This window comes from Crinia signifera, chromosome 1, assembly GCF_055691185.1.
Source record: "Crinia signifera chromosome 1, ASM5569118v1, whole genome shotgun sequence".
In the NCBI taxonomy this organism is placed as follows: domain Eukaryota; kingdom Metazoa; phylum Chordata; class Amphibia; order Anura; family Myobatrachidae; genus Crinia; species Crinia signifera.
In genome coordinates, this window is record NC_139217.1 from 23310874 (window position 1) to 23382962 (window position 72089).

The following is a 72089-nucleotide window of genomic DNA, read 5'->3' on the forward strand; positions in this document are numbered from 1 at the left end:
GGAGGGCAATGTACACATGGGATACACATAGGGGGGGCACAGCTTATGCACAAGGGGCACTGGGGGGCACAGCGTGCACACGGGGGCACTGGGGGGGACAGCGTACACACGGGGGCACTGGGGGGACTGCGTACACACGGGGGGAACTGGAGGGGAAAAGCGTACACACGGGGGGCACAGCGTACACATGGGGGGGCACTGGGGGTACAGCGTACACACGAGGCACTGAGGGGGACAGCATACACACGGGGGGCACTGGGGGGGACAGCGCACACACGGGGGCACTGGGGGGGGACAGCGTACACACGGGGGGCACTGGGGGGGACAGCGTACACAAATGGGGGGGCACTGGGGGGGACAGCGTACACAAATGGGGGGGCACACGTACACATGGGGGCACTGGGGGGGACAACAGCATACACACGGGGCACTGGGGGGGACAGCGTACACATGGGGGGCACTGTGGGGGGACAGTGTACACATGGGGGGCACTGTGGGGGGATAGCGCACACATGGGGGGCACTGTGGGGGGACAGCGTACACACGGGGGCACTGTGGGGGGACAGCGTACACACGTGGGGCACTGGGGGGGCAGCGTACACACGTGGGGCACTGGGGGGGGGCAGCGTACACACGTGGGGCACTGGGGGGGCAGCGTACACACGTGGGGCATGGGGGGGCAGCGTACACACGGGGGCACTGGGGGGGACAGCGTACACACGGAGGCACTGGGGGGGACAGCGTACACACGGGGGCACTGGGGGGACAGCGTACACACGGGGGCACTGGGGGGGACAGCGTACACATGGGGGGGCACTGGGGGGGACAGCATACACACGGGGGCACTGGGTGGGACAGCGCACACACGGGGCACTGGGGGGGACAGCGTACACACGGGGGGCACAGCGTACACAAATGGGGGGCACTGGGGGGGACAGCGTACACAAATGGGGGGGCACACGTATGGGGGCACTGGGGGGGACAACAGCATACACACGGGGCACTGCGGGGGACAGCGTACACATGGGGGGCACTGTGGGGGGACAGCGTACACATGGGGGGCACTGTGGGGGGACAACGTACACATGGGGGGCAAGCGTACACATGGGGGCACTGTGGGGGGACAGCGTACACACGTGGGGCACTGGGGGGGCAGCGTACACACGTGGGGCACTGGGGGGGACAGCGTACACACGAGGGCACTGGGGGGGACAGCGTACACACGAGGGCACTGGGGGGGGACAGCGTACACACGAGGGCACTGGGGGGGGACAGCGTACACACGAGGGCACTGGGGGGGACAGCGTACACACGAGGGCACTGGAGGGGACAGCGTACACACGAGGGCACTGGAGGGGACAGCGTACACACGAGGGCACTGGAGGGGACAGCGTACACACGAGGGCACTGGGGGGGACAGCGTACACATGGGGGCACTGGGGGGGGACAGCGTACACACGGGGGGCACTGGGTACTGGTGGGGGCAGCGTACACACGGGGGCACTGGGGGGGCAGCGTACACACGGGACACTGGGGGGGACAGCATACACATGGGGGGCACTGTGGGGGGACAGCATACACACAGGGGCACTGGGGGAAAGACAGCGTACACACGGGGGGCACCGGGTACTGGTGGGGGCAGTGTACACACAGGGGCACTGGGGGGGCAGCGTACACACGGGACACTGGGGGGGACAGCATACACATGGGGGGCACTGTGGGGGGACAGCATACACACCGGGGCACTGGGGGAAAGACAGCGTACACACGGGGCACTGGGGTGGGGGGGACAGCGTACACACGGGGACACTGGGACGGGACAGCATACACACAGGGGGCACTGGGGGGGCAGCGGGCATTGGGGGGGCAGCGTACACACGGCGGGCACTGGGGGGGCAGCGTACACACGGCGGGCACTGAGGGGGCAGGGTACATGCAGGGACAGTGGGGGGGACAGGGTATGCACAGGTATAGTGGTGTGGGGGACAGGGTACACACAGGGATAGTGGGGATGGGGGACAGGGCACACACAGGGATAGTGGGGGGATGGATTTACCTGGGTGCAGCTGTTCCACTGATGGCCCGGGTGGCTGCTTTCTGTCTTCCGGGAGGCGGAGGCAACTCAAGGCCGGAGCTTCACCAGATTGTTAGGCCGCAGGCTGTGGAAGCGCCTGAACCTGGTCCCGGCGGCAGCATGGGGAGGACAGAGTCTGGGCAGGAAATATAATAATAATATTAACAATAATAATAAAGGGCTCAGCTTTAGGAGCTGCAGGCGGGCGGCCAGGAAAGCACGTCCCCGGCCTGGATGGTAGGGGATGTAAGATGCCGGGGATAGGAGCTGCTGGCTGGCGGGCGGGCGGCCATGTCCCCTGGCTGGATGGTAGAGAATGTAGGATGCCAGGGGGACAGCGTACACACACACGGGAAGCACTGGGGGGGGGCAGCGTACACATACGGGGGAGCAGCGTACATATACGGGGGGCACTGAGGGGACAGCGTACACACACGGGGGCACTGGGGGGCGGACAGCGTACACATGGGTGGCACGGGGGGGCAGCATACACACAGGGGGCACAGCGTAGACACATGGGGGCACTGGGCGAGGGACAGCATAATCACACAGGGGCAACAGCATACACACGGAGACACTGGGGGGGGACAGTGTACACATGGTGGGTAACTAGGCGGGACAGCGATCACACGGGGGGCACTGGGGGGAGAAATTGTACACACGGGGGCACAGCGTACACACGGGGGGCACTGGGGGGACAGCGTACACACGGGGGGCACTGGGGGGCTGCATGCACACGGGGGGCACTGGGGGAACAGCGTATACACGGGGGGCACTGGGGGAGGCAGCGTACACACGGGGGCACAGCGTACACTCGGGGGCACTGGGGGGCAGCATACACACGGGGGGCAGCATACACACAGGGGGGCACTGGGGGGAGACAGCGTACACATGGGGCACAGGGTACACACGGGGGCACTGGGGGGACAGAGTACACACAGGGGCACTGGGGGGGTCAGCATACACACGGGGGGCACTGGGGGAGGGGGGCAGCGTACACACGGGGTAATGGGGGACAGCGTACACATGGGGGGGCACTGGGGGACAGCGTACACAATGGGGGGCACTGGGGGACAGCGTACACATGGGGGGGACAGCGTAAACATGGGGGGCACTAGGGGGGACAGCGTACACACGGGGGGGGCACAGCATACACGGGGCACTGTGGGGGACGACAGCGTACATATGGGGGCACCGGTGGGGGACACAGCATATACACGGGGGGGGGCACAGCGTACACACGGGGGGGCACTGGAGGGGGACAGCGTACACACGGGGGGCACTGGAAGGGGGACAGCGTACACACGGGAGGCACTGGGAGGGGGACAGCGTACACACGGGGGGCACTGGGAGGAGGACAGCATACACACGGGGGACAGCGTACACACTGGTGGGGAGACAGCATACACACACACAGGGGCAACAGCATACACATGGGGGGCACTGTGTACACACGGGGGGCACTGGGGGGAGACAGCGTACACACGGGGGGCATAGGGTAAACACGGGTGCACTGGGGGAGGACAGAGTACACACACACGGGAAGCACTGGGGGGGACAGCGTACACGCGGGGGCACTGGGGGGGACAGCGTACACGCGGGGGCACTGGGGGGGACAGCGTACACGCGGGGGCACTGGGGGGGGGACAGCGTACACGCGGGGGGCACTGGGGGGGACAGCGTACACGCGGGGGGCACTGGGGGGGACAGCGTACACGCGGGGGGCACAGGGGGGACAGCGTACACGCGGGGGGCACTGGGGGGGACAGCGTACACGCGGGGGGCACTGGGGGGGACAGCGTACACGCGGGGGGCACTGGGGGGGACAGCGTACATGCGGGGGGCACTGGGGGGGACAGCGTACACGCGGGGGGCACTGGGGGGGACAGCGTACACGCGGGGGCCACTGGGGGGGACAGCGTACACGCGGGGGCACTGGGGGGACAGCGTACACGCGGGGGGCACTGGGGGGGACAGCGTACACGCGGGGGCACTGGGGGGGACAGCGTACACGCGGGGGCACTGGGGGGGACAGCGTACACGCGGGGGCACTGGGGGGGACAGCGTACACGCGGGGGCACTGGGGGGGGACAGCGTACACGCGGGGGGCACTGGGGGGGGGACAGCGCACACGCGGGGGCACTGGGGGGGGACAGCGCACACGCGGGGGCACTGGGGGGGGACAGCCCACACGCGGGGGCACTGGGGGGGGACAGCGCACACGCGGGGGCACTGGGGGGGGACAGCGCACACGCGGGGGCACTGGGGGGGGCAGCGTTCACATGGGGGGGCACTGGTGGGGACAGCGTACACACAGGTGCACTGGGGGGGGGCAGTGTACACACGGGGGCACTGGGGGGACAGGGTACATACAGGGACAGTGGGGGGACAGGGCACACACAGGGATAGTGGGGTGGGGGTCAGGACACACAGGGATAGTGGGGTGGGGGACAGGGTAAACACAGGGACAGTGGGGGGACGGATTTACCTGGGTGCAGCTGCAGTACAGTGGTGGACAGAGTACACATGGGGGGCACTGGGAGGGGGACAGCGTACAAACGGCGGGCACTGGGGGGGACAGCATACACACAGCGGGCACTGGGGGGGGTGACAGGGTACATACAGGGACATCGGGACAGCGTACACATGGGGGGCACTGAAGGGGACAGCGTACACACGGGGGACACAGCGTACACATGGGGGGAACTGGGGGGACAGCGTACACACGGGGGCACTGGGGGGGACAGCGAACACACGGGGGGGGGCACTGGGGGGACAGCGTACACACGGGGGGAACTGGGGGGGACAGCGTACACAAATGGGGGGTCACAGCGTACACACGGGGCACTGGGGGGACAACAGCATACACATGGGGGCACTGGGGGGGACAGCATACACACGGGGGGCACTGTGGGGGGACAGCATACACACGGGGGCAATGGGGGGACAGCGTAAACATGGGGGGCACTAGGGGGGACAGCGTACACACGGGGGGCACTGGGGGGACAGCGTACACAAATGGGGGGGCACAGCATACACGACAGTGGGGGACGACAGCCTACATATGGGGGCACCGGTGGGGTACACAGCGTATACACGGGGGGGCACAGCGTACACACGGTGGGCACTGGAGGGGGACAACGTACACACGGGGGGCACTGGGAGGGGGACAGCGTACACACGGGGGGCACTGGGAGGGGGACAGCGTACACACGGGGGGCACTGGGAGGGGGACAGCGTACACACGGGGGACACTGGGGGGGCAGCGTACACACTGGTGGGGAGACAGCATACACACACAGGGGCAACAGCATACACGCGGGGGGCACTGGGGGGACAGTGTACACGGGGGGGCACTGGGGGGAGACAGCGTACACACGGGGGTCACTGGGGGGAGACAGCGTACACACGGGGGGCACAGGGTAAACACGGGGGCACTGGGGGAGGACAGCGTACACACACACGGGAAGCACTGGGGGGGACAGCGTACACGCGGGGGCACTGGGGGGACAGCGTACACGCGGGGGCACTGGGGGGGGGACAGCGTACACGTGGGGGCACTGGGGGGGACAGCGTACACGCGGGGGCACTGGGGGGGACAGCGTACACCCGGGGGCACTGGGGGGGCAGAGTTCACATGGGGGTGCACTGGTGGGGACAGCGTACACACGGGTGCACTGGGGGGGGGGCAGTGTACACACGGGGGCACTGGGGGGGACAGCGAACACACGGGGGGGCACTGGGGGGACAGCGTACACACGGGGGGGCACTGGGGGGGTGACAGGGTACATACAGGCACTGGGGGGGGAAGCATACAAACGGCGGGCAGTGGGGGGAACAGCATACACACGGCGGGCACTGGGGGGGGGGTGACAGGGTACATACAGGGACATCGGGACACAGCGTACACACGGGGGGCACTGAAGGGGACAGCGTACACACGGGGGGCACTGGGGGGACGGCGTACACACGGGTAGCACTGGGGGGGACAGCGTACACAAATGGGGGGGCACAGCGTACACACGGGGCACTGGGGGGACAACAGCATACACATGGGGGCACTGGGGGGGACAGCATACACGGGGGGGCACTGTGGGGGGACAGCATACACACGGGGGCAATGGGGGGGGGCAGCATACAATTGGTGGGCACTGGGGGGGGGGACAGCGTACACACGGCAGGCACTGGGGGGGAACAGGGTACATACAGGGACAGGGGGGACAGTGTACACACGGGGGGCACTGAAGGGGACAGCGTACACACGGGGGGCACAGCGTACACATGGGGGGCACTGAAGGGGACAGCGTACACACGGGGGACACAGCGTACACATGGGGGGGAACTGGGGGGACAGCGTACACACGGGGGCACTGGGGGGGACAGCGAACACACGGGGGGGCACTGGGGGGACAGCGTACACACGGGGGGAACTGGGGGGGACAGCGTACACAAATGGGGGGGCACAGCGTACACACGGGGCACTGGGGGGACAACAGCATACACATGGGGGCACTGGGGGGGACAGCATACACACGGGGGGCACTGTGGGGGGACAGCATACACACGGGGGCAATGGGGGGACAGCGTAAACATGGGGGGCACTAGGGGGACAGCGTACACACGGGGGGCACTGGGGGGACAGCGTACACAAATGGGGGGGCACAGCATACACGACAGTGGGGGACGACAGCCTACATATGGGGGCACCGGTGGGGTACACAGCGTATACACGGGGGGGCACAGCGTACACACGGTGGGCACTGGAGGGGGACAACGTACACACGGGGGGCACTGGGAGGGGGACAGCGTACACACGGGGGGCACTGGGAGGGGGACAGCGTACACACGGGGGGCACTGGGAGGGGGACAGCGTACACACGGGGGACACTGGGGGGGCAGCGTACACACTGGTGGGGAGACAGCATACACACACAGGGGCAACAGCATACACGCGGGGGGCACTGGGGGGACAGTGTACACGGGGGGGGCATTGGGGGGAGACAGCGTACACACGGGGGTCACTGGGGGGAGACAGCGTACACACGGGGGGCACAGGGTAAACACGGGGGCACTGGGGGAGGACAGCGTACACACACACGGGAAGCACTGGGGGGGACAGCGTACACGCGGGGGCACTGGGGGGACAGCGTACACGCGGGGGCACTGGGGGGGGGACAGCGTACACGTGGGGGCACTGGGGGGGACAGCATACACGCGGGGGCACTGGGGGGGACAGCGTACACCCGGGGGCACTGGGGGGGCAGAGTTCACATGGGGGGGCACTGGTGGGGACAGCGTACACACGGGTGCACTGGGGGGGGGGCAGTGTACACACGGGGGCACTGGGGGGGACAGCGAACACACGGGGGGGCACTGGGGGGACAGCGTACACACGGGGGGGCACTGGGGGGGTGACAGGGTACATACAGGCACTGGGGGGGGAAGCATACAAACGGCGGGCAGTGGGGGGAACAGCATACACACGGCGGGCACTGGGGGGGGTGACAGGGTACATACAGGGACATCGGGACACAGAGTACACACGGGGGGCACTGAAGGGGACAGCGTACACACGGGGGGCACTGGGGGGACGGCGTACACACGGGTAGCACTGGGGGGGACAGCGTACACAAATGGGGGGGCACAGCGTACACACGGGGCACTGGGGGGACAACAGCATACACATGGGGGCACTGGGGGGGACAGCATACACGGGGGGGGCACTGTGGGGGGACAGCATACACACGGGGGCAATGGGGGGGGGGCAGCATACAATTGGTGGGCACTGGGGGGGGGGACAGCGTACACACGGCAGGCACTGGGGGGGAACAGGGTACATACAGGGACAGGGGGGACAGTGTACACACGGGGGGCACTGAAGGGGACAGCGTACACACGGGGGGCACAGCGTACACATGGGGGGGCACTGGGGGACAGCGTACACACGGCGGCACTGGGGGGGCAGCGTACACACAGGGGGGACTGGGGGGGACAGCATACACACGGGGGGCACAGCGTAGACAAATGGGGGGGCACAGCATACACACGGGGGCACTGGGGGGACAACAGCATACACACGGGGCACTGGGGGGGACAGCGTACACATAGGGACACTGGGGGGGCAGCGTACACATGGGGGCACTGGGGGGGCAGCGTACACACGGGGGCACTGGGGTGGGGGGGACAACGTACACACCGCGACACGGGGGGGGGGACAGCATACACACAGGGGGCTCTGGGCACTGTAGGGGGGCAGCATACACACGGGGGCACTGGGGGGCAGCGGGCACTGGGGGGGCAGCGTACACACGGCGGGCACTGGGGGGGCAGGGTACATGCAGGGACAGTGGGGGGGACAGGGTATGCACAGGGATTCTGGTGTGGGGGACAGTTGGGGGGACAGGGTACACACAGGTATGGTGGGGATGGGGGACAGGGTACACACAGGGACAGTGGGTGGATGGATTTACCTGGGTGCAGCTGCTCCTCTGATGGCCCGGGTGGCTGCTTTCTGTCTTCCGGGTGGCGGAGGCAACTCAAGGCCGGTGCTTCACCAGATTGTTAGGCCGCAGGCTGTGGAAGACCCTTATCCTGGTCCCGACGAGTCCCGGCGGCAGCATGGGGAGGACAGAGTCTGTGCAGGAAATATAATAACAATAACAATGCGTACACACGGGGGGCAGCGTACACATGGGGGGCACTGGGGGGGCACAGCGTACACACGGGGGGGAGCACAGCGTACACTACGGGGTGGGAAGCACATCGTACACACGGGGGGAAGCACAGCGTACACACGGGGGAAGCACAGCGTACACACGGGGGGAAGCACAGCGTACACACGGGGGAGCACAGCGTACACACGGGGGAGCACAGCGTACATACGGGGAGCATAGCGTACACACGGGGGAGCACAGCGTACATACGGGGGAGCACAGCGTACATACGGGGAGCATAGCGTACACACGGGGGAGCACAGCGTACATACGGGGAGCACAGCGTACACACGGAGGCACTGGGGGGGGGCAGCGTACACATGGGGGGCACTGGGGGTGGGACAGCGTACACACGGGGGGCACTGGGGGTGGGACAGCGTACACACGGGGGGAGCACAGCGTACACACGGGGGGAGCACAGCGTACATACGGGGGGCACTGGGGGGGCAGCGTACACACGGGGGGCACAGCGTACACATGGGGGGCACTGGGGAGGACAGCGTACACATGGGGGGCACTGGGGAGGACAGCGTACACACAGGGGGCACTGGGGAGGACTGGGTACACACGAAGGGGCACTGGGGGGACAGCGTACACATGGGGGCACTGGGGGGTGGCAGCGTACACATGGGGGCACTGGGGGGGGCAGAGTACCATCAATGGAACAGCAAAACAATGTTTTGCTTTTTTTTTTTTCATAGTGCCAGGACACTGAGCTTAGCTCCGCCCCTGACACCCATGAAGCTCCGCCTCCGTGTTTTGATTGGCCCACATGCCAATCAAACACAATGGATGACCATCGATATGTAAAAATATCGATGGTCATCCATTGCATAGTTTAGGACTATCGATGGTCAGTTGCAGAATTGCCATCGATGGCAACCATCGATGGCAATGGCAATGATGGCCATCCCAACCCCCACAGCGTCAAAATGGGGGCGTTGTCTTGCAGGCAGACGTGAATATAGGGCACGCCCCCTTTCAGGTAGCCACGCCCCCTATTTTACGGCCTGTGTCCCTCTTCTAAGGACTTAAAAGTTGGGAGGTATGTATGGATCTCTGTATGTACGCTCTCCCTGTCCTGTCACCCTGCAGCTGAAAGCACACAGCCGCTCTCTGCTGCAGGGTGACAGGACAGGGAGAGTGGACATACAGAGATCTACTACGGCAGACACTCAGAATGGGGTGGGGTGGGGCAGGCACTCACCGTGGGGTGGGGTGGGGTGGCCACAAGAGGACTTGCTACATACACCGGGTGCTTCTGGAGGCAGCAGCAGCTGCTGGCTAGATTAATACAACAATTGAACAATACGCTGTGAGTGTCTGCACTGAAGATCTCTGTATGTACGCTCTCCCTGTCCTGTCACCCTGCAGCTGAAATCACACTGTCACTCTCTGCTGCAGGGTGACAGGACAGGGAGAGCATACATACAGAGATAGTTTAGTATTAATAACGAGGCGTGCACACTGAGGCTGCAGCGCATGGATGTCAGCAGCAGGACAGACAGCCACACTCCCCCTCGCTCCCAGCGCCCCCCACTCACTCACTCACCCCATGAATAAGCTGCCAGCGCCCCCCACTCACTCTCCCCCCACCCAGTACCTCAACGCTGGCCAGGCAGAAGTTTATGGAGGGGACCTGCAGGAGGCTCTGGCCGCAGCACTTCACACTAGCTTCACCGTCGGCCATCTTGGTACACTGAAGTGAAGCCAATCTGAGGACTCCCCCTAGTGGCGGGACTGCGCATGCGCAACAAGTTGGAGCTCCTATCTCTATAATGGGGCATGTTTCACTAAATTATAAAAAAACTGTACCTATCTGAAAATCCTCAACCCCAAAAGGCACTCCACTGGGACAATATCTACCTAATAAAACAAATCCCAAGTCTCAATTGTTCCCCTACCCCGAGTTATGCCTTCCCAAAAAAACCCTCATAGACTAACATGGGTGACAAAGTGTCATTTCTGAAGTCTCAGAAAAAAACTGGCAGTTGGAAGTTTAGATCGCTCCCAATTGCTCATTTTTTAATATTTCGCCCTGAAATTTGGCATGCAGCACCGGTTGACGATTCTACGCGTACATGCCAAATTTCAGCTCAGTACACCCAGTCACTTTTGAGGTGCAGTCCCTCAAACACCATGCCCCCATCCGAAAAGTTCCCTATGGGAAAAATCCGTTCGTTGGATTCAGCCTTAATATAAGGGCACTACCGTGCCCTTATAATATATACACATGTCACCTAGCATTTCTGCAATGTATGTAGCAGTATGTGAAATGTATGCATGAATATCATGACTAATTTTTGCCCCTTTGACATGCCCACAGATGCCACAACACCGGCAGATGAGGGGGTTCGTGGGGCCCTCCTGCGAATGGGACACCATCTACGCCTACTAATAGCGGATCTCCAGGACCTGCGAGATCTACTACTTTAATTTGTTATTTTATAGATTTATATTTAATTGTTAATTTTTAATAAATGATTTATGCAAGTTGAAAGTTGTTGGTTTTATTTGCACATTAAACAGTATATGTGTAGATTGTTTATAATATTTTACACAGGGTCTAATACAAACCATTGCACTTCAATTGCTGTAAGGGTTAATGTGTGCAATGCATGTGTTAGGCATGCTTGTAAGGATATATTGGCATCTAATTGATTCCAATTCCAAATAAGCATTTTTTTATGAGGATAGGTAATTGAATAAGTGGGTCATGTGATGTATTGCAGAATAGACATAATAGTGGGTTGTTTGGCGTAAATACACCGCTTACGTGCGGTAGCACCGCTTGGCTCCCGTTCTGATGCGGTATTCCCGTGCATACTCTGTAATACTCTGTAATACCGTGCAGAATCGGAGTGTGTCTCCCGCACACGCATGGTTTGTATGTCGTCCGTAAACACGCCCTGTTCTTAAAGAGTGAGTCCGTCCGAATGTGGAGGACACGTGGGCGTTTCTACGGACGATGGCCACAAGTGGCAGAACACCGTGGCGTGCGGGCCGCACCGTAAGAATTCGGGAATATCCGCACCGATCAGAATAAGGGCCAAAGTGTCGTTTTGGCAGGCACTGTGGCACAGTGCTAATGCCTGTGCCTGGGAAGCAGGGCGTCACAGGTTCGAGACCCACCTTGTCCCTGTTAAGTTTTACTCTATATAAAATATTTTATATTTTATATAAAAAATAAAAAACAAGTTCATTTGAAAAAATATAGATAAATATGTAGTGTAAAAAGAATATAGTGTAATTTAAACTTATATTAACTTTAGGATATGGCCTATTGTTGGTCCAAAACGGTCCTTATTTGATTAGTAATACTTATGATTGGGGATCCCAAAATCCTTAGCGGTTTTTGTAATGACCGATATTAGGTTGGGACCAGTACTCACACAATCTCTTACTTCTTGTTCCGCCTTATTAATAGATATATATCCATTGGTGGCAGTGGGACAGACTGCTCCCCACTGATCATGTTGTAAGGTCCTGCTGACCTTAAACACCCGCTCCGTGTGCCTGCCTTTCTACAAGTATTTTTAATCATTAGATCACATATCCATATGTCATACTTATGTTTTAAAATATTGTTTATTGTAGACTGTATACAATCCCCTGATGAAGTCTTAGGACGAAACGCGTTGGATTCTGTTGTACGGCCAGACGGTCAATCAAACTTTGAAGATTTTAATAAATTGTTATCTTGGAGAAATGACGTATGGACTATCAATTGAGTAAAGGGCGCTGAACCACATTTGGGAAGTGTATGTTGTATGTAAGTTACCCGGCCCTCGGGTAACATTGTGGTATAGCAGCCTCAGTATATATTGTTAAAAGAAAGTTCTTCTGTTTGATATTGTTAAGCGCGTCGTGGAGTATTGTGTTATATATATATATGTATATACATATAATAATTTTATGTATTTTTATATACTTTTTTTCATTTTTGAAATGTCACCTAGTCACATAATTAAAGTTGTTTTAGGCACCTAATATCAAACATATTGAATAATAATTGAATCAATATGAAATAGCGCCCCCCCCCCCCCCCCCCCCCACACACACACACATATGGATAGTACTAGCAGGCAAATGCAGAAATACACGTTGTAAAGTTGAAACGCAGTTGCGTTCCACTGTTATTCCTCACCGTCCCCCTATTCATTCCCTATTGCTTAAACAGAGCAGCCAATAGCGGGATGTCATTTCCGCGCTATGGAACGCATTTGCGTTCCACATATGATGAATACTTCCTCCGACCAAAATGGCTGCCGGGTGGAACGCACGCCAGTGATTATGCGTTCCACCAGCTTCTAATTACACTCTAGGGTACTTTTTTGGACCCATTACTTGATTTATTTAGCAGAGATTAATGCGGTTTGGAGCTACATAGTTACATAGTTCCATAGTAGGTAAGGCTGAAAAAAGACTTGCGTCCATCTAGTTCAACCTGGTATAGATATCCATTGCTGATTTGGTAGGTTCTGGTATTTTACAGACAAATTATATTTCTTATTTGTACCTATGGATGTTTTTCTCCAGTAAATGTTTGTCCAACTTTGCCTTGAACGCATTTAATGAGCCAGCCGTTACCACCTCTCTGGGAAGAGAGTTCCAGAGTTTGACTGTTCTGACCGTAAAGAAATTCTTTCTACTAGCTGATGCCCCTTTTTAATTAAGTATTTAGAACAGTTTTTTTACAGCTTTTTTGATAGCTAAACCCCGGAAGTGATGTCACACTCTCTGGGCTATATAGATACACTGGAAACACAGGGCTATCATTCACTCTGGTGAACCCCTGCTGCATGTGACTGCTTCAGATCTCCTTGCTAGTAAGTACCTATTTTTTTCATATTTAAGAATTAACCTGCAAACTGAACTTGCATACCTCTCTGGACTGTTATTTTAAAATAAAATTGAGCTGATTCCATCATTAGATTTTTGACGATACTGTTCATCTGGCAAAACCCTTGATTCTTATACTATTCAAGGATCACTCCTTGTTTTTTTCTTGGTATGTAAAACTTTTCTATCTATGAAGTATGTTTCCACTAAATGCATAGGTCAGATTGTGATGATTTGTAAAATCTGCAAAGATTTTTGGAAACATACCGGACAGATTCTGAAACATCAATCTCCAAATTCTTTTTGTATAGGACACACATAGGTATGTGTACAATTGTTAACCACCACGTGGTGTTCTGGGTTGTTATACCATTTGTTTACCATGGGTGATTTATCCATCTTGGTTATTGCTTCTCCACCTCCATCTCCTCCTCTTGTTCTTTGTCATTCTTGTTTCTTTTTATAATTATCAATTTATCATTGATTTTATGTTTTATTATAATTTACAGTCCATGCCGGTTGCAATGTCTGCCCCTGATGAAGTCATGACATGACAAAACGCGTTGGGCTATCTGTTTGTGATCAAGATCTTCTGAACTGAGCAGCAATTATTTATGTTACAATATGGGTGTGGGTCGGCACTGGCAAATATGCAATTTTTAGATTAACAATTATATACGTACATCTATATTGATCCAACGTTCTTACCGCTCGAAAGTAATATGAAAGGCGGTGTCCGGTTGGTGGTGCTCCCAAAAAAAGTTCAGCAACAAGACTGAAAAAATATTTAGTCATAAGGGTGACAAAGGGAGAACAAAAAGGGTTTTGGGGCACACTTATACAATGAAATGGATTGGATATTTTTAAAATTTAACTTTTATTAAAGAACTTATGCTAAAATATCAGTACGCGTGACACATAGTAATAACAATAACAATATCAATATATAACAATATACATAATGACCATGATGCCTATAGAGTAATGGTCACAAATGAACTCTTGGTGGTGAAAATTATTCAATTGAGTACCCTATGTGAGATAATAAGTGGAAACCGTTGAGGTAAGTTAAATGGTTCGGACAAGTTTCCCAACCAAGTTTCTCACTGAGGTGTAATTTGTCGCATGACACTCAGCCCCTGTGTCGGTGGCCTTTGTGGTATGATTTTTCTAAACTTTGCAGCTAATAGTATTTTAAATGTAGAAAGAAGGCAGGCAAGGTATAAAGAGATGATTTGCTCCTAGACCAAGTGGTTTCTGCGGTCCGGTGTGTTACAGCTCCTGGTATTCCCTGTTGGTCACCCTTACGAGTACTAACCCGGCCAATCACTGCTTAGCTTCCGAGTTTGGAATGGGAATCGGGTGTACCTGTGATGTATGGCAGTAAATGCACCAATGGATGGGATAATACTAAGGTCGTGAGAAGGCTGATATGTGCTTCTGCTTTTTGCTACAAAATAACACCCAATCTTCTGTTGCCAATGGCATTGCAGAAAGATTGGGGATATCTGCAACAAATGAGAGAGCAGCGTAGACAGAGGAGATTAAGATAAGGATGTGGGTGTCGTAGAATCCCTCTTCTGCTATTCAGCATCTGTCATTAAACATCAAATGGTGATTGAGAGTGATAGGGATGTCACGGTAACCCCATCAGAATGAGGGGGAAAAGAGTTTTTAGGAATGTACCCAAGTCTCCCAAATGGAGTAATGTATCTGATCTCAGTACTGGTGTCACTGAGTGCCAGATTCCACCCAAGGGAAGATATTTTTCAAACAAGAATGCATGGAAATTGAAACATGCATGTGGGTGAATATCAATTGGTAAGATGCTTGAGAATTTTCAAATGCGGCAAGTGAGTTAATTAAACACTACCACAAATTGGATTGAATCTGCTACGCTTTCAAATAGACCTAAGTACAAGGTACGTTCTTATGAAAACGTTAAAAGTATGTTAAGAAAATATGTATTATTCTGATGGGTACATACAGTAAGGTGTGGGCTGTAGCCCTGGGTGGGCAGGAATCTGGTTGCTCAATGGCAAACTATGAATTCCCACATACACGACACATATGGTACAAAAAGAGTATTCTGTTTTGTATGACAGGCTACTCAATGGTATCTCAGGTTGCAACAACAGTGTAATACATAGAATAATACATATTTTCTTAACATACTTGTTAACGTTTTAGGAGAAAGTTCCAGAGGGTTCAGGTGGGGAATTGAGTAGGTTAGTGGCTGCAGAAGAGCATACCATCTTATCTCAGATGTAATCAATCTTGTCCTAAAAATAGGATGTAAGTTCTTGTGCACTATTCGGGCAAGTTGTACAAATTTGGGTGATCTGTACTTCAAAGTTTTAAGTTTTCCTTACCAATTGCCTGTGCAGTAAACACAACATGGGGCAAAAACCTTTATGGAAAGGGCAGCGGCCCAGAGATCATCTATGTCATCTGGCATCAATTTAGTCATAGAGAGCAGCCCATCGCAAGGCACTTTCAGGAAGCTTGCCATCATTTGGAATCCCTAAGATATCGAATTATTGTACAAATACCAGCTTCATAGGGGTGGGAGCAGGGCTTCGTGGACTTTTACAAGCAGAATGCCAATGGCTTTTCAAGTTATACACTCTGGTGTTGTGGGGCCTGAAGGAAGAACTGGGGCTTTAATTTGTTAATATGAGAAACAGCTTTTGTAAGTATTTAGGTAAGCACTTCCATAGTTATTTTAGGGGTCTATGAGAAGGGGGCAGAGCTAAAATGATTCAGTTTGTGGATTTTTAACCCTGTTGCCTCCCCAAAGAGCAGCAAATTGTGTTATTTGCAAAGTGAACAACAAAGATGCAGAGGGGTCCGTGGCCATGTTGGAGGTTTGACCACCTTTCCAGGGGGGAGGGATGGTGACCTGTTTTTCAGGAGCCTCCTGGCTATTAGGGGAGTGTAGACAAGTATGAATCTCTCTGCAGTGCACAGGGTTTTGTCTATTTGCTAAGAAAATGTGCTATGCGATCAATTTTGAATTAGGCCCAAAGTTCAGGTAATCCAGGGTTACCGACTTTTTATTGTGCTTCTCCAGGAGAAGCCCAGAGAGGAGAACAAATTTTGTAAGCCAGAAGGCGTGGACAATGCTGATGTCACCAAGCCCTGCCCCCCATGTCATACAAACTCTGCAATTTGCGTGTCTACAATGATGTGAAATTACATGTTTTGCGTCTTTTTAGACGAGCCCCCATCGGAAAAAAACGGCAAATTATGTAATTTGTTGCAGCGGCTCTGGGGGATTCAGGAGACTTGCCCACCTTCTCTGGGAGCTTCCCGGCCATTCCGGGATGGTAGGCAACCCTGAGATAACCACATTACCCAATTATATTATTCATGCCTTCACGGTTTTAATTGTATAACCATACATCATTTAGAGATAAATATATACATCTAGGTGAAATCCAGTAAGAGGTATTGAAGTTTCCCATATAGTACATGTACAATAAAATATAAAATATTAAGTTTTAACTAATCATGTATTTATTTGTTGATGCCATTTCTAGATCAGTTATGGAGCGAAGGACCCTGAGCTCAGTGACAGAAGGATGTATCCACATTTTTATCGAACAATTCACAACAATAACATAGAATTTGAGGCAATTGCTTTGTTATTGAAACAGTTTGGGTGGAATTGGGTCGGGATCATTATATCAGATGATGAGAGCGGAGAGCGGGAGTTCCAACAACTCAGCAGACAGTTATCTGATCATGCAATATGCACTGAATTCATGGTTAAAGTAATACATGCAGAGGATCCTAAAATGTCAGCCATTAGGAATGTTATTCAGCGTTCTACTACTGAGATTATAATTATCTGTGGCACAAATTCAGAGCTATTTGTAGCGTTTATCCATACACTGGCACAAGTGTTTGCTAATAAGACATTTATTCTTCTGTCTTCATGGTCAGATGTCCCGGAGATTGCAATGGATGAAGGGAATGGAGTCCCAGCTAACTGCAGTCTTGTTCTCTCACTTCCTAAAAATGAAATCCCTGGTGCACGGGAATATATAGATAGTCTCCATCCATCCAATCAGTCATTTGACCCATTATTGGAGGACATCTGGATAAATGATTTCCGTTGCAGGTCTGAAAATAAATTAAAAAATTACCATATTCAAAAACAATATAACAAAGCACTTAGACATTGTACACCAGAGGAGAATCTGGGATCTTCAGTACATATTATTGATGCACTTCCCTACAGAGTGTATCTCGCTGTCTCCATGATGGCACAAGCGTTACATGATATGCTTATATTTTTCAACAAAAATGTAACAACATCTGACTTTTATGCAAATGAGCACAAGGTGAGTATACGGACTGCTGAGTATACGGACTGCTGGTCTGATGTAGAGTGGCTCCTACATGTGTATAAAGCTGTGCATACATGAGCCCTTATTCAGGTTATTTGTTGCCGCCCTGCCATCGCACGGGGACAGATTGTCGTGCTGTGCACATTTATGCACATGTACATAAGCAGGGTGTGTGCATCCATGGCGAACAGTCTGTTCACCAGGTCCTCGCACCCAGAGAGGGGCGTGGGGAAGTGAGCGGCTCCATTAGCATATGGGAATGCCCAGTGTTATATGGGAATGCCCAGTGTTATATGGGAATGCCCAGTGTGCGAATGGATGTTACTGTGTGTAACTCTATATAAGAGCTACTGTGAGGAAATGTATGTAAAATAACTCTTTGTAAATACAGGTGATGCATACGCAAGTTGTGTGCATTAGCCAGAAGCTTGTAGTTAATGTAAAAGTTTAGTCAGTACATGTGTGTACAGATGTGGCAATGTTGACTGAGCAAATAAAATGTACAGGTTACTGTGAAAAGTGTGTGACATGGATTTATCTTTGTTTAACAACGGTCAATGTCTGAAAATCAGACATATAGATATGTTATATACTGAGTATGCTTGAGCAAAGAACATTGGTGGCAGTGATATTTGCTGACCCACCAGAAGGACTACAAAAAGAATGTCAGACAGCTGTTCCTTCTCCCAAGGCTTCCCCTCCTCTGCAGTCAGTGGCCATAGATTCTTGCTATAAACTGCCATGCTGGCTCCTGGAAGGAGTTGGCCATAGGAGAGTCCTAAGTGGCCCCTCTAGCTACTTGTCACTAGGAGTGGATGAAGCGGTTCTCACCACACAAGAGAGCCATTGTTCCGCCGGCCACCAAGAAGCGACTCCCTCCAGCCTCGCGACACGCCCCTCCAAGACAGTGACAAAGCCAGGGAAGTTACCACCTCCTAGCCCAGGGAGAAGCACCGCCTACTACCTGAGACAGCTGCTGCCCAGTTGGAGAAGAGGTGCCAGTGACAGACAGCCAAAGAGAAAGACACCAATCATGTGTATCTACACCCAGGAAGGGTGTAGAGATGGGAGATGGAAGGAGGCAAGCGGAAGAAGCGGAGATGAGTGGCACTGTGAGTGAGTGAGCCGCAGAGGGGAGAAGCTGCTGCTGTCAAGTGACAGACACGCAAAGCCCATCCAGAAGCGGTGCCTCCCATTCGAGGAAGGACACCGGGAACCAGAGCCGCCCAGCCAGAGTAAGTCAGTTGGTAAGAGTCGCCCACCAGCTGCCACTGATTAAAGTGAAGCACTGCCGCCCAGCCAGAGAGAAGGAGCCATCCACTCCATCACCCATCCATCAAGTGCTGCACTGTACAGAAGAAGGTGCTGCCTCCTTTCCGCCCATCAGCCACTGCTGCCGCCCACCATCATAGTCTGCCGAGAAAAAGAGAGAGACCCAAGTAACACCTCTCTACCCCCAGGAACCGCCTGCATCCAGCAAGTGGCTCCCTATGCTTATGCCCCTCTACACCTTGGTGGTTCCTGCAGTAACAGCATAAAGCAGTTAAGTGACATCCACACCACTAACAGAGAGCTGCTGCCAGGCTAGGTGAGCCATATCCAGCAAACGCCCACTACAAGTGACAGCAGTCCATCAGGAGAAGGGATAGCAAAAAACTTTTCAGAATTCTCAGATGAAAAGGTACAAGAACAAACAGACAAATTGTATGGTATTTTTTAAACCTAAGATAGTAGACAAGTGGAAGGGAGACCTAGGGAAAGTAGTGGCATTCCTTATAGAAAACTTAAGAGAACTGGATCTTAGTTTACTCCCTGCAATGATTCTAGCTAGTGGGGAAATGGGGAGAAAATGGCATGTGATAGGACCAGTGAAACCGGAGGGGATTGCTAGTGTTAAAACATTTACTGCCACCTCAGATGCTAGAGATAAAGAAAATGAGATAGGAAATGGGGAAGATGATGGCAATCACAGCCAAGCCACTAATGTAAGCCGTGGGCAATTTGAAGTCATAGTGGACAGAGTAGTGACAAAGCTGGAAAGGTGGCACTATGAAGGGAGCTACCAAAGGCTGCTTATATTCTCAGGAATCGTCACAGTGCCTGTAGGGGAAGAAACCTATGAGGCCTGGAAGGAATCGGAGGAGTTGCAGTGCCCGGATAAATTAAAGAGACAAAAGGATAGTGGAAAGTTTAAGAGGGCCAGCTATGGGGATCATCCAAACAGCTAGACAGAGCAATCCATATGCCACCATTGAGACATACTTTGAGGCCCTTGATTATGCTTTTGGGACCCTGGAAGATGTAGAGGATCTCACTTCAAGGTTATACCACACTTTGCAAGACCCTGGAGACAAAATGAGCGCCTTTTTTATTTGATTGGACAAATTACTACACAAAATAGTAGACAAGGGAGGAAAATAAGATAAAAAAGTGGATAAGAACATAATGAGACAGCTTTTAAGGGGAGCCTTAACTAGCGACCCAGTTGCGCAAAAAAAAATGACGTGCTCTGGAGCACAGGAGCTCCCTCCTACATTTAATGGCTTATTTAAAGAGATAAAGCAGGATGACCTCTTGATAGAGATGAGGAAGAATTTGTTGTAGCAAGGCGCAACTCTCTCAAAAAGACTTTGTATATACCACCATTAATTATACAGGGATTTACTGGAATAAAAACATACAAACAAAATATGAACAAAATATACTTCTGGACATCAAAATGGAATTGCCAATTTTCATATAGTTGGGGGTCAATGCATTCAATTATCTCACCATAAATCGGTGCTGCGGTGGGCTAGGCTTCAAGAGAAGTTTCTGCGGCACCACCGCAGGAGGCTTGGTTCTTGATAAGTCCCCCAAATAAAGTGCAAGTGCAGGAAAGTGCGGTACAAATAAAGTGTCCAAGTCCAGGTACAGTGCAAACAGATGGATAATTGCACTGTATAAAATCAATCAAAGTGTGTCCTTTGCAGGGTCAGCAACGCATTTCGGAGACACACAGGTCTCCTTTTTCAAGCTGGGTATGAACACACAATGATTACTGAGCTTATTTGTACCTACTTCCTTAATTGTGAGCCAATAGAACTACTCTCGCGCTGCCCCCCTGCACTGGAACAACCTCCCACCACCCATCAGGCTTTCTGATTCCCTTACCTCCTTCAAGCGCTCCCTCAAAACCCACTTTTTTCGACTAGCCTATCCCTCCTCCTAACCTCTTTTGATCCTCCTATCCTGCCTCCGTTCCCCTCCTTTCCTACTTATCCTGTTGTTTTTCATTCATCCACCCACCTATTTTTAGTATGTTAACTCTTATGAGTAGGGTCCTCCTGCCTCACATACTCATCCTACCTCCCTACCGGGATGCGGTAATTTGGTCGAATGCATTATGGTAGAATGTCATTACATCGAATCCATTAGGTCGAATTGCTAAAAGGTCGACATGATTCTAGGTCGACATGGGAAAAGGTCGAAATGATTCTAGGTCGAAAGGTCATTAGTTCGACAGGTCATTAGGTCGACAGGGTCATTAGTTCGACATTGTCTAGGTCGACCTTCACAAAGTCGACATGGGGTTTTTCACTGTTTTTTGAGCCGACATGTGCCGACAGGCGGTATTTCATGCCCTACCATCCACTAGGGCGTGGTGGGAGAATAAAATAGTGTGCCGAACGTAGCGAGGCACCGTGCCCGACGCATTGCGAGCGCAGCGAGCGATGCGAGGGGATGCAGTGCACTTTAAACTGTGTCCATGTCGACTGTGTTGACATTCAGGTAAAAAAACAGTGAAAAACCCCATGTCGACTTTGTGAATGTCGACCTAGACAATGTCGAACTAATGACCCTGTCGACCTAATGACCTGTCGAACTAATGACCTTTCGACCTAGAATCATTTCGACCTTTTCCCATGTCGACCTAGAATCATGTCGACCTCTTAGCAATTCGACCTAATGGATTCGATGTAATAACATTCTACCATAATGCATTCGACCAAATGATCCGAACCCCTCTCTACCTCACCTGTACTCCTGTCCTGTTCTTCCCTTCCTGTACTTCATCTTCAGTCTCCTCGACAATTTTGACACCTATTTCTGAACTGATGCTGATTTTATTTCTACCAGCTATACCCCTATTTATACTGTATTTTTCAACACACCCTGTACGTTACCTTGTCATTTGTTTTTTGTTTGCTATGTACAGCGCTGCGGACACTTTGTGGCGCCTTATAAATAAATGTACTACTACTACTACTTTCCGCGATTTTAGCGTGCCGGAAGTGCCGTGCATTCCACACGGCACTTCCGGTTTTCGTTCCACCCGGCTTGGTGGGATTCAGAACGCTGGGGAGCGGGCTTAAATGGGACTTCCGCATTTTTCGTATTCCGGAAGTGTCGTGCGTTCCACACGGTACTTCCGGTTTGCGTTCCACCTAATTAATTCGAGTTTTGTGAGCCTTAGGAACCATCACTGCTTGGAGACTTTGTTTTTAAACATTTTCTTTTCACAGCACATCTCTTCTCCTTCCCACCATTCCTTTTAAATTTCTGATATTTAGTGGAAACGCTTCGGAGGTCATTATTTTCTTTAATTTCCGTCTGCCATTTTTCTTATGGGCAAACTTAAGGGCAGATGACATGAATTTTCTTTTTCTGAGGTGGATACCGATCTATGCAGTACTTCATTCCTGCATTGTCCATCCCTCGTTACCAGGAGAGCCAACCTCATTAATTCATTATTCCTCTTTTTGTGGTCATCGTGGGTAAATATAAAAAATACAATAATACAAAAAGAAAGAATAAGGAATATTAAAAGACATTTAAAAACACATAATTTAAAAGGCATAATTTAAAAAAAAAAAACATTTTAAGACAGATTATTTTCGAAAGAAAGATAAAAAATACCAATACTGAATTATTCTAAAAAACATTTCAATTCAAAATCAGCATTAAGACCATTAGGGCATAAAGTATCTAAAGTAAAAATCCATTTCATCTCGTTTTTTGCTAGTCTGATCTCGAGATCCCTGGTCTTCCAATTACAGGTGACTTGTTGTATTCCCAGGAATCTCTTAATTGCTCCTTCACATTTACTGTGATGTTTAGTGCAGTGATCAGACAATGGATGAGTCATGCATCCTTTTCTTATATTGTACACATGCTCTGCCAACCTCAATTTGAGGTTTCTAGTGTTTTTTCCTATATAAATCATGTTGCACTCACACTCGAGCATATAAATTACATTTCTGGAGTGGCATGTAATGACCTGATTCATTTTAGGCTTTTTTACATTGATTTCAAATGAAGTGTTTTTTTTTTTCTCATATCCATTTTTGCTTGTGGTTTTGCACATGAGACATGATCCACAACGGTGAAAACCTTTGTTTCTATCGCTTCCCCCAATTTTTTCAGTAAGGGCACTTCTTACCAAAATGTTTTTTTAGTGAAGGAGCTCTCCTGTATATAAAATTGGGCTTTGGAGGCATCACTTTACCTAAAATTGGGTCATCTAAAAGGATACACCAATTTTTTTCTCACTATATTTTCTACCTTCTTGTTGTGGGCCCCATATTGGGAAAAAAAGGGCCCATTCGGTATATATGGAATCTTTTTTTTGGTCATCCTTTTGTTTGATTTTCAGCAAATCTGTTCGATTTATTTTATTTACTTTTTCTTTGGATTCTTGGAGACTTTCATATGTATAGCCTTTTTGTAAGAATCGCTGATCTATGTCGGTCATTTGTTGTTCTAATACTTCGGGTTTTGTACAGTTCCTTTTTAGTCTCATGAATTGTCCTACTGGAATACTGTTGAGCCATCTTTGATGATGCTCACTCTTGGTTTCAATATATGAGTTGGAATCTGTATCCTTCCTATATGTTTTTGTATGAATGGTACCAAGATCCATGTAAATTTTAAGGTCCAAAAAGACTAAATCAGATTTGCTGATGTTAAAAGTGAGATTTATATTAAAATCATTCAGATTTAAAATTTCACAGAATTCATTTAAAAGGCTTTCCTCACCCCTCCATGTAAATAAAACATCATCAATAAAACGCCACCAGGCCACCAGGTTTACCCCCTCCGCCAACCTGTCATCTACTGTGCCTGTTTCCCAAAAGGCCATGAACAGGTTGCCGTAACTTGGGCTTTTTTTTCCCAGTATGGGGCCCACCACAAGAAGGTAGAAAATATAGTGAGAAAAAATTGGCGTATCCTTTTAGATGACCCAATTTTAGGTAAAGTGATGCCTCCTAAGCTCAGTTTTATATACAGGAGAGCTCCTTCACTAAAAAAGAAGAAGTGCCTTACTGAAAAAATTGGCGGAAGCGATAGAAACAAAGGTTTCCACCATTGTGGATTATGTCTCATGTGCAAAACCACAAGCAAAAATGAATATGAGGAAAAAAACACTTCATTTGAAATCAATGGAAAAAAGCATAAAATGAATCAGTTCATGACATGCCACTCCAGAAATGTAATTTATATGCTCGAGTGTGAGTGCAACATGATTTATATAGGAAAAACCACTAGAAACCTCAAATTGAGGTTGGCTGAGCATGTGTACAATATAAGAAAAGGATGCATGACTCATCCATTGTCTGATCACTTTACTAAACATCACAGTAAATGTGAAGGAGCAATTAAGAGATTCCTGGGAATACAACACGTCACCTGTAATTGGAAGACCATGGATCTCGAGATCAGACTAGCAAAAAACGAGATTAAATGGATTTTTACTTTAGATACTTTATGCCCTAATGGTCTTAATGCTGATTTTGAATTGAAGTGGTTTTTAGAATAGCATCAATAAACAAAAAGCCATGCAGGATATTGGTAGATAGTGGATCCCAAATGTCGATAATATTTGAAAAATGTTATGAGGAAAATCTACCTGAAGTACCATCCAACCGCTCAGCGGGATCGTGATCTGGGGATTGAATGCTGAAAAATATCCCTATCTGGGTTATGTCCAGGTAACCCTCAAACTAAGTAGAAACATCACAGAAGAGACTGATAGTGTATGCACACCTGTGAATGCCTTAGTTTGCTCAGACTTGTCAAAAGAAAGGGGAGAAACACCAGTGATAATAGAGACAAACACCAAAATATATCATGTACTACAAAGATGTCAAGAAGGAGAATAGAAGCAGGTTAATGCAAATTTGTTTTGTGTGTTCAAGAGAGGATAAATTCAGAGCCTGCTTTGAGGAGAGTGACACCACACCTGATGATAAAGCTGCACTCATTGAGGAACTTGAAATTCGAGGTCAAGCCTTCTCAGAAGGAGAATGGGACTTTGGTGTGGCAAAAAGAATCAATCATAACATCAGACTTGCAGAGGAAACCCCTTTCAAGGAGCATTCAATGAGGATAGCACCTGTTGACTTCAAGGACGTTAGACAGCATTTAAAGGGTTTCCTAGGGAACAAGTAATAATAGTCTCAGAGAACTTATGCTTCCCCGATAGTTGTGTCATGCAAGAAGAGTGGAAAAAAAAGGATGTGTGTAGTCTACCAGACACTGAATAAAAGGACATTAACTGACCAGTACACTGTACCAAAAATAGATGAGGCCCTAGATTGCCTGTAAGTGAGTACCTGGTTCTCCATGCTCTATCTGAGAAATAGCTTTTACCAAATTCCAATGAAGCCTGAAGACCGAGAAAAAACAGTGTTTATTTGCCCGTTGGGGTTCTTTGAATTCCTGAACATGCCCCCGCTACCTTTCAGAGAACCATGGAGAAGATTGTTGGGGACATGGGGCCTTATTCTAATTCACTCTTTCTGACAAAATCCTTCTTAGATGGACAAAACCATGTGCAAAAGCAGGTGGGGCAGATTTTACTTGTGCATAGAGAATTAGATTTGTGTCGGGTTTAAGTGAGATCTACAGTATATTGCAGTGTAAAAATAAAGCAGCCAGTATTTATCCTGCGCAGAAACAAAATATCTCACCCAAATCTAATTCTCTCTGCACATTTTACATCTGCCCCACTGCAGTGCACATGGTTTTGTCCATCTAAGAAGGAATGTGTCAGAAAGAGTGAACTAGAATAAGGCCCATGGTGTACAGAGAATTTATTGTCTACCTGGACAATATAATCGTATTCAGATCATCTTTGTAAGAACACAATCAGCACCTCCTGAAAGTTATGTTAAGGCTGATTGAAAATGGATTGAAACTGTCACTGGACAAATGTCGCTTGTGACAATCCCGAGTCAAATATCTAGGACACATAGTCATTCGAGATGGAGTGGCAACCAACCCAGAAAAAGTGGAAGCGGTTAAAAATTGGCCTTGACCCAAAAAATTGAAGGAGCTACGGTCAATCTTAGGTTTCTGTGGGTATCACCACCGATTTGTTCCAAACTATTCGAGCATCACAAAACCTCTGGCCAATTTTACCATAGGGTACCCCTAGACAGCTGTCCTGGCTACTTTGACTCTCCCTGACCTGGCCAGCTCCAGTTTCAGCATTACACTGCTGCGTACTGACTGCCAGGATAGCAGAACAGTAGCAGCAGCACTGTCTCTCCTCATTCTCCCCTGGTGCCTCCTCCATGCACCTCCTCCCTTCATATGCACACAGCTGGTGCCTCCTGTCAGCTGTCCCCGACTCCAGGTGACCCAGCTGGCTTCAGCCCCTGCTGCAAGACAGTTCTGCATGGGGTGAACAGCACAGCTTAATTTGTCTATAAACTATAAGTGATAATAATGGATGGCAATTGAAGGGGTAGAGGTGTGTGTGTGTGTGTGTGTGTGTGCATATATATGCATATATATGTATATACTGTAAAATAAGTGGAGTAAAAGCACTAAGCAGAAAAGGAGTGGGGTGATTAACATAAAATATATAAGGTGGCACATATTAACTTACAATATCTATGTTCGCTCACCCCAGTACATCTATCTGTCCATTGATGCCCTCTCGAGCTCATCCATTCATGTCCCCTCCCATCCGTCCATCTGTGGCCCCTCCCATCTGTCTGTATATACCCCATATGGTACTCTGTCTGCTAATCTGTACACCTATGCAACCTCCTGTCCTTTCATTTCATTCACGTCTGTTCATCTATTACAATTCCGTCTGTTCATCTATGCCATTTCTGTCTGTCCATCTATGCCTCTCCCGTATGTCCAACTATGCCCCTTCCATCTGTCAATCTATGCCTCTCCCGTATATGTCCATCTATGCCCCTTCTATCTGTCCACCTATGCCTTACATGTATGTCCATCTATGCCATTTCCATCTGTCCATCTATGCCTCTCCCGTATGTCCATCTATGCCCCTTCCATCTGTCAATCTATGCCTCTCCCGTATATGTCCATCTATGCCTCTCCCGTATATGTCCATCTATGCCTCTCCCGTATATGTCCATCTATGCCTCTCCCGTATGTCCAACTATGCCCCTTCCATCTGTCTGTCTATGCCCCTTCCATCTGTCAATCTATGCCTCTCCCGTATATGTCCATCTATGCCCCTTCTATCTGTCCATCTATGCCTTACATGTATGTCCATCTATGCCCCTTCCGTCTGTCCATCTATGGCCCTTCCATCAGTCTGTCTATGGCCCTTCCATCTGTCTGTCTATGCCCCTTCCATCTGTCTATCTATGCCCTTACCATCTGTCCATGTATGCCCCTTCCATCTGTCCCTCTATGCCTCTCCTGTATGTCCATTTCTGCCCATCTATGCCCCTTCCATCTGTCCATCTATGCCCGTACCATCTGTCCATCTATGCCTCTCCCGTATGTCCATCTCTGCCCATCTATGCCCCTTCCATCTGTCTGTCTATGCCCCTCCTTTCGGTCTGTCTATGATCCTTATTTTCCATCAGTCTGCCCATCTCTGCCTTCTCCCTCCTTTGCATCTGTCCATGCCCTTCCCCATCCATCTATGCCCCTCTTGTCCATTTATTCCCTCTCCCTTCTGTCCATCTATTCCTTCTCCTCTCTGTCTGTCTATGCCCCTCCCTTCTATCTGTCAATACCCCTCCATTCTATCTGTCTATGCCCCTCCATTCTATCTGTCTATGCCCCTCCCTTCTATCTGTCAATACCCCTCCCTTCTATCTGTCTATGCCCCTCCCTTCTATCTGTCAATACCCCTCCCTTCTATCTGTCTATGCCACTTTTTTCCATCTCTCTGCCCATCTATGTACCTTCCCTTCCCTCCTTCCCATCTATCTGCCCATGCTGCTGCCCATCCATCTATGCTCCTCTTTTCCATCTGTGCCTCTCCCATCTGTGTCCCCTAACTATGGTCCATCTATGCCGACATCTACAGTGTTGCCACGTTTTACATTGCAACATTCAAAATGTCACTAGGACAAAAAGTTGTCATGAGTTTTCCAAGTATTTTTCAATGAAACCGACTTGTTCATACTTTACCATCCCACATAATGGTGTGCCCAAAGCATGGCGAGCACAGAGACGTGTGAGGGGACGTGGTGCACTTATACGGTGTCCAGTGACCTATGTTGACATACACACCCTAAAAATATGAAAACAAATGTTGACTTTTTGACCTGTCGACATTGTAAATGTAGATATTTTGAGCCTGTCTGTATTTTGACCCTGTCGGTATTTAGACCATCAGCCAGTTGTTGATACTGAACCCAGTGTCAAATGCAGGATTTTTAGAGGGGGGTCTCCAAATATGATCCAAAATCTCCCACTCTGCAATGCATTGGAGTAGGTACGGGAGTCTGGGGGAGCGGTATCAGCCCTGAAAAATTGGTATTATTATAAACAGGGTACTGTATTAATATTTAACAATGCAGATTTTCTATATAGCATTAGCTGTTTTAATTAAAATAAGTGGTCAGGAAAAGGATAACCATATAATAAATAAATACACAAACATATTAGAACCAGTACGGCACTTTATTTTTTTTTTTAAATCTGTTTATTAGTTTTTCCAATCATCATACAAAATGACACATATTTTGGCCTTAAAACAGAGGTAAATCAAAAATTTACAGCAAGCATTAAACACATTACTTAAGACAAATTTCCATATACAATATCTCACGAACAGCCACTTTTCTTCTATTAATTAGTCTTCTACTGTTTTAAAGCTGTAGTGTAATGCCCGTTGTATTTTGGAAAACCGTTTACTTTTCATCTCTAAGGCCCATACAATCACAGTGAGACTAACCAAGAAAAACACACTACATTAGACAAGGGGTTTACAAACACATAACAAGGGGTAAGAAGGGGGAAGGAAGGTAAGGGGGTGAGGGCGTCTTTGTCCATATGCAACCATAGTCATACGGTATTCTTTAGAGCTCTTATTTACTTTATCTAACTGTATATGGATATAGACTTCCGGGTGCGGCATGGTGGAGTAGGCAGCGTCTCCCCACTGCTCCGTCTCCCGTCCTGCATACATCAAAGTAACCCTGTCAGCAACGCACCGGACCCGCTCCCGTTCTCCTAGGGGGCATACAGAGAACATGGACAAGCACCCTGAGCCTCAACAAGCTGGCAAACAAGCGACGCCATCGCAGCCGCAGAGACAGGAGAAGCGCCGGGTAATACACAATATGGCGCCGACTACGGACAACTCCCCGGGGATACCTGCGGCAAAGAAGCCGATCATTGAAGCTACATCAACAGATACAGGTACCCCAGTAATGCCTAGCCTCTCCCAAGTCTCTCACGGAGATCTTATTAATATCATACAAGCCTCTATGGCCCCTCTGCTGAATAAAGCAGTAATTGACATTACTACCCAAATTGACCGCTTGAATGATAGAATGACAGACGCTGAGAACCAGATCAGTGCAAATATGGACGATATTCAGTCCTTACAACAAGCTGTGAGATCCCTAAAGGTTGATAATAGACAGCTAAATGAAAGGCTGGAGAACGCTGAAAATAGGGCAAGAAGAAACAACATCAGAATTACTGGGATACCAGAATCTATTAAAGCCCCCCAGCTGGAAATGTTTGTCCGTAATACACTATTGAAACTGCTGCAGGTTGAGTCAGCCTGTGCTGACATAGTGATAGAGAGGATCCACAGACTGGGTGCTGTGCCTACACAAGAAAACGTAAGGCCGAGAGTGGTTATCCTAAAGATTCTCAACTTTCTGCACAGACAAATAATCTGGAACGCCTCAAGAAAGATAAATCCTATAAAATGGGAGAATAACACAATTAGGATTTTCCAGGACTTTTCTAATGAGGTGTCGAAAGCAAGGCGGGCATTTTCTTATGTTTGCTCTGAGATGGTAAAGGTGGATTGCAGATTTTACATGTTATTTCCAGCCCGGTTACGGGTTACTTTGGACACAGGGACTCACGACTTTACCACCGCTAAAGAAGCGGAAGATTTTCTCTTTAAAAAAGGCTTAATTAAGCGTCAAGATCCTAGTGCTGGGAGTACCAGTAAGAAAGCTGGATGAAGTGTTTTATGTTTGCTCTGCTAGACTTGTACTTATATTTGAATGTCTGCCGGTGGTTGTAGATACCCCAACAGGTTTGGAGGAGCTGGAAACACAGGCGAATGAGGCCTAATGGGGCCAAATTGAAAATATTTAAAATGTTATTGCTGTTGTGGAATATGTTGTTGCTGACTTTTGAATCAATCTAATCTGGAAGTTTTTCCTATTTGAGCAGGCGGGGACTTAGCATAGTCGCAAATGTTTATGATGGTAATCGTTAGTTTAAGATGTATAATTATATTTAGTTATGTGCAATTACATCTGCATGTGGCTAGGTATTGCCGGAAGTCCCTAACCAAAGTAGTAATTGCTGCACTTGTATATATGTTCTCTTTTTCCCCTGTCTTAGTCTTTTATGTATTCCTCATGTGTTTTCCCTTATTAGACCTTTCAATACCACCTGGGCGAGGTAAATGGATATCTTAATTTCTTCATATCATGTCTATAACTGTTAGTTCACTAAACATACGAGGGATACACACTCCCGCTAAGCGTAGAAAATTACTAACCTACCTAGGCAAGCAGAATGTTGATTTGACATGTCTGCAAGAAACACATTTGATGCCAGATGAAGTCAGAAAATTGCAAATGCTGGGCTGGGTTGTGCTGGGCTCGGCCTCACTTAATACTAAGTCCTGCGGGGTGGTTACATTGGCTAAAAAGTCTCTGGGTATTGAAATAGTATCAACAGTTTCAGACCCTAAGGGCAGATATTTATTTACAGATATTAAAATAGGAGAGCAGAGGCTAAATGTAGGAAATATTTATGCCCCAACTCAGTATAAAAAATCATTTTTTATTGAACTGTTAGCAAAACTTCATACATATGACCCAACCAACTTAATCTTATGCGGTGATTTTAACCTCATTTCATCAAACTACCTAGATAGGACACCCCCAATTAAACATCAAAAACCATTACCAAAAATAGGAGTGCCTTACATATTAAAAACTCTAAACTTAGTGGATTCATGGAGATCCTTAAACCCGGTAGAAAGGGAGTTTACGTGTGTATCTTTGACACATAAAACATGTTCGAGAATTGATTACATATTATTGGCCGAACCTCTATTCCCAAAGGTGAGATCTACGAAAATTAATCCGCCAAATCTCTCTGACCACGGGATGGTCTCAGTAGTACTTGACTTAACTAGTTCAAAACACATAAAGGCGGCCTGGAAATTTCCCTCGCATTTAACTCAAAACAAGGGCCTAAGTGAAATGCTAATAAAATCATGGGAGACATACTCCACAAATAATGCACTAGAAAGGGACTCTGACCCTGTATTGTTTTGGCAGGCTGCTAAGGCAGTTATAAGAGGAGAGACTATAGCATATACTGCAAAAACAAAAAAACATCTAAACAATAAATACCTAGAGTTACAAGCACGACTCTCGGAAGCTTATCAAAAATTTAAACAACAACCCTCTGAGGACACTAAGCTATCTTTTCAGTCTGCCAAGATACATGTGGAGGAGTATCTCCAAATACAAGGGGACAAATATCTCTTTCATATTAATTCAAAATTTTATAAATTCGGGAACAAGATAGGAGCCATGTTAACGAATCTCTTGCAGGGATCAAGACAAAAAACAACGGTACATCCTTTGCTCAGAGAGGATGGAGCAGTTACGAACTCAGATGAACAGATAGCGGATGTTTTAAAAGCTTTCTATGAAAAACTGTACTCGCCGCCTGGGATCGGGCTGACGGAGTCAATGAGTGCAACTATTAACCCCTTAGCAGCGGGAACCCAACTCCCTTTATCGTTTTGGAACACTCTCTCATTGCCACAAGTCCCGGAACATATGATAGATATTTTAACATCCCCTATCACGATTGAGGAAGTGGTTAAGGCTATCCGTAAACTAAAACTGGCTAAAGCACCAGGCCCGGATGGGTTTTCAAACGAGTTTTTTAAATTTATGGAGCAACATATTGCAGAATCACTGACAGCCTGTTTCAATAAGATAATAGAACAGAAAACCCTTCCTGCCTATTTCTCAGATGCCATTATAAAGGTACTACCTAAAGAAGGTAGAAACTTAGGCCTAGCTGGGTCATACCGCCCAATCTCTCTGCTAAATACGGATTATAAATTATTCACAAAAGTTTTAGCAGAGAGATTGAAGCAAATATTACCCTGGATTATACATAAAAACCAAACAGGGTTTATCGCAGGCAGGCATTCGGTAACGAATGTCCGCAGAGTGCTAGCGGCTATACAGAGGTCGGATTCCTCCTCGGCTCCTCGGGATGATCAGCCAATGGTCCTCGCGTTGGATGCCGAGAAGGCGTTCGACCTTGTTCTGTGGCCACATATTTATAATACTTTAGATCAATTCGGATTCCCTTCTTTATTTACATCAATAATTCGTACAATATATACATCCCCGAAATCTGTGATAGCGTGCAATGGTCTCACTTCAGCCTCATTCGAATTGGGAAGGGGGACCCGACAAGGTTGCCCCCTCTCACCATTGCTTTTCGCAATAGCGATAGAACCCCTAGCAGTGGCGGTGAGAGAGTCTCCCCTGATCCATGGGATTAAGATCAATTCAGAGGAACTGAAGATAGCATTGTTTGCGGATGATGCTTTGATCTTCATCTCCAGACCATCAATGTCCATCCCATCATTGTTGCACCTCATTGACTCCTTTGGCTCGGTTTCAGGTTTTAAGGTGAATTTATCAAAATCAGAGATCTTGCCTTTGGGAAACACAAACCAAAGCAGTTTATTACACCTGAACATCCCCTTTTCATTTAACAGCTCACATTTCAAGTATCTTGGCATCCAAATTAGTGCCAGTTTGGCCAGACTTTATTCGTTGAATTATTCCCAAATTATAACAAAGATTGAAACTAAACTGACAGCATGGAAAGACCTGCCTGTCTCACTCCTAGGTAGAATAGCTATTATTAACTCCATAATTTTCCCCAAAATTTTTTATTTTATGCAAATGCTCCCCATTAAGTTATTGAAATCAGATATAACTCGGCTAGAATCCCTATTCTCTAGGTTTATATGGCAAGGCAAAAGACCCAGAGTAGCCAAAACCAAGCTTCAAACCCCAAGAAAAGATGGAGGTTTTGGGCTACCAGATCTGGAGAGTTATTCAGCAGCAATCTTTTTTAGATATATTAGCGATTGGATTTTGAACAAATCTACTTACACTGATTGTGAACTAGATCGTGCCATTTTTCACCCCTATGCTCCTGGAGCATTAATACAAGCTAAGCCCACGCAAATTCCGATAGAGGTAAAATCACACGTGCTATTTCAAGATACTTATAAAAGTTGGTTGGATATGAATAAAATATGTAATAGAAACCCCTACATTTCCCAATTTATATTCCTATGGGGCAACCCATCATTTACCCCCTCATTGACAAATGCTCTCTTTAATACATGGAGAAGGAAAGGCCTAGACACTTCAAATAAGATCTTCGACCCGGGAGGCTCCATTTCCTCTTTCTCGGATCTTGTCCAAAGATTTGCCCTGCCCAGCACACACCAGTTCATGTATTTCCAGGCTAGGCATTTTCTGACTTCAATAAAAGCCCCAGCACCTATCTTAAATCAACAGGTGTCAATATCACAGATCTTGACTATAGATTTGCTTCTTAATTATATACAAGAAAAACAATACAGAATAAAATTTTTATATAAGATGCTGGTGGGGAAGCGCTGCACAGACCATGCTCAATGGCACCTTTTGGTGGCTAAGTGGGCAAAGGATATACCATGTATTGCCCAGATGGATGACTTGATAGATCTGTGCGACGACTCCCTAGGAGCATTACAATCAGTTTACTTACAAGAGGTTTATTACCGCACTCTCCATAGAGCATACATCACGCCACATAGGCGGAAGTATATGGTTCCGGAGGAGACCGGAGAATGCCCAAAGTGTAGAGTGGCCATAGCAGATTTTGCGCACTGTATGTGGCAATGCTACAAAGTTAATAGATTTTGGAATAAGGTTGTGAACTTTATCTCAGAAATTTTTCATGTACGGCTATCAGTAGACCCGCTAGCTCTGATGGGTTTATCTTTCCGCAAATGGCAAATAGATGGTATTAAAAAGCAAAATCTTTCACTATTAATCTTGATTTTAACCATAGCGAGAAAGTGCATCCTCATCCATTGGACTGCAAAAACCGTACCTCAACTGGGACTGGTAAAGCAAAAAGTAACTCAAATCCTGTATTTTGAAAGGAAGTATGCGAAGTTGGACCTGGTAAATGGACTCGTCAAATTCTTAAGAAAGTGGACAATATATATTGAATCTCTGGACTCTGATACGAAGTCACATGTTCTCTCAATATTTGATACAGCTTGAGATTTTAAAGTTAAATGTCTGCATTCTTAGGATATTCTTTTATCGCGAAGGGTTGATATTACCCAAATTGAATTTGGGTTACCTCGTATAACACGTTCAGCACATATAGCACATACAGTGATGTAAACGGTTATATAAATGTGAAGGAAGTTTCTAAATATTATTGGTATAGACACTTTATGGTTATATTCCAATTTTATTGAAGAGAAATAGAAGGTTAAAAGGCTTATATAAACCTCAATGCCCAAGGAAATCCCCTTCCCCCCCCCCCTCCCCCCCATACTCTAACCTATATGTCTTGTCTTTTGTCTAATAGTCTGTTTATATGTTGTATATTGACTTGTCCTGTGATATAGTCACAGATAGGGAACAGGAAGGAAGAAACCCATCCACGTCTGTTTAATAACTTGCTGTAAGGAAGAGGGATTAAGACGTATTATATGGATACCCCTCCTCTTCTTTCCTTCTTTCTTTCTTATTTCTTTCTTTTTCTTTCTTTCCTTTTTTCTTCTTTTTTCTCCTCGTTTATAGAATAGTAAATATAATTTAGAACATAGGCTCCACCGTTGTCAGGCTATAAGTAGATCTGGAATTTATTTATAGTAGTGTGGGGAAGAAATAACTATTTAGCTGGAGCTACACAGGACTTATTGTTTATTATCTAAGGCTTATTTACGCAGAATTGTATTGTAACAAGATATACCTAATCATACTGTGTAAATGATCCTATTGCATTCTTGACATTATAGTGTGAATGTTGTTACTGAAAACTTTTCAATAAAAAGTATTTAAAAAAAAAAAAAAAAAAAAAAAACTGTATATGGATATAGTGCTCCCTTTCACATTTGAAACTTTCATCTACTATATAACATTGGATCAAACTAGCATACTATTTACTCTCTGTTGGTATTTATTCTTTTTTTATTAGTATTAGTATTATTCACTCACAAAGACTTAGGCCCTTATTCTGATTGACGCGGACTTTACCGCATACTTTCGGATCGCGTCTTTACGGCGTCTGCGCATGCGTGGAGAACGCAACGCGCATGTGCCACGCCTTGACTCGGTACCAGTTCGGCCAGATCCCGTCCAGAACTGTTCACCGCTATCATTCGGGAAATAGGGGCGTATTATGGGCGTCATGCGGAATGACACATGGGCGTAGTTTCAAAGTGGGCAAAACGGGGCGGAAACATGGGCGGACACGGGGGAGTACACTTATGTTGGGGGGCGTACATTCGGAAACCACTCTGAATGCACGCGATCAAAAAGGGCAGAAATGTGCGGTGTCCACAAGTGTACTATTGCTTTGCGGACACCACTCGTTCATGCGGTAGGCGAACGTACGCCTAATGACTACAACCATTAACACCTGAACCCAATAGAATCTACTCCTTTACTCATTACTCACTAATAGGCCGCTTGTCAGTGCTTTAATTGAAACCATTGCTGCTTCAAGGAAACCTTACTAGTCCCCCACATATGCTGTACTTGTCAGACACTTTCAAACTGCTAACAATGGACATGACAGAATATTAATACTAGCAATACACATGTGTATTTGACATGTACTCATGAAACCACACATTTTGGGTAAAGTAAACACATTTATTTATATTCATGTCACAGTCAATGGCAGTGTGATGCAATGACCATAAAATAATACATACAAACAATAAACAACATGGCAGGAATGCAGCAAAATAAATAATAATACAAAACAAATATAATTGCACACAGATGGACTCCAGCACCTCCTATGTGCCACTGCACATGCAGCCAGTGGGAAATGAGGAGGCTGCTGGCCCTTCTACAGCAGGGCAAGCTGCACCTGACCATTCAACAGCAGGGCACCCTACACCTGGCCCTTCTGCAGCAGGCCAACCTGCAGCTGGCTCATATGCACCATCAGCAGAAACATTTTGAACACAACCGGGGACTTCACAAGATAGTACCATGGCCATCACTTCAAGTACAGCTGACAGTAATGGCAGGCAAAAGAGGGCAACAGGGGAACCACAAAGGACATATGAAGCAAGGGCTCAGCTGGTTACCCTCAGCACGTGATTGGACACAAGAAGCTGACACACACAGCACAATGGAAGATTTGGGAACACATAACGGCGGAGATTAATGCAGCCACAAGTTCATTTCCGACCACGTTTGGCCTTGGTAGGCTCCTTGGCCTGTGCAGCAGCTCTTCGGGGACGGCCAGATGCTGGGGCAGGTGGAGCAGATGATGTGGAGGGGTTGGCTGGTCTACCCCTCCTGCCAGCAGGGAGTGTTGCCGGTGGTAATGCACCAGAAACGGATGCCATTAGGACCCTGTTGCTGGTAACCAGCTCCACCATAAGCTCATTATGGTGGAGGAGGAGATCATTTTGGCGGGTGGCTTGCTCGGCCAGCACCTGAGCACTTGCAGCCATGGCCTGCATGCTCGCAGCCATGGACGGCTGGGTGCTGACCAAGCTCGCCAGGATCTCCTCAGTCCTACGCACCCGTTCTGATGCCAAGTCTCCCTGCTGGTTGATGTCCCCAAGCACCTGGGCCAAGGCGGCCAAATCGGCTTGGCCCGATGCCTGCTGCTGCACAGGCCTACCTCTGGGGCCAGGTGGCACGGACTCCTCCACCTCCTGAACAGAGTCGTCACCAAGCGGTGGGGTGTCTGTGGGAAAAGATAAACACAATTAGGAGACATTCTACGATAATTACTTGCACAAGTTTATGGCATGACCAATATTTACCTTCCAGAAAAGACGCAAACACTTCAGCTGGGGCCTCGCTATCCATCGTGCTCACCCCCCTGATCTCCTCAACTGATATACAGCTCTCGGCCATCACCTCCAGGGGGGTGAGCTCTAGCCCTGATGGCATGGGGCCGGCCCCAGATGTCTGGCTGTGTTCCCACCGCTTGGTCATCTTCCTCTTCAGGTTGGTTTTGAAGTCCTGCCACCTGCAATGTAAGTTGACATATTAATACATGTCACTCCCAATGTTAGCTGTTGCAGCCATTGCTCTGTGCTACATATTACGACATGTGCTTAATGTCAAAAAGATAACATTACATGCAACTATGATATCAACCGTTACAATACACATTCACAATCACCCTACTCTAACTCTCCACGAAATAACATGGCAATAATGTCTGTGTATCGTAACAACCTCACGGGCCATTTGCTAAATGCATCTAAGCATCAATTCAATCATTACTTGGCTATTACTGGCCACATGTATCACAAAACAACTTGCCTCTTCTTCACATGGTCCGTCTCACGAACTTGTGGCGCTACTTCATTAATCTCTGCCGTTATCTGTTCCCAAATCTTCCATCTGCGTGTGTGTGTCAGCTTCTCGGATGGACACTCTATCCAATCACGTGCTCGGGGAACCAGGATGGCCAGCTCCTGTGCTTCATATGCCTTATTTTTTTTGGGTGGTTCCGCTGTTGCACTGGCTCGCCCCTTGCCACGTCCCTGGCCACGCCCCCTGGCACCAGTCGCTGCACTTGAAGTGCTGGCCATGGTACTACCTTGTGAAGTCCCCTGTTGTGTTCCAAACAATTCTGCTGATGGTGGATATGAGCCAGCTGCAGGTTGGCCTGCTGCAGAAGGGCCAGGTGTAGGTTGCCCTGCTGTAGAATGGTCAGGTGCAGGTTCCCCTGCTGTAGAAGGGCCAGCAGCCTCCTCATTACCCACTGCCCGCATGTGCAGTGGCACATAGGTGGTGCTGGAGTCCATCTGGTCAAATAGTTGCTGCAGCACTGGGTCCACCTCTGGTTGGGATCCAGACATGTTAGCAACAACATTGTCACCTTCTAATACACCTTTATATACTGTTTGTGTAATCTGTTTGGCGGACATCAGCGGCAGCTGCGTTCCGTGCGTGAGCGTACGTCGCTGGTTTTTCGCGCCGCATACGGTGGCGGAAATTCCATTGTGTAAAACCTGGCGAAAGTTCGACATGAAATACTGGTCACCAATGCTAACATTGCATAGAATCTTCTGATACACCTGTGACTATTGCACAATACACATGCTATTTGCTAGCATGACATGACATTTCATTCATGACTACTGTGGTATTGTGGCGTTTTAGTGCAAGCTAAAAGTAGCCCAATCCCTTAGAGAATCCAGGCCACAAGTCATGCAATACTCATCTCTACTGTTATAGACCACACATGTGAGAGCCCTATAAATAGTGACTTCCTGCTAGAATCATTTGTCTTCAGATCTGGACTTGTCAGGGTCTAAGGTAAGCTCTTCCATGCTCCTTGTAGATATGATATCCATTAACAATGTAAGTGTATGAATGTATGCACTATTGCCTCACTGACTACAGATTGTTGGGCCAGCAAAGTGGTGTATTATTATTGCAACATGTCACATGTTCACTATTTCACTCACAGGTCTTCAACCTGTGTGGGTTCATCTATTGCAGGACAACATGTCCCAGCAATAGATGAAATGTGTCATAGTACATGATGTCGGCAAAAAATGCTGACACCTTTATCTGTGTGTTTTGGACGGTGTGTATTGAGTTCATATTATTGTGTCATCATTAGAGAGTGAAATGGATCTGCGGGATTTCACGGGGCGGCCATCTATTGTACGTATTGAAGGCTACAAATCTATTTGTAGTGGGATATGGCCATTATGTGCATAGGTGCATCAGTATTTATGTTCATTTCTTTATAGGTTGCTGAAGCTATTATGCGCTACATGGAGAGGAGGCTAAGGGCACTTGCGGCTCTCCCCACTCGTCGGCCAAGGAGGCCAGGACGTGCTAGAATCTATCGCACACGGGTGACTCTGTTTGCTATGCCCGATGATGAGGTACTTACTAGGTACCGGTTACCGCCACATGTAATTCTGGATCTGCTCACCTTAATTCAGAGCGATCTGGAACCTCTACACGGGATCACGACAGCAATTCCGCCTCACACACAGCTGCTGGCGGTGTTGCATTTCTGCGCCTCAGGATCATTCCAACAAGTAGTGGCAGTACTTGCTGGAATATCTCAGCCGGCCTTCTGCCGAATCCTGAGGCGTGTGACGTCGGCCATGTTCAGGCGCAAGGGGCACTTCATGGCCATGACATTTGCCACCGAGACCCTGCGCAGAAGCCAGCAGGCCTTCCATCAAATTGCTGGCTTCCCTAATGTGATAGGGGCTGTGGATGGCACCCATGTACCATTTGTGCCTCCATCTCGAAGTGAGAAGATATATAGGAACCGCAAATTGTTCCACTCACTGAACGTGATGGTGGTATGTGGCCCATCCATGGAGATTCTCGCCTTCAACTCGAAGTTTCCCGGAAGTGCCCATGACTCTCATGTCATCCGACAAACCGGGATATGGCAAAGACTACAAGAGCTGGAAGGCCGTGATGCGTGGGTTCTGGGTGACTCCGGTTACCCATGTACGCCCTGGCTACTTACGCCGTACAGCTACCCAGCACCGGGCCCACAGGAGGCATTCAATCGGGCGCATGTTGCCACCAGGCAAGTGGTGGAGCGCTCAATTGGCCTTTTAAAAGGTAGATTTAGAGTGCTCCACCGCACTGGTGGTGACTTACAATATGCGCCTGAAATGGTGTCGAGGATCGTGGGCCTGTGTATATTTTTCCACAACATTGCTGTGCGGCGTGAGATACCCTTTGATGAGTGGGAGGTACCATCTGAGCCGCAAGATCCGCCCATGCGCCCATCCCGCGCCCCTGAATGCCGGAGGGGATACCAGCTGCGGGACTCTGTGGCGCAAAGATACTTCAGGTACATGTTATCGAGTTGACAGAACACACCAATTATTGTAAAAATCACCCCTTCAAATAAGTACAGTGTGTTAGTTGTCAGTGTTACAACACGAAAATTAGCCAGCCTGGCCTCCTAATGGCAAAGAAATAGGAGATATTTATCATATGTGCTTAGTTTTGGGGGAAGTTAAATATAGGTGCTAATTATTATACCTTGTTCAAGGGATCTTATGTGTTTGTTATATCTTCATTATTGTAGTTGATACTATCCCTGATGACTGGTGAGTACATTGATTTATTCTGTAATGTGTTTTGGATTTTTTCATGTGTTGATGTCTGATTTGTTTGCAGATATATATATATATATATGCTATTACAATTTATTCACATGTTTCAACATTTCAAGGAGCAGGCAGCCAGGCAGGCAGGCAGCCAGGCAGGCAGGCAGGCAGGCAGGCAGGCAGGGCTGGTGTATAATGCTGGTCTCAGGATACCTGCAAGTGTGTGTATGTGTCTTTTACACATAAATGTACGCATACACATAGATGCATAGAGTAAATAATGCTAAGTACAGCTAGGCGTTGCTAAGCTATAGCACGCGTTGCTTGGCGGAGCAAGGCGTCATTGGATTTGCTAAGTGCATACACACTGTGTTTTATATATATCAGATTTGTTCATTGCCATACATCAACACTACTGTTTTGAAGGCATGCGAATTTGTCACCATTTGTGTTGGCGCAGACACGCTGTTCATGTAAAGATGAACAATAAAGTTATTAACACAAATAACTGTGATCAACCAATGCCACCACCTGATTGGTTGATAGATGCCATTGTCAACATGGCGGAGACACGAAGGGCAGAACCCTTCACACATGCGGAGCTGAGGGTTCTTGTCTCCGTCATGGAGACAAGGCTGGGCCGTGCGGGGCCGTTTATCACAAACCGCCATAAGCGGAGGGCCTATGCTGCGGCAGGGCGCCGAATTTACGCCCGCACTCGGGTGCGGAGGTCCCTCGGGCAGCTTGAGAGGCGGTGGTCGGACCTCCGCAGGCGCCAGCCCCAGCTCTTGGAGCAAATCAGGGGCGAAATTGCTGAATGTGAGTATTTTAGCTATGAAATTTCGCACTTACAACATAGCATATATAAACAATAAAATGTGTCTCATGATAACTGGGTGTCCATGGGTTTAAAAGTCCATAGACTGTTATGTGTGCTTCTTCCTGGTTAACATGCAGTCATGTGGCTTTTATATGTAATGCCATAGCATTGAGGATTCTGATGCATACAATGTGCCAGATCTAATATGTGTTACACATTGATAAATGCCTGGGTTGTAATGTGTGAACAAATTACTAACAATCACATAATAATTTACATGTCACAATTTGGAATCCATGAACAGTAAGGAGCTACTTTCCTGCATCGTTTGCCATCATTATCACCCTTCCATGTATGTCTTGTTATGGATTAATACATGTGCCCCAATGACCCAACATTGACCATGATTTTTTTTTCTACCACACAGCACGAGCCCAAGCCCAACAGGCCCGTGAAGAGGCGGAGGCAGCCCTGGCCCAGGAGGAGGCCCAAGACCCGGAGGAGGAGGTGGCGGCAAGGGTGGAGGAGGAGGAAGTGGAGGAGGAGGAGATGGTGGTGGAGGAGGAGGAGGTGCGTGAGGAGGTGGTGGAGGAGGATGTGGAAGCGGAGTTGGTTGCGGAGGAGGAGGTGTTGGTGGCGGAGGAGGAGGTGGAGGAGGTGGTGGTGGAGGAGGAGGAGGAGGAGGAGGAGGTGGAGGAGTTGGAGGAGGAGGTTATTGTGGCAGAGGAGCTGGCGGAGGAGGGGGCTGAGGAGGCCACGGTTGCCCCGGAGGAGTCTGATGACGAGGGGGAGGAGGCGTGCCAGGCCCCGGAGTACCATCAGATCGGTATGTTAACATAATGCATCATTAATGAAGTAGTTGTACTGGTATTTGTTATGTAGCACTGGTGATAACAAATTTTTGGCCCATACTATTCATATAGACCCCAAAGTGGGTAGCTACAGATACAGGTACGGGTTAGATGGGGTGTCCAAGGCATCCCTTTCATCCAGGACACCTCTGAATTACACAGGTTTGTGGGATGGGTTGGAGCTCCATTTTGACTGCCACATAACCGTAGTAGTTAAACAGGATCCTGGAGTAAAGGGATGAGTGGATCATTTGTGGATGAAATTCACCTGCTGCAAGTGTTGATTATGACCCATCAAATAGTGGAATCTATATTGTTGGTGAATGTTATTTCTAAACTATAGGATGTATGCTATAAATGGAGTATGGGCCGGCCTACCTTGGAATGGAGTCAGAAGTTGCCAGTGTCCCAGGAGCCTCCTCTACCTAAACACCCCCTGTAGTTCAGATTGTTTTTTTGCCCTCACAGAATTGTAGGTTGGTTTAGACAGAATTATGATTTTGAGGATGTGTACTGTGCATTCCTGACATTTGCATAACTCCCATGCCACGAACCATCACTGAACTTAGACTGAGCAGATTGTGACAAGTTCTTATTGACGGAGGCCATGACATGCTTGTCATTGGTTAGTCATGGGTGGGTTGTGACTGAGAAGAAACAATATGACTGTTATGTCTTCTGCAGAGTAAAGGGTAGAGGCCAAAAAAGACAGTATGTAGTAAATAAGTTAGCATGTATGTATATATGTATGTGTCATATCTATTTATCTATGTGTGTCTCTATCTCTCTACATAGATAGATATATATATATATATACACACATGTCACCTAGCATTTGTGCAATTTATGTCGCAGTATGTGAAATGTATGCATGAATAACATGACTAATTTTTGCCCCTTTGACATGCCCACAGATGACACCACACCGGCAGATGAGGGGGTGCGTGGGGCCGTCCTGCGAGCGGAGCAACATTTAAGGCTCCTTCTAGCAGACCTGCAGGACATCCGCGATCTGCTGCTTTGATTTATTATATTTTATATTTTATTTTTTATGTTAATGTTGATTTAAAATAAATTCTTTATGCAAGTTCACAGTTGTTGGTTTTATTTGCACTTGAAACAGTATATGTGTAGATTGTTTATAATCTTTTACACAGGGTGTAATACAAACCATTGCACTTACATTGCTGTAAGGGTTAATGTGTGCAATGGATGTGTTAGGCATGCTTGTAAGGATATATTGGCATCTAATTGATTCCAATTCCAAATAAGCTGTTTTTTATGAGGATAGGTAATTGAATAAGTGGGTCATGTGATGTATTGCAGAATTGACATAATAGTGGGTTGTTTGGCGTAAATACTCCGCTTACGGGCGGTAGCACCGCTTGGCTCCCGTTCGGATGCGGTATTTCCGAGCATACTCTGTAATACTCAGTAATACCGTGCAGAATCGGAGTGTTTCTCCCGCACACGCATGGTTTGTATGTCGTCCGTAAACACGCCCTGTTCTTAAAGAGTGAGTCCGTCCGAATGCGGAGGACACGTGGGCGTTTCTACGGACGATGGCCGCACGCGGCAAAACACCGTGGCGTGCGGACCGCACCGTAAGAATGCGGGAATATCCGCACCGATCAGAATAAGGGCCTAAGAGAGCATGACGATGCTAATTAAATTCATCTCCATTTTTATCCATCAACTTGCATTAGATATTATAATACTGCATGGGAGTGGGTAAATTCAGTAGTTCTATGTCGTATAATCGTATAAACAAACCATAGAATTCTATTGCATTTTCTGTGATCAGCAGTCGACTATCATATAAGCAGACAAGCCAAACAAAGGGTAGGGGGGGGAGGGGAAGAAGAGGGAGGGGGGGGGAGGGTTATGATTGGACGCCTCCAGCATAGTCTAAGCTTCTTAATCTAATATTCTTTATGGGTATGCAAATTTCGCTATATTATTCTGTTTTTATTCTTCTATAGGCCCTCTTGCCCTCCGCTTTTCATTCCTATCTAGGGACCTTTACTCAATTGGAATGTTATGATATTCCAACCACGGGGACCAGGTTTCCTTGAACATTTCTGTTTTCTCTTCCACGATACTTGAAAGGAGTTCCATCTGATATATATGCCAAATGACCTCCTTTATGTTATTAATAGAAGGGGTTTCCTTTGTTTTCCAATTAATAGCTATTTTAATTTTTACTGCTGCTAAGGCAAACCATATAAATTTTTGTATTTTTTGAGGAAGAATTAAATATTCCGGGGCGATTGGGATGTCTATCCCTGTTACCCTCTGAATTAAATTAACCACTTTCTTCCAGGTCTCTTGGATTCGTGGGCAACCCCAGTAAATATGATTTAGTGTGCCCTGTTCCCCACATTCTCGCCAACATTGGTTGGTGGCATCAGGGTAAATATGTTTAAGTCTATTTGGAGTTAAATACCAACGCGTGTAAATCTTATATGTATTTTCTCTATATCTGATCGATTGGGAGAATGAAATCAGGTTCTGTCTGATTCTGTTCAGTACGGCACTTTCTAAGCTCACAATCTCTCACTTCATGGTAAGGCTCCTGTCTGTTCCTCCTGGCAGCTGCTCTCTGGTCCATTGAGATGTTTGAGGGCTCAGATCCACACATACAGTAAATGTGGTAGAAGAAGCTGGTACACTGGGCATGTGCAGCAGCTCTGCTCTGTCCTTTATACTGCACGATGTGGTGGCAGCTCTGTTGATCAGATTACATACCCACTATTGTTGTCATAATTGAAGGCACATGCGTAGAGGAGGGGGGGTTTCCTGGTAGCCAGAAATGCCCCCCTCCCCCCTGCATTTGCCTATGGAATCCCCTATCATAAATTTGCCAGTGTATATGCCTGGGCAGACATGACCTGTCATTGCTGTCTGCTATCCACATCAATCTACTGTAATACAGCATCTCTTCTATATCACTTGGTCTCATCTCTAACATGTTCTATCTCCCTGTTTTTATTCAAAAGCTTCACATCTACTTAAATAATGTCATTTATAAGGATCATACTGGTGACAAAATATGTTTTAATGAAAAAGGAGAATTGCCTACTGATTTTAATATTAATAATTGGATATCTTTTTCTAAAGGTAAAGAAATTAAGTTTTCAGTAACTTATACAGGAATATTGGGAGAAGATAATGTAAATATTTACACAGAGGATATAACTTGGAGACATGGAAGGGTAAGTTCACATTGAGAGTAAGGGCGTGATATAACCCCAGCCTTGTCAGTGATTGCCCCTTTTAAATAATGTCAGAGTTTAGCTGGCAACCCCCATTGCCACCAAACTCAGTTAACATTACATCTCACTCCAGATGTTTAAAGGGGAAAGTAATCAAACCTTTTCAAGATGACTAGTGAAGGGTTTGGCCATATCAACCAATCACAATTTAGCTGTAATTTACCTGGCTAATTCTGTTAAGCTAGGGTACAAGGTATGTACAGTATGTACAGTATGTATATGTAGAGAGAGAAAGAGAGAAAGCGAGAGATGAATAAGGTGGTAATCTGATTACTTCAGAATTGGTGCAAAACACAGTTTTATTCAGTATCACATCTGGCACGTGTTTCGGGTGCACAAGCCCATCATCAGGGATAAAATACACTCACAAAGACAAGCCTTTAAAGGAACATAGATCCCACCTCTGTCTGATCAATATCACACTCACCTGTGTCAAGCACCGGCCTCCCTCCTTCCCGCAATGTGCGCCAAAGGGCCTACACTGTTCATGTTCAATGATGTCATTACTAGGCATTGAGGAGGCTGTGTTCCCTGGTGCTTGTTGCCTTGGTAACTAAAAGCTCAGCCACAGGAAGACAGATGCCAATGTTGACAAACTGCAAGGAACATTTAAATGAAAACCAATTTACCAGTACATATAATTAAAACAGTATGTGGTGACTCTAAACATATGTACTAACAACTGAAGAACTGAAAAAAAAAATAATCAATGTAAATACATACAATTTAGCATAATGACATATTAGCTTGCACATATCAGATCACTATATAAGGGGCAAAGCTTAGTTAATGTGTCAAAAAATACTCAACACATCCAAATAGGCAAGAGCTACAGCCACAGCAGAAAAAAGAACTCATTGGTTCAATAGTAAACATACATAATATCAGCAACTACAAAAAGCAATGCAAGCCCAGGTGGGCGAAAGTGTATCTAATAAAAAAAAACAATTTGCTCTCAGGTTTGAGCAATTTTTTGTTCCTATTTTTCCCACATCGGGACAAAGGTACATGATCTATAATTTTAGAGTGTAGGCTTGCTAAACTGTGACCCAATGTCACACAGTGTCTTGCCACCGGTTTGTCACTGTGACCCCAAATGAGGGCCGCCCGTATTGAAGACCAGTTGTTGTCCATCCTCTCCTTAAATTGACATTGTGTTTTGCCTATGTAGTACAAAACACATGGGCAATACAGAACATTGGCAATAAACCTTGATGAGCAGGAACAGTAAGTGGAAATTTGATGGAGATTTTTTTTGCCACTATGTGGGTGGTTTACTGTGCCACCAGTAACCCAGTAACCATGGAGTGTCAAGAGACACACCCTACAAACCTATAGCTTGGGGCGTCAGTCCTTCAGGACATTAGGGATGTAGTAAATGAAGGGTCTAGTTGTAAAGGGTCAGCTTTAAATTAATAGCAGCGTTATACTGGCATTCAACCAAAGGAAACCTGAAGGCAAACAATAAACCACCATTTCTTCTGATGGACTACATTATATCCACAAAACTCAGGAGTCAGGAACATTATGTGGCCTCAACTCACCTTTGCCATGGAAACGCTTGGACCAAGAACCATCCCTACAACTAAGAACACCAGGAGTGCCCCCAGGCCTAGCCCTCATGGTGAGCATGGAGCTGTAGGGGAGAAAGGACCAGGGTCCCAATACAATACTTGAATATGCTCCCCATTTTCATAACCACCTGTACTGCTCTCATGAGACCAGGACATTTAGGACTATGAAAATTAAACCTAAATATTCCCCTTGTGTCAGTCCCCTGAAAAGTTGTTTTTATGTATTTTCTATCCCCCCGCCTGCAGCGTACAAGTACCCCACCATGTGCTATTCCTGTAATATGTACCTCCACAGATTGCACATCCTGCCAGTCCTGACCTATACAGTGCATCCAGATGGTTGCCTCAGATGGTTTCTCTGCGGGCAGGATGTGTGTCACGTGGATGTTTCCGTGCAGGGTATATCGTACTACTACATAGGAATTTGCTTTGCAACATCTGCATTGGGTCTTTGTATGGCTCACCTCCCACTTTGTAACCTTCATAGTGCACCCAACATGGCTGCCTCATCTGGTGCACTTGTGGAATGGATGAAAAATACATGGACCTGAGTCTACACTACCCCTTTTTTTGTAATTTCTTCTAGGGGTAATCTATTCCACCCAGGGTAATCCTAGGCAGTGTGCCTAAAATGGCTGCGTCACCTGGGACCTTGTCAGGGTGGAGTACACAACCCATTGAAGTTAGTACCCAAAATGCCACCAATCCTGCATTAGGCTTACTGTGTGCTCAAGGGTTTCTATTGTGTGTCACTTGTCTGTTACTGTACTACCTACATCCTCTGTATTATGTGCATTGTCCATTACTGTAGTACCTACATCCTCTGTATTATGTGCATTGTCTGTTACTGTACTACCAACATCCTCTGTATTATGTGCATTGTCTGTTACTGTACTACCTACATCCTCTGTATTATGTGCATTGTCTTACTATAACACTAATATTCGGTCACGTTAAAAAGTGACCATGTTGAGGGATTTTATTCAGTGGTGCTACGTATAGTTTGACTAACAGATCCGATCCACTTTGGTGGCTTGCTTATTACCAGTCACCAGAAGTTCAGCTCTGGGTATTGCCAACAACCGTTGTTTGGCCTGTATGAGATCAATTAGCAAGGGTAAACCCTGCTGGTTGGAAGCCGTTGTGTCTCAAAATTGTATTCCGATCAATCGGTTTGAAATACAGTGAAACATTGATCTGATTGTTTTTAATCTGAATCTGAACATCTAAACCATTAACGCAACCAGTATTCACACAGTATGTCAATTTGACTGGGATGCTGGATACATTATGCACATCAAAAAATTCAGTCAATACATCTACTGGGCCTGTCCATAAAATCAAAAGGTCATCAATACAAATTGTGATCTCACTTCAGGGGGAAATAAGGTATTGTCAAATCTACTCATGTACGCATTGGCATATGATGGGGCCACATTGGACCCCATTGCACAACCAAATTTCTGTAGGTACAACTTGTCATTGTACTTGAAAACATTCCTTGTAAGTACCAACAGCAACAGTTGTACAAAACAAATCTCTATACTCAATATTATTCATTATAATAATTCAAGTTATAAAGATGGGAAACCTCTGCACTACATAATATGGTGTTGTTTGATACAGTCCCCAAAAATTCCAAATTATTAATCAAGTTAGTAGTTTCTTACATATATGACAAGGTCATTTGTACACAGGGATTCAATAAAGTAAACAACTAGTGATTGACTAACAGACTGCTAACTAATATGGACTAACCAAAAGTTCCATCTCTCAATTTATATATACTAATAAAAGCACTAAAACAGTTGCACAGAGACGCTCCTGCTGCTATAGCCATTGAATAACATACAGCATAATATTTCTCTCTATATATCCTGACTAGGAGTGGAATTTATATTGTCGTTTGGTACTTGTTTCCTATCTGGGCGCCCACTAAGTTAATTGCGCACCATGCTATTCTCCGTAGAAAAATCGGATCGCATCGCATCGTACACATACACGATATTGAACGATGCGATGCGATGCGATCCGATTCGATTTCCCATAGGAAACAATGTTAAATGGATCAATTTACCCAAATCAGCATAGGGAAGAATGGTAAATGGGCCAGAAACCACAAAAAAAACCACAGAGCAGTGGAATGTCCCCCCAAAAGTAGTTGACGCCACCCCGCCATCAACGTGAACCCGAAGCGTGGCGAGCGCAGCGAGCCCGCGAGGGGCGGCGGTACGCGTCCTCCGACCTTTTCATGCCCTACTATCCACTAGGGCGTGGAGTGAGAATAGAATAGTGTGGCGAACGCAGCGAGCCACCGAGCCCGAAGCGTGGCGAGCGCAGCGAGCCCCCCGATGGGACGCGGATACCTTCACAGGTAAACGCGTACCTTCGCGGGCTTCCCATTGCCTCCCAGAGTTACGCCTCTGCCTGGAGGTGTGGACCTGGTGGGCACAGGATGCTTATCCTACAGAGCATAAAGCCAACAGTTTCTATTAGCTCACATACATGTACATTTCACACCCAGTTGCAGCTCTCTACCCCCCCCCCCCCCCCCCAACACACACACACACACACACATATCTGCACAATGAATAAGGGCTAGATGTATCAAGCTTCAAAAAGTGATAAAATGGAGAGTGTTACACAGCCAGCCAATCAGCTCATTTTTGGGGCTCAATTCAGGCTGGGCTTGAAAAATTACATTTAGAAGCTGATAGGCTAATTGTTTATCACTCTCCACTTTATCTCCTTTTGAAGCTTGATACATCTGTCCCTAAGTGACTTCTCAGGGACTCCATTTTTCAGCTCCTTGCTGGTCTCACTCTGCTTACTTACATTTCAGGTACATGGTTGTTTGATCCCCTTCCCACAGTGCTTAGTAGTTGTAACCTGAATAATTTTCCACTTAGTATAATTTCCCCCTCAATAGTTTCCCCTTAGTAGATGTACAAAAGTTCCTGCACCATTAGTTCCCCTGTAGTAAATGTACATTTCTGTTCCCGATATATAGTTGTACCCCATAAGCAGCCCCCATGAATGTATGCAGCTTCTATTTGTTGCTTTATTAGGTCCACCCTTAGTATGTCCCCCCACAGTGTCCGCCATAGCTTTTTTCCTCTGTGCACAGACGGCACGGACACATCCGTGCTGTCTGAATTCCACATGCCGAATGAAGATGGCGCCGGAGCCGGGTCTTTTATAGAGATCCGGTCATGCGAGAATCGGGAAGATTACGGGACCCAACGAACTCCTCGGATCCAGCCTCGGATAAGGTAATGGGGGGGGGGTTCGGATCTATAGGATCTGAACCCGCTCATCCCTATTTGTGCCTATATCTGTATAGTGTATTGTTACTAGGTGTGAATAGAATCTAGGAGGAGGAGCTGAATCTAGGTGTGAGGAGAGATTAGGGGGAGGAGCTGAGTGTAACAGCTGCCTGACATACTATATAAGTAGTGAGCAGACTCATTGAGAGAGAAGCTTGCAGACTCAAGTGAAGCTTGAATACAGTACTTAAATGACTTGTGAGTTTGAAAATCAGAAGCAGGTCCGTTAGAATACAGAAAAAGGTGAGTATGTACACAAAAACCTAAACACATTATTGTTATTATCATCAACAACTGATACAATGTTTGGTGCAGTGCAGTCAATGTAATGCATTTGTTTTGAGGGAGACATTCTGGAGAATCACCGATGGGATGTAGAATCAATGGTTGTACACCAATGGTAAAGAGAACAGATGTTGAAGACAATGATGGTGAACTGGATCAATGGCAGAGCACCCATGGTAAGCTGAATCGATGGCGGAGCACCGATGGTGAGCTGGATCAATGGTAGAGCTCCGATGGAGACAGGCAGCTGCTTGCAGGAGATGACACTGGACCAGGAAGGAGTGGAGTCCTCAGGAACAGGAACCTGGAATGCAGCTTAGACACAGAGAGACACTTTGCAGGTAATACACTCAGGATGAGATCTGTAGCACTGGCAACTGGCTAGAGATCGGTCGTTCGCGAATGAAGTGGATCTTTTGGACAGATCCCATAAAAGAGTGAGTGACCCGCCAATCTCAAAAATGTGAACCATAATTCTTTTACTTTCATTACAATGCATTTGCCTGAGCTCAGCACTGCCACCTGTGGCAGCTGAGATGTACTAACTACGGAGACTGAGTACAGTGCTGTGATTGCAAGTAATAGAAAGAATAACAAGGCTGCTGCTAGTGATGGCCATCAGTGCAGACACCATCGATGGTTGCAATCGATGGTGATTCTGCACCGAGCCATCGATCAGTGTTTTACTCGGTTGTATGTTCTTACTTGTTCAACTCACTGTTTTAAAAAAAAAGTTTAAAAAAGTTTTTAAAAAATGTTGATTTTACCGTTTATGGCAATAAATGATTGTAAAACAAATTATGCTTCTTTATTATCATATTAGCCCCTTTTTCAAAGTGAGCTGATGATCCATCTAAAAGATCTCGATCTTTTCACGGATTGTTCACTTGATCCCAGCTCTTTTGAGTGACCGGTTTTGCCCATCTCAACTGGCCTTACTTACCAAGCATAGATATAGGGAGGAGTGGAAGCGGATTGGTAGAGTAATAAGCCAGACTGAGCTATCAACAGGATTGGTTGTAAACAGACCATGTGACAGGGAAAGCCATGGCTTCTCCCATGTCTGGGAAAAGTGGGAAGCCTGTTTGTATGGCACATGGTCCTAGGCCTATAGTAATTGCGGCAGCGTGGAAGACCCAGGAGGCTGAAGCTTGGCAGAAGGGATTCCAGACAGGGAGCGGAGCGCAGCCACGGGGACAGTGGCACCAGGAGACTGCTAATGTCCTACACTGGGGCTGAGCTCCAATATAAACCATGTCTGAAGCGTCAGTCTTCTCAGGCATCTGGATGGTAAATATGCCGGTTGTAATACCCGGATTGTGACAGATAATGGCCTGGGGAACTTGCGTAAAAAGTTTCCCACAGCTGTGCCATTATGCTTCTTGCTGGTTGGGCCTGGTGCTGATTCTCAAAATACAGAGGACCCCTAGTCATTTAGTCCCATGGATATTTGGCAACCAGGACGAGATCTTGAGGGGAACCTCTACTTTCATCGTTCCCTGATTTTTTAAAACCAGGACCTGCTCTTTGAGTCTGGGGCTGGTTACAAGTAGGAAGGGAGGGGTGACCCCACGCCATTTTTTTCATTGAGTCCTGTTGGAGAAAGTGCGCTATATAAATTAAACTTACTAACTAATTTTATACATTTTTTAACACTGAAGCCTGCACGCATCTGACTGATCCATGCAGGCTGATGCCTTTGTCTGTAAAATGAGTTGTATTTTCCAGGCATATTTTTGGCAACAATTAGCAGCCATAAATTACATACTGTATGACTGCTTGGTAAATTAGGTTGGTGATCCCTACTCATATTCTTTTGATGGCGTATGCATTCATATTTGGAAATACGAATGTGCATTGAATATAAATAGGTGTATTTTCGGCATAGTAAATGCCAAAAATATGTATAGACAGTGGTATTTGAATAGGCGTATTTAGCTTAGAAAATGCCTTTCCCGGAGAGTCACATCAGAACCTTATAGATCAGTATTGTATCACCTTTGTATAATCCATTTAAGGAAACTTTTCCTCTACTGCATACCACACAAGGGCATAACTACCATAGGTGCAAGGGGTGCAGCTGCTATGGGGCCCAGAGCTGAAGTGGGCCCATCTTTGCTAACTAGTAATATGTTTTACATACATTTATCACCATCAGTTGCTACATAGGGGGCCCTTACAAAATATGTAGGTTTGCCTCTGATACCACACAATTACCATAGCAGTATATCGATAGTGATATTAACTGCAGATGACTGCTGTTTAGTATAGAGGTGATTTTAATATCTGCACAATGTTTTTGCAGATATTCCCAACCTGTTCATACCCCCACTATCCACATCGGCGTGGAGTTGATTTTATAAAGTGTGGCGAGCACAGTGAGGGGATGCGGAAAATGAGCTTGAAGCATGGTGAGTAGACACCAAGAAATACACATAATACACGTCAAGTAATCTATGTCCACCCGCGGGGCTCCCTGCGCTTGCTATTTTTCGCGACCCTTTGCGGGGTTTGCTATGCTCGCCAAACTTTGTAGAATCAACTCCACACTGACGTGGATAGTGGGAGGATGAACAGGGCAGGAAGGGTCTCGATGTGCTCGCAACGCTTCGGGCTGATGTGGATAGTGCAAATTGTATGCAAATCATATGCAAATCATATGCAAATTGTATGCTAATTTGCATATGATGCGATCCTCGGGCAGTGCCATCGTGAAACTACACAAGTACCATTTGTTCACTAACAGTCCTATACTCGTTCACACGGACATGTACTAAGGCTCGAGAAATAGAAATTCCATACTGAATTAAGAAGAGGATTCTTCACCTTTAGAGCAGTAACATTCTGGAGCTCATTGCCGGTGAGGGTGGTTACAGCAACTACTGTCAATGAATTTAAAAAACTGGATGCATTTTAGGCCACTAAGGGAATCCTATAGATATGATTTACTGAAGTCAGTAGTTACGAGTCAGATAGGTTGATCTCGATGGACTAACGTCTTATTTCAGCCTTAATTACTATGTTGCTAAGTCAACATTGACAGAAGGTCAACACAAGCAAAATGGTCAAAATGAACATGACCTACTCACTGTTGAATATTAGTGGTTGAGCTACGGACTGTTGACCTAGACATTGTCTATGAGATATCCCTTGTCTTACCGCTGGGTCTTCTTCTGTCAGCTTCTCCTCAGACTCTCCCTCCTTCTGCTCATTCTAATGTCTGCACCAGCAGGCCCAGTGTTAAAGCCCTTTGTTATTATATGTGATGATAAGGCAATGAATCCGAGTGTCTGCCTCTCCCAGGTCTTGGGCTGATGGCTGGGTTGATAGAGGCTTTTACTTATGGTTGCAGGATGGTGTCCATGTTGGTGCTGCTGGGCTCCATTTCACTGCATGTGGGAGCAAATCTGGATCAGCCCTAGCTCAGTAAGATAAATACTGGAGGCAGAGAGCTGCTGACAGATAGAGACTTCCATAGGTAATTTAGGCACATGCTTAGGGCATTGATGAGAGGTGATGGAAGAGCAGCAGTCTGAACCAGCCAGCTAACCATTCTGCCAGCTAGACAGTCACTAAGCCAGAGAGCCAGCCACTGAGCCATCCAGCCACTGATATGCTGTAGGAGGTACACAGGAAGCAGTGAGTTGGGAAGGTGTGTATGACAACATCCTAATATCTTTTATTTTTTTTTATTTTTTTTTTGGGGGGGGGGGGGGTGTTGTGTCAAAGGAAACTATGGAATCTAAATGAGCAGTCAGGCCGCAGGTCCAAATACCCGTTCGGAACAGGGTAAGGGATCAGCACCAGGATACCGCATCGACCAAAGTGAAGCCTTCCTCCGGGAACAGTCCAAATAAACACTCAACGCATTTCAGATAATCCTTCCTCAGGAGTGTTTAGTCCACAATGATAAAACGTCCGTTTATATACCTAAAAGTCCATTAGGCACACCTGTGCATAAGGCACTCCATGCGCAGTATGTCACGGCTGCCGGATATCCGGATATCGTAAGCAGAAAGAAGATGGCCATGCGTGTCACGGAGTGTTTATTTGGACTGTTCCCGGAGGAAGGCTTCACTTTGGTCGATGCGGTATCCTGGTGCTGATCCCTTACCCTGTTCCGAACAGGTATTTGGACCTGCGGCCTGACTGCTCATTTACATCTGACCTTGCTGCATTGCCACTGTTGGAACTTATCCAAATGCTGTTTTTATCATCTATATATTGTAAGTGTGGACATGTATTAAATTCAATATTTTATCAAAGATCATTTTGCGCTATTTGTATTTTCTGTTATACCTCCCCATATCAAATGTATTGTGAGAACGGGAGGATATTATTGCAGGTGTATCCCAAGACTACTTGACTGCTAAGACATCTGAGTCTGCTATTCACTGGAAAATATTTGAAAATAAATGGTGATATGAATATTTTTATTACTCCTAAAGGTTATACACTGTGCGCTTTTGTCTTTATTCACCACTTGTGTTTTGTGATGTATTCTTAGGGTACTTTGTTGGATGTTTACCCTTTGGTGTCTTTTGACATAGCTGCACTGTGTCTTTAATCACACACATTTGTTGTAAACTCCATTTTCTATACACTTGGTAACTGACAGGTAACTGACAGCCAGCAGCCTCCTCATGGTGTCGGGCTGGTGGGTGGGTGTCAGATGGTGTGATGCAATATAAATATATAAATAACAATTCACGAATCCACCAATGGTCCTACCTATCGCCGCCTCTCCTCACACTGACAGTGTACACAGCACATTCTGCTTTCATAGCCTCCAATGGCAACTTTGTTACAAATAAATATAACAGAATTGGTTACAGTCTCAGGGATAGGTCTGTTTTAGTAAATGTGTCTGTTTTTAGTAAAATTCCATAGCCAATATGTTAATGCTTCATAATTGGTTATATAGGCAGGGCTGGCACCTGCTCTCCAAGGAAAGCTGCAAAAGCAGCAAAGTAAAGCACCACCAATCCAGGAACTCATCCCAGCAGGGTGCAGGGAGCAGGTGAGTGAGTAACCACCCCCACACACACCCAACCCACCCCACCCTGGCTAGTCAATGGCACCCCCCACCCCCAGGGTGCTGTGATCCGGGGTAGTCCCACACTAAAATCCCCCGAGAAGGGCAGGCGGCTGGGTGGGGGGTGAGGGGGATGGAGGTTGCCCGGGGCACTGACAAGGCTTGGACCAGCCCTGTATATAGGTACACCTCTTAAACTTAAACTGTATTTAATAGAAGCCACGAGGTCGATGTACAGAAGAGTGTCTTACTGGGTTCAGGAAGGCTCCAGTGGGAGGAAAACATGCTTGTTGCTATGACTGTGTCCCGTGCTCAGAAGGAGAAATATCCAATCGTACAGGTACAGTACATACAATATTGTACTATCTTGATTTGGTAATATCAAATAAAAGGGAGGAGAAATAAATGCACATTAAACCCTTACTCATCCACTGCCACACATCATTATATGGCTAATTGAGCATGGATTGCTATATTGAAAATTAGCAAATCAAACAATTATCAAATAACTGTGCATTTATAACTTATGCATTGTGCATGTATGAGGGGAAACAGTGATATCATTTTTTTTTATTAGAACCCAATCCCACCAGAGCTTGTCTGACAGGAAGCCAGCATTTGGGGGTGTATACCTGGAATTTTATGGGTGTGTCTGTAAAACATATTCATGCTTAATCGTTTTTGAAGAGTAAACATAGGACCTACCAGTCTCCAGATATGTCAATCAGAGAAGCACCACCTTTAGACATGGGGGTCAATTAACACTGTACACTGCCACCATCCGAAGGAGCACAGTACTACAACTGAAGGCAAACTCCGGCCCTTACCTTCTTCTATCTAATTCTACCTGACTGCAGCTCCCTTCCTAGTTATACATGACTGCAGCTCCCCTCCTAGTTATACCTGACTGCAGCTCCCCTCCTAGCTGTGGACTGCAGCTCTCCTCCTAGTTATACCTGACTGCAGCTCCCCTCCTAGTTGTACCTGACTGCAGCTCCTCTCCTAGTTATACCTGACTGCAGCTCCCTTCCTAGTTATACCTGGCTGCAGCTCCCATCCTAGTTATACCTGACTGTTGTTCCCCTTCTAGTTACACCTGACTGCAGCTCCCCTCCTAGTTGTACCTGACTGCAGCTCACCCCCTAGTTATACCTGACTGCAGCTCCCCTCCTAGTTATACCTGACTGCAGCTCCCCTCCTAGTTATACCTGGCTGCAGCTCCCCTCTTATTTATACCTGATTGCAGATCACCTCATCTCTCCCAAATTGTAACTAGCTCAATGCAACATTATTGCATTCTCCCTCAGTCCCTAGTAATTGATTCTGTACATGAGAGGATGTAGTCCAGTGAGAAATGCCATGCTCCTTCTCATGACCCACTTGTACTCTGTTATGACCCATGTGGCCAGGCCTAGTTGTTTGTTGTCTGACCATAAAGTCCTCCTTCCCCCTGATTATGGCAAGGTACATAGTGGCCTGGTTCTATGCACTAAGAGTGATAACCTCTCAGCCCCATTGGGTTATGTCCACTGTATATACAATCTAGCAAAGGGAAATGGCAGACAACCCACTTAGCCCCACTTGGATCACAGTAAGTCCACAGGCAGTTCACAAGAAATAACATTTATTGTAAATAGCTTGTTATAGATAATATCATGCCAAGGCATATTGCCTTTAATTTGTTCACCTTCATATTATTATGCATCTGCATAAGTATAATTGAATAATGTGTGTATGTATGTATGTATGTATGTATGTATGTATGTATGTATGTATGTGTGTGCGTGTGTGTGTGTGTGTGTATGTCCCACGATAATTCTCAAATTTTTTAAATAATGTAATTCCCTTCAGACTTTGCACACTACATTATCATCTTAAGGAACAATCTAATTTTGAAGATGGGTTTATTCGGATGAGCCCTTAAGGGTGCTGGCATACGGGTCCATGCTATTTCTGTTCTTTTCATGCATTATAATATTGTATGTCATTGGAAAGCTTATTACTTTCTGAATAAAACACAATTAACATACTCCCTTAAGTGGACCCTTAAAGGTCTATAAGGGTCCATTAAATGAAAAAAATATCACTTTACAAAAATGTTGACAAACTTAAATAATAAGAATCTCTTCGGCAGTGTGGTCTGTGAATCGAACACTGTACTTTGAACATTGTGAAATCCATGAGATCAATTCCCAGTCAGTTATTTTTTCTTTCTCGATTGCTTATTGATTGAGGGTTTCCGGGATCTTCGCTACCTGCTGCATCAGCTCCTGCCCTGCTGTGGTTGAAAAAAGGAAGGTGGATAGATGGAGACTTGCTCTGGCTGCTGCAGCAGCTTCTGCCCTGCTATACTTGGATAGGGAAGGTGGATAGAGACCTGCTCTGGCTGCTGCAGCAGCTTCTGTCCTGCTGTGGTTGGGGAGGGTAGGTGTATAGTTGGAGACCTGCTCTGGCTGCTGCAGCAGCTCTTGCCCTGCTGTGGTTGGGGAGGGTAGGTAGATAGTTGGAGACCTGCTCTGGCTCCTGCAGCAGCTTCTGCACTGCTTTGTTGGGGAGGGTAGGTGGATAGTTGGAGACCTGCTCTGGCTGCTGCAGCAGCTCTTGCCCTGCTGTCCGGAATAGAAGGACTGAGGGAGAATGATGGTGAAATACCTGCTATAATATTATATTGATGTCATTTTCTCTCCATAGATGCAGAAACCTGTGTGAGATGCGCTGATAATGAATGGCCTAATGACGGAAGAAACACATGCATTGCCAAGGCACAGGACTTTCTGTCATATGAAATGGACGCTGTAGCCTCAGTTTTCTCTGTCACAGCCGGATTATTTTCTGTTGTAATTATCTTCATAATTGGAGGATTTACTGTATATTGGAACAATCATATTGTCAGAGCCAACAACCGGAACCTTAGCTTTCTTCTCCTCATCTCTCTCATGCTGAGCTTACTCTGCATATTCCTTTTCCTTGGCCGTCCGGTACATATAACCTGCATGCTGCGCCAAATCTCCTTTGGAATCACATTTACTATTGTGGTGTCCTCAGTCCTGGCTAAGACTATCATGGTGTGCATCGCTTTTAAGGCCACAAGACCCGGAAGCTACTGGAGACAATGGCTGGGAGTCAAACTGACAAATGCTTTAGTGCTGATCTGCTCATCTGTCCAGGTCCTGAATGGTGCTATCTGGTTGTCAGTCTCTCCTCCATTCCAAGAGTATAACATGGACACATATCCTGGGACTATCATCATCCAATGTAATGAGGGTTCCGTGTTATCTTTATATTTCATGTTGGGTTACATGGGACTCCTGGCAGCTGTGAACTTTGTTCTGGCTTTCATGGTGAGGACATTACCTGACATCTATAATGAGGCCAAGTACATCACCTTCAGCATGCTGATGTTCTGCAGTGTGTGGGTCTGTGCCATCCCGGCCTATCTGAGCAGTAAGGGGAAAAACATGGTCACTGTAGAGGTGTTTGCTATATTAGCTTCATGCATTGGGGTTCTGGGCTGTATATTTTTCCCTAAATGCTACAATATAATGAGGAGCCCCGAGAAGAACAGAAAAGAGATTCTTTGTTTGGGGACAAAATAATTTGGACCTCAAATCCCACAGAAGATGCATCATTGTCATTGTGATAAGATTCTGATAGGCAGCCTGAAGACAGTGGGGCAGATGCAGGGTTGGATGCAAGTTACTTAGTTAATGTTTTATCACCACACAGGCAGCAGAGGTCAGCACATTCACCTATGGGTGATATAGAGTAGTAGGCATCTCAGTTGTATCTCAGGGTGAGGGGCATCTATGGGTTAGTGGCATAACTGGGTAGTAAGAGGTCACTCACATGTACGCAGGCTTAAGGAGGATATAGTGACAGAATCATGGGTTATGCATGGTTAGCTAAAAGTAATGACAGCTATGAAACCAAGCCTATGGGTGCCAGCAGATCATTCTCAGAGATACGTTCTGCTCTGTATATGGCCAAACATGGATATTAACTGTAGATCCATTTATCCAATGTGCATGCAGTCAGCTCTCCGTCAGCCCCAACATGGAGGAGAATCGTGGCAGAGAGTCAATCGTACAAGAATGGAAAATTAGCTATTTAAATTGTACTTGTTAAATGCGCTCCCCCCCCCCTTGGGTAATGGTCCCCAATTGGGTCCTTTTTGCAAGTAGGTGGGGGTGTTAAATAACAATAAACAAAAAGAAAGAAAGGATTGTCACGGTGTGATGCACCAGAAGAAATATACACTTAAAATCTACCTTTGATTAGATTAAAATTAACAATTGCGAAGTATTAAAAAGACACACAACAAGTAAGTGGAATAAACATAGTGAGAATGTGATTAAAAATGGCTGACGTGGGCAATCAGTTGTGCCTATTAGTTTATTGGACCGATAAATAACTCCTATTAAACAAATTCAATCGCTTCCCAGCAGTATGTCAGGAGGATTTGTGTTTATTTTTAAATGATGCCTTATAGATACACTTGTAAAGCTGCATGTTGTTGTGCCCAATGGATGTAACACTAGAAATTGTTAATTTGTCTGATAAATAGACTCTTAAGTTATACGGATTCTTTCTGTCTGTTACAATATTAGCAACAATTGTTACATATCAAGAGGCTCACAAAGTTGATTAGTTGTTATATTGTTCCTGGGTATGCTGGAACATGAAAAAGTGGTCTCTGATGCTGCTTTCACATTGCCAAAACGTTTAACACCCGGTATTTTAAAATGGTATTTAAACCTGAGTCTGAGCCACTTAACCCCTTTCACATTGCAGGTGAAAACTGGTATATTACCATTTTAAACCCTTTCACACTGCAGTAAATACCGGGTCTCAAGCAGGTTTGCAGTGTGAAAACAGCTGAGAACTGGACAGACAGTAGCACTGAGACAGCGCAGTGCATATTTAATGAGAGGGTCCGCTCATTACATTTGCGGGCTTGCTCATTACATATGTGCATATTTCATGAGCGGGACCACTGCTTCTCCCTCCCAGCTCCCGGCCCTATCCCCGGTACTGATGCCGCCACCTGCTCGCTGGAGACGGACTAGTTGTCGCTGCTGTGCGCGGCCATGGGATGGTGGTCATCGGACAGAGGCTCAGACGGGCAGTTGGACAGGTTGGAGCTTCTGTCTGTGTGGCTGACCCAGAGCAGGGTGCTTCATGCCCCTGGCACAGGACAGGTAATGGGTGGTTGTATGCCAGGGGAGGGGGAGTACCGGTGTGGGGTCCTAAATACTGTTTCAGATCTGTTCACACTGACCCCCCCCAAAAAAAAAATGGGTCTGAAACGGGTACAGTAGGACACGTTTTTTTTTCCCTTTTAACAAATATTGGTATGAGTTTTCCCACTGCAGCTCTACCCATTTAAAAAGGATAAAAAATGGAAATTTACCGTTAAAGAGCTGCAGTGGGAAAGGGTATGTACAGACCTGTGTATTGGACTACTCAACCTCTGCTGTGGGTTACTTAGCAAATATCATTTTTGACAGATTTGCATACCAATATTATGGATATTTATATGTCAGATACAGCAGGTAGCACTGTTATAATCTCTTTCGAGAATGGTAAATTTGGTCAACATATGTTAGTGTGCTCTGTCACACTGTTAAAGAGGTGAGAGTATCTTTGTCGATCAAACACACTTAGGCATATGGACCAATAGCGCATAGATAGTATTACACAGAGAGGTGGCATTATTTATACAGCCTGTTTGTGAGAACTATAGTGTGTTCTGGCAGGTGACAGAGTTAGCGGACCACTATCTGTCAGCAACATTAAGTAGGACCAGCTGTTATTATACAAACACTCTGATGCCAGAATAGATAGCCCTATTATTATAGGCAGTGCTTTTATTCAGAAATCTGCTATAACTGTTTTTGGTTTAATATGCTATTAGCTGGCTTCTTACGTAAGCCCAAATTTGAACCTGCGTTAGCACATTAATAGGTTTGGTTGAGTGGTTGCAGTATATATATATATTTTGCTGTGTTATTCAAGCAACACGCATATAGATAGGAATAATATGTGTTATTATAGTGATCCATTGGGCACATGTAATCAATTTAGGATCATTTATCATTGGTCACAATAACAACACTAGGTGTGTCACGCCACTGGAAGTTGTGGTGTCTAGCTACCAGACAGCGTGGATCGCACCCTGATCTTGCGTATCTGTCCCGGCAGGCACACCACTGACAGTGTCACTATGTGGCTGCCTATCTCCAGACAGACCGCTGTTTTTTTAAACATAAATGGCAGCATTAGTGAAGTGAGTAATGCTCTGATAAGCAGCAGTTTGAGGCACATCAATTATCAATACATTTGTATATTAGTAGGCACACATGAAAAGACACACGCCTGTCGAGAGAGAATCGCCAGCCCCTGCAAAGATAAGAATTGGTCCATCTTTATTGTTTCACTATAAATGTATATTCCACTTTTTTTCACAGCTGGCAGTGATGAATAAAACAGCTTACTGTTCCCAGTGGAAGTTCTTTGAATACAAAGTACACATGAGACACAGGGAGGCACTATTAGTATCAAGAGACTGCATAATATTCAGTTTGTTTATCCCAGAGGAATTATCCTAAATCAAATCATGTTATCTATTTCATGTGGGTACATGCTGGAGACTAAATTTACACTTGTAAATTGCAGCTTATAGAGTCTGCTCTCTGGGGAAAACCACTACCTAAGCATTTTAAAAAGTGCAAAATTTAACCTAGAAAATAAACATGCAGACTAATAGACAGTAGGGGGCACTGTTGCCTCATTTATGAGTTATAAATTTCCATATAAGATTAAACCAATAGATAACAAGTGAAGTGCACAATTTACGTACTGTGTGTAAACCTATAACCTTTTATTCCTAGCTACGTGCAAACAAAGTGGAGCGCAGCATAAAGGATCTTGTCCGTATATAAAACATGCTATACCAATACCATTGAATCAGTATCTTTTTGCAGTACTTAGTAAGTACTAAGTCAGGTACTGTTTCTTTATAGAATTTTGGCTTATAGCGAATAAAAGCCAAGACTCTGTATAAATTCCTGAACAAGGGGATAAAGTCCTTGTACAATGTATTCACGTCCCTAGCGGACAACAGGGGGTTACAGAAATATAGATGCAGATAACAAAGTATACAGACTGCTACACAATACAAAATAGGTACTAGATAATAAGGGAAAAAAAAACATCAGATATAAAAACAATCAGCCACAATACAGTATTCACATACAGGAATGCAAATGTTATCATCTCATCAATAGCGCTGGCGCAACCCGGTCCGAGCTCACTATATTCTGTCCAGAATACAACCCAGTTAAGAAGAGGAACAGTGAGAGTAAATTTAGGATGTGCTTGACCTCTTATATTATCCAGGTAGAGGGGGGGGCAGTGAGGGTCTTCATTGGTCAAAGGAGACCCTCATTGCACCCCTATTGTCTTAGGGCATTGTAACTCAAGCTGTGAAAAACGGTTATATCTGGATCTTACTGTTACACTGTCCACATTGTGAAATGACCATTAAATATGTAATTGTCCCATAACTTTTGGCTGTTACAAGTTGCAAACTTGAGACCAGAACTGGAGCACTGCACATGAGAGATGGAACACACAGATGCAAAATATGTACAAGAAAGATTGTGTTTAGCCATTTAAGCTATGTGCTGCAGATTAATACCCTCTATCTATACTTTAATAGGATGTAAGTGTGGAATATGAATTTATGTGTTGTAGTATACAGATGGGTCATTGTACATCCTTGCTGGCGGGTCGCCAGAACGTACGCGCTGGCGACCCGCCAGCAGCCTCGCCAGCGAGGAGACTGAGACGCGCGTGCGTCTCACGCGCACGCGCGTCTCAGTCTCCGTCGCTAGCGTGGCGGAAACCCTGTCCGTCTCCGCCTCAGGGAGACGGACGGGGTTAGGGGGGGGTTAGGGGGGATGCGGGCAGGCGGCGGGGACCCCGGGTTACCGCCGGCAAGCCGGCGGGGACCCGGGGAAACGTTTGGAAGCGCCGTCGGAAGGGGGCGCGCGCGCCTCTCGTGCGCGCGCGCCCCCTTCTCACGATCGCCATGGCGCTGGCGGGGGATGGCGGCTGGCGACGCCAGCGCCATCCCCAGCAAAGATGGACCGTGACCCATCTGTAGCTGCACTGGGTCTGCATTATTCGTTCACCTGATTCCTATACTTTATTTGCGTAACTCTGCGAACCAGAAATATCAGCCATACCATTCTATTGTGGTGTCTATGCAAGTCGACTTAGACAGTCCACCCTTTGACAGTAAAATAAAACTCCCATTTCAAACTTTCCTAAAAACATGAAAGAAATTCATAACCCTAATTTGAGATGCATGAATTTTATGTAAAAGTGGAATAAACCATTGTGCGCTATGTACAATCCTAGATTATGGATAAATGGGGACCACATTTACCTAACAATTTATTCATTGGTGATGAGGGGCAGTAATATACAGATTTTTGGACCCCCCCCCCAAAAAAAAAAAAAAAAAAAAACAGGGGTGTTAAATGTATTTACATTTTCAGATATGGTATCCTTCAATGGATGATGGTTTCGATCCTAGGGTCATATACCAAACCCTTGTCTTCCTGTGTGTCTCTTGTTCTTACACTCATAATTTCAGTATGTTTGTTTTTCCCCGGGTCACCATTTTAACATACTTAAACAACAATATGAGAAATATGATGGCACCACAAACACAGAGAAGGAGCTTTTCTAAACTGGCTACTATTCCTTGAGCCCATTCTCCTAGTCCAGAGAACCAGTGCATGGGGTTCAACCAGGAGGTCCATTCGCTGACCTTGTCACCTATTTCAACCTGGCTGATATTGTGTTCCCTCCTAAACTCCCATTTTAGCTGAAGAAGTTCATCCATCCGATGATCGATGATTTCCTCTGGGTCTTCAGTTTTGTTTGTAATATACAGTATGTACAACACTTTACCCCATACTGAGTGGAGAGGGTGACACAATATCGTCCTGTCATGGCTGTCAGATAGTTTAGTAACATCAAATGTTGTACTAACTCTCTCTTGAAAGCTTGCAACTCTTTTCTGATGTATCTGAAAGTGTCATCATAAATCTCTGTAATGTTGTCTATCAAGCCCGCTAATGCTTGGATCTATTTAATGTTTATGACTCCTCTGGCGGTATGAGAGTCTGAATCCCAAAAGATTCATTTATCAATTCTAAAGCTATGGGTTTTTTTCTGATTGTCAAATCCCTTTTGTGGATTTGGTCATAATGTGTATGAGTGTAAGGAGGAGGTATCCCTTGGTGTATATTTACCATTTTGTCATGGGTGAGGGTCATCACTTTGGGCATCACTCTGCCCAAGTAACATATTCCAACGTAGTTCATGGAGAGCTATTTGAATGCCCTTCTACCAAGTGTAGTAGACATCATCAGGGAGAAAATAAGGGACTGAATACTTCATAATTTTATCACACAATAACCCTAAAAACATTCCAGTCCCTTCCCCCCTGATCTGTTCTTCACAGGTTTCTGGCTGCAGGGTCTTGGTACAATAGCCTGCTGATACTCTGCCAGCCATCACCTTGTCTCTTTTTACAGTGTAAATATATTTAGTGTCTTCCACTGGTACAGAGTTTTAATAACAATTCTTTATCAATGGGCTATCCATTTGGACGTTGTGAGTAAGTTATCGTCTGATTAAACCATGTCACTTCTCATGTTCCAATCTGTCTGGAACTGGAGAAGTTCAAGCACACTAGGGATTTATCCACCTTGTATGGGTGCAATCTAAGGATAGGGGACCTGGTATACAGGTATTTCTTATCCAGTGGCCTCCCTTTATTCAAAGCACTTATCTCCGATAGCTTTAATGGATATTCGACTAGGCCTACATTACTCTTTTTATGTAGTACTTGTGAACACACCCAGCATTCAGTTTGGTTTAAGACCTTACCCACTAATGAGTGATAATCACTCAAAGGATGTCAGCTTGTTGCAGTCTTACCCATCGACTGACATCTCTGGATGCATTCCACCTCCATCTCTGGTTGACAATACCTACAAACACAGTATTCACCAGACGACAACTCATCACTTCACCCTTGAACTACGTATTCCTCATACACTTACCATCTCCGGTTCTGGGGTATGAGGCTTACTTAGAGATTCTCTCTCACACTGATCTGGGTCAGCTAATACACTTTCAGAGCTCCGCTCTATTTGCTCTAGGGTTTGGCAGCCACAGAATGTCATTGGGTAGAATAAGAAAACAAGAAAACAAAAATAGAACCAAGAACCTGTTGATTGTATTTCTTCCATCCTTTTTACCAGGGGTCTTTGTTACGCTGTCCTTTTTGTAGCTTGTACAGGTTACTTGACCTTGGCTACTTTTCAGTCCTCCTGGAACAAGGCCTCTAGTTTTCTCAGCTGTCTGTTCATCTTTAGTATGTATTGTCAGTCCATTGTTACATTTTAGATCATCCTGTCGGTCTATCATGATGTGTGGCTGCCAGACAAACAATATTTCAATATTTTGAAGGGGGAAAGTTGAGCACCGCTCTGGGAGTGGTTCTTATACTACAAACAACAAAGAGCATTATTAATAAGATTTGAATAACCAACATAATAGAAGGCACTTCAGAGATCTTAGTTACATATATTTTGCAAAAGATATGATAAGCTTCTGGGCCTCATCAAGGTTTATATGATACCGGAAGTCCTACACTGCATGATAACAGCACCCATTCTGGGCCATATAATTGTCTATTGTAAGGCTATATGATAACAGCACTTACCAATATATCTAAGTTGAGAGCCAGCCTATAAGGAGTGTGTACTATATGTGTACTATATGTGTACTATACAGCACAATAGGCAGTGCCTCTGGCCATAGTAACCCTCTTTCAGCCATAACTTTACCCAGTTCGTTCTTAATAGTACCATTCATTCTCTCAACTTTGGGGCATGCTTGAGGTCGATAGGGAGTATGAAGTTTACTATTAATTCCCAGGAGTTTACACATGATTTGGAAGACTTCTCCTGCAAAGTGACTGCCTCTGTCACTCTCGATAACCTTTGGGATACCATATCTACAAACAAACTCTTCACATATTTTCTTTGCTGTGAAGGTAGCAGTGTTGGAGGCAGCAGGGATAGACTCCACCCAATTGGAAAACATGTCAACACATACCAGTACATACTTTACATTTCTATAGGGTAGTAACTATATGAAGTCGATTTGTATTACCTGGAAGTGGCCTTCTGTAGGAAGGATGTGGGATGGTTCTGTTGGAATGGTTTTCCCTATGTTCTTCCTCAAACAGGTGAGGCATGACATTGCCACTCTACCTGCTTCAGAAGCAAACCCTGGTGCACACCAGTAGGCTTTCACCAACTTGCACATACCTTCCTTGCCGAGATGTGTCAGCCCATGAGCCAAATCGGCGAAGCTAGGAAGGTATGCCCTGGGGGCTACTGGCTTTCCATGTCCATCTCTCCAGAGTCCGGTGGACTCTTGACCACATCCCTTCGACTACCATACTGCCCTCTCCTGTGGGGAACACAAATTCTGCATGTCTATCAGTTTTGCTGTGGATACCATGTTAAATGTACAAAGGGCATGAGGCCCTTTACGCTGCCTCATCAGCGTGGCTGTTACCAAGGGACACTGGATCCTTATCGTATGTATGAGCCTTGCATTTGATAACAGCCACTCTGTCTGGTAGCTGGATAGCCAACCAGAAGTCTTGTAACGTATGACGCATGCGCCACTGGTGTGCCAACTGCCGTCATGAAATTTCTGAGGCACCATAGGGCCCTGAAATCATGCACCACTACAAAAGCATATCTAGAGTCGGTATATATGTTGACTGATCTTTCTTTTGCCAGTTCACATGCTCTGGTCAGTGCCACCAGTTCCGCTACTTGCGCCGAGTGAGGTGGTCCAAGGGGTTCAGCTTCCACAATACCTTCTCCATCTATCACCGCGTAGCCTGTGCACAGCTCTCCCATTTCCGTTTGTCTATGACAGCTGCCATTGGTGAACAAGGTTATGTCTACCTCACTTAATGGGCTGTATCTTATGTCATGGCGTGCTGTGAAGGTCTGATTCAAGTAAGCCATGCAATCATGTTTGTCATCGCTTTCGCCAAACTCTGCCTTAACATTTTCAGCAACATTCCCATCAACCCCCACCCTTTGTGCCTTGGAGGGCACATGAGGCAGGAATGTGGCTGGGTTCAGTGTATTGCATCATTTTATGGTGACATTTGATCAGGCCATCAGTGCCAGTTCCCACTTGGTGGACTGCGCTGAGGACACATGTCGCGTTTGGGCAGAATTTAGGAGAGCTGAAACAGCATGAGGAACATAAACTGTTAAATCATGTCCTAACACCACATCCTCACTCTTGTTTACTAGTTGTGCTATGGCCGCTACGCTTTTTAAACAAGTTGGGAGTGAGCGTGCTACTGTGTCCAATTGGCCACTGTAGTACGCTATTGGTCTGTTGGCATCACCATATTTTTGGGTAAGTACTCCTGCCGCACACCCAGCCGATTCCGTACAGTACAATTAGAAGGGTTACCCGTAATCTGGCATTCCCAGTGATGGAGCCTTTGTTAGGCTCGCCTTTAATTCCTCAAAGGCCAACTCGGATTCTTCAGTATGTGAGATCTGATCTGGCTTAGTAGAGGAAACCATTTCTTGCAGTGGTAATGCCAGGATAGAGAATCATGGGATCCACACATATTGGCTGTAATTGTGTAAAGGGACAGAAAAGATAGCAGAACAAAGGTCAATAACAGTGAAATGCATACAGTGAGGCGGAATTTGCATCAGGATGACAGCTGGGTTTGGCACTATGGCGAATTGGCTCTCAACTACTTTCTTTACCCCTCTTATATCCTGCAATAATCTGTAGCCCCTCCCTCTACTCTTCTTCACTGGAAAGATGGGACTATTGACCATGCTAGAGGTTCGAACTAGGATGTCCTGTTGTAGTAATCGCTGTATCACTGGGTATACTCCTAGCTCGACCTCAGGTTTTAAAGGGTATCGCAGTATTTTGGGCACTATCCTGCCTTTTTTTAAATGATTTTCTACTGGAGCTACAGTATGTTTGCCATTAACCCAGCATCCTGTCCATCTTTAGTCCAAATTGAACTCTGTATTTGAGCTGTAATTTCAGCTACCTTAGATGGATTAGAATCTATAACAGTTGAGTGCAACATTAATCTGAAAATCTTGCACTTCTTGTGCAAGGTTTTCAAGATAGTCCAAAAATATACCGTCAGGGGTACAGTAGATGACACATCCCATTTTACAAAGTAAGTCTCTGCCCAAAAGGTTGGTCGGAGCCGATACAGCCAACAGAAAAGAGTGTTTGGTATGCAGAGGTCCGATCGCAACTTCTGCTGGTCTCGTCAATGGGTAATGTTGCACTTTTCCTGTTACCCCAATTGCAGCTACCATTGTATTGGTGTATCCCAAATTAAGAGGAGAGTTGAGAACAGACCTGGCCACCCCTGTATCCATTAAAAAGGTTTGTTTCAAACCTGCTACACTTACACACACCTGAGGCTCTTCCTTGAGGTGTTGAGTCAATCTAACAGGTTGTAGGATACAGGTATAACCTGCTTCCTATTGGCGCATCTGTGTTGCCCTTAAGACTGAGTCAGCCAATAAATGGAGAGGGGGCATGTTGCATAACCTGTCTGTCTCCTTCCATTGTTTGGCGATGGGAACCTACGTTTCTGCCCTTGGTGTGGCTCCCAATCCATTCTATGTGTTTTGTTTCTTCTGGGGTGTCCTGACCTGCAGTTTCTTGATAATTTTCCCTCTCTATTGCAGTTGTAACACACCAGTGGCTTCCTATTGCATCCCTGGTCGTTGTGTGTTGTGTGACCTTGGTTGGGGTATTACTAAAAGCTTGGATGCTAAAAGTCATTCATCTTTATGTTTGTAATTCTTGGTTTTTCTTGATGTTCTTGTCATGGTCGACAGCAGATTCCCTTAGTGCATCTACTGTCATACCTCTCCAATTTGGAAAAGAGTTCTGCACCCTGATCTTCAGATTTTCCTTAAGACCTTCCACTAGCACAGAGACAATCATTTTCCTCAAGTGTGAATTATCCTTAGGATCAGGTACACCAGTGTGTTTTGATACCATCTGCAAAGTCCGATTGAAATATTTGCTGGCAGATTCACCAACCTTTTTTTTGATAGTGAATATCTTGCTATATTCCACCGCTGCAGGAAAATGTACACCCAATTGTAGGTTGATTAGGTGTATATTTTCCTGATTGATCTCATCATTTATTTCCTTATCAACCTTCAAACCACTATCCTTAATGAATTCCTGGATGTCTATGTGGGTAGAAAGACAGGACCGCAACAGGATTATCCAATCCCTACGGTAGGTTCATCAGAATTTCCCAGATCCTTTATAAATTTCTGACAAAGTGCCAGATCTTTTCTATGATCAGGAAATCTGAAATGATGGAACGCAATTCTAGCCGTGTCTAAGGATTTAACATTGTTATGGTCCTTGTAGGTATCACCCCCCTCTCTGTCTGCTTTACCATAAGGAACCTCCAGTGTGCGTAGAGGGTAAGTTTGTACCATGTCCACATTGCTGGATACTGACATGGGGACAATTGTATCTGTACTGTGCTGTGCATTCTTACCTGTGTCTCTGACTGTGTTGTTGACATCAGCTGTCTCCTCTTCTAGAGCTGAAGCCACAGCAGCAGTGCTTGCTGGGTCAGCATTTCCCTCATTCATATTAATTGCATGGGAGATGGCTGATATCTAGAACTTATCATTTTCGTCTGTGATTTCCTTATAAGGGGATAAAACAGGATACAAGTTAGTCATATGTGTATTTTTGCTTATTTCCCTTTTAACGGAAACTGCCCCCTCTGGTACATAAGGAGGGGGAGGTGCAGTTGCATGCCTGGGGCTGATTGCATTTACTTCGGTTAAACATCCAATTCCCCTTTGGGCTTGGCCTTCCTTTTGCCACAAGTTTAGGATTTAATTTTGCTTCACTCTTGTCTTAAGTGATGAGAGTAAACATATCTTATCTCTAACTGCAGATAAGACTTCTGGATCAAAACTACCAACACAGGGAAATTCTACCTGGTTGCATTTATTTAAGTAAACTACTGCTGGTTCACCATACTTCATACTCATTCGCAGTCGACCCCTTTAGTCAGCTTAGCTCCTGGTCCCTAGGTAGCATAACTTCTCTGAATGAACTCTTATTTCCCATTGTTATGGGAATAATCCTTCACCACTGGCAGAAATTGGTGGGCAGTTTATCTATGAGCAGCACCCAAACACTCCTTCCCCCGTAGGCACAGTTTTTCCAACAATTAAATGTCAAATGTACCTATGAGGGTAAGCTCCTTTCTCAATCACTACTGACATTTGGCTAACGACACGTCGCTAGCACACCTTGCAGTTTTGTGGCCAAATTTCGCAGAACACAAAAAAACTTGTTTTTCCTGTATTTGGCAAGATTTGTAATTTTAAATGAAAAGGCAGGAAGATTGATTGGTTCTGCTCTTAGCTTATTTACCCTGTCCGATAGATACTGTTGCTATAGTGCAAGACAACAGAACAGTATCTATGATAGGGGCAGTTCTATGGTACGTCGTGATGCACCCCTTATGTCCATGTTAACACACTCTTATTTCTATATCGCTCTGGGTCACACCGTCATGCACCCGTTCACCCAGTGATGTTCACACAGTCTATTGTGCTATTTGCTCCTGGGCCTTACACAAAACTAAAAATATTCCTGTACAGCAAAATTTCCCTGGTCGGTAGTTTCTCACCAGATGCTTATGCAAGTATAATCCCATTAAACAAATATTGAAATTTATTAAAATACTGTTTGAATTGCTTGTTTTGGAAAGGAGAAAAAAACAAACCCGAAAATACTAAATTTTCTCGTATTAATTACTGTCCTATCACCAGTATGTTAATATACTGCTTAATAGTGCTTGTAATCAATACTAGCCACCACTGGGCTACTATGTGTGCTGCGTGTGTAGTGCCCGCGAGCAGCCACGTACAGATGGAGTAGGTCTCAT

The 72089-nt window shown here is 46.3% G+C and overlaps 2 long non-coding RNA genes and 1 pseudogene across 2 annotated transcripts; 1 reads left to right on the forward strand and 2 right to left on the reverse strand.

Annotated features, from left to right (window-relative positions):
- Positions 1-1299: 1299 nt before the first annotated feature.
- Positions 1300-10532, reverse strand: LOC146025615 (uncharacterized). The gene is made up of 3 exons (XR_014454250.1): positions 10391-10532; positions 8545-8708; positions 1300-2210 (listed from the first exon to the last, which is right to left on the reverse strand). It is a non-coding gene; the product is annotated as an uncharacterized LOC146025615 (long non-coding RNA).
- A 4366-nt stretch (positions 10533-14898) lies between these two features.
- LOC146040451 (5S ribosomal RNA) lies at positions 14899-15018 on the reverse strand (annotated as a pseudogene).
- A 27358-nt stretch (positions 15019-42376) lies between these two features.
- LOC146025621 (uncharacterized) lies at positions 42377-43575 on the forward strand. The gene is made up of 2 exons (XR_014454251.1): positions 42377-42458; positions 43398-43575. It is a non-coding gene; the product is annotated as an uncharacterized LOC146025621 (long non-coding RNA).
- The last annotated feature ends 28514 nt before the right edge of the window (positions 43576-72089 follow it).